This window comes from Ictidomys tridecemlineatus, chromosome 6, assembly GCF_052094955.1.
Source record: "Ictidomys tridecemlineatus isolate mIctTri1 chromosome 6, mIctTri1.hap1, whole genome shotgun sequence".
NCBI lineage: Eukaryota > Metazoa > Chordata > Mammalia > Rodentia > Sciuridae > Ictidomys > Ictidomys tridecemlineatus.
In genome coordinates, this window is record NC_135482.1 from 163,892,825 (window position 1) to 163,964,913 (window position 72,089).

General features: G+C 41.0%; 1 long non-coding RNA gene across 1 annotated transcript; it reads left to right on the forward strand.

Annotated features, from left to right (window-relative positions):
• The first annotated feature begins 17,961 nt into the window (after window positions 1-17,961).
• On the forward strand, window positions 17,962-37,346 carry LOC120888469 (uncharacterized). The gene is made up of 4 exons (XR_013423395.1): window positions 17,962-18,388; window positions 20,093-20,186; window positions 20,550-20,640; window positions 35,566-37,346. It is a non-coding gene; the product is annotated as an uncharacterized LOC120888469 (long non-coding RNA).
• The last annotated feature ends 34,743 nt before the right edge of the window (window positions 37,347-72,089 follow it).

Sequence of the window (72,089 nt, forward strand, 5' to 3'; positions counted from 1 at the left end):
AATACTTTGACCTATCACAGTGTTTCAGTAAATAACTTTGTGCATGTGTCATTTCACATGTGTACAATAATACACAGTCACGTGTCCCATGACATTTTGGTCAGTCCATAAAATTATAATAGAGCTGAAAATCACCTAGTGGAGTCATAGCTGCCATCATGTGGTGTCACGCATTCCTCGTGTTTGTGCTGATGCAGGTGTACAAAAACCTACCTCATTGCCCGTCTTACCAGCATAGCACATAGTTACATAGTACTTGATAATAATCATAAACCACTATGTTACCAGTTTACGTATTTACTATGATAGGATTTTATCATAATTTTAGATTGTACTCCTTCTTACTTATATTTTTAAAATATTTGCTGTGAAAGAGCATGCTGTGCTACATCAGGGGCAGCTGGGCACATCTTGTAGAGGCCATTTTGAGTGACTGACCTCTGAACTTCAGGTTTGTGTTGTGCACCTCATGCTCTTCAAACAACTATGAAATCACCTAATGATGCATTTCTCAGAACGTATCCCATTATTAAGCGACACATGACGGCACACGGGTTAAATCATTAGGATTGCTGGGTCAAAGAATAAATGTCTTTGCAATTTTGACATGTTTGGCTAAATTGTCTTCCCATAGAGTTTGTGTATCTTTTCACCCCTATCAGTCTATTTCCCCATCTCTGCCCCCAAAATTGTTCATTTTTATCTTTTCTATCTGAGTGAGAGCAAACATCATTTTATATATAGTGTCTTTTCTGTGAAAAGGTTTTTCAACTGTCTTTCTTTTGTTTTGCATTGGATGGTTGGAGCTTTTCTTATTGATTTGCCAGATCTTTTTATATAAAAAAGAATGGAATCTTTGTGATATAATCTGCCATTTTTTTTTCTAGTTTTCTTTTTGGTTTTTGACTTTATTTGTAGTGACTTCTTATTGAGTTTGTCTATTTGTCTATTTGTTCTTTTATTTGTATTCTTCCTTCACAAACAACTTTCTTTTAATGATTCTTATTCTGTTTTTTTTAAAAAAAACATAATCTATTCTGATTTTTTAAAAGGAAGGGAAAGGGGAAAAGTAAATTGAATGAACAGCTATTCATATCTCTCAGATCTTAGGAAGATCAGGAAATTGATAGGAAACGCTAAACATTTTTAATTCAGCATTTAAATGAAGCATTTTTGTAACGGGGACTTAGAGGCTGCTTTTGCTCAACAGCACTGACTTTTCACTTGGGCCTGCAGATGTCAGATGGGTAAAAGCAGGACAAAAACTATGCAGCTCTGCCTTCATTTTGCATTTGTCTCCTTTGCTACCTATTTTGTTCCATTGTCCAGATGTAAAACACCTATAAAAACTTACATTGGGCAACAAATACACTTGTGTATGAAATAGTCCTTGTTTTTAGAGGTCTAGTGAATGACTAGAGTGTTTGAAAATATTTTAAAAGTCATTTCAAATTAATTGCTGCAAAATTCTTCTAATAAATGTTCAACTGAACAAAATATTCTGTACCTAATTTCTATGTAACGTAAGAAATGCATTCGGGACGACCTCTTCTAGAACTAGGTAGTCCTTCCATCACAGGGGATGCACTGTATTTCAAGTCATCAGTGGGGGAAAACAGCTGTCCTATGAACAGGACACTGGGACAGTGTGCATGGCATCATATAGGGCAGGTTGCTGAGGTGCCACCTGACCAACTCAGATGTGTTGCTGGTTGTGGTTACTTGTTGACTCGTTGTGGCCTGTGTTTCCATACTTTCCCTGAGTGGTTCTTGCTCTCATTATGGTGAGGTTATTTCTAAGCCCATGAGATTGGATCGGAGACTCTGGGTGCTGTGTGGAATATGGGGATATTGCTACAACTTGGAGTTGTAGTATAGAAAAAGTGCTTGAGAGGGACCCAAGAACGATTCTTTGCTTTGCACTAAGATAATTCTACAGATGCTCAAAGTGGTAGAGGATCCACCATCACACCCTGCTTTTCTCTGGTCTCTTCACTGATGACGACTTGTTGGTTCTCCTTTGAAATATTGGATTCCAAGCCACAGGCCCCTCAATGGAAAATAAACTAACCGAGTGTCCCCTGAAACCAACAACAGGGATGATACAACAAGCAGGAGGATTATTGGAAAATGGAAAGAAGAATGAGTATAGCCAGGGTGCCCCAACCAGAGGTAGTGGGACCTAGAATGGTTTCCATGGTGATGTGGATAAACATGATTGGTTGATTTCCAAATATTTCATTTCCATTAGAGGTGAAAAGAGAAAAAGGCAATTGGCCTTTGTTCATTTGAATAATTGACCTGGGCGTGGTAAATGCATGGATCTGTTCACAGATTTGTTAACAAAGAGGAGAAAGATCTCATAAATTTGTAGTATTTCAAAAGAGGCATCTGCTTAGCAAACCTCCAACAACACAATGAGAAACCATCAGGAGGAATAAGGCACAGAGCCCCAAGGTGACATCCGACTGGACAAGAAGAGCCGTGCTGTTCTCAAGGGGCCAGAAAACAACCATGACCAAACAAGCCTCACTGTGGGAAGCCAACAACTCATTTTCAGAAAGGTGATGTCACCCTTTGTTGGAAGTGTTTTGCCCCTTTCCACCAAAATAATTGTTGAACAAGTCACGAGAGTCACTTCTGGGTATATTGTGTAACGATGGAAGGGTACTATAGCTGCCCAATGCCCTATTTAAAGTACGGCTTAAATAATGTAAGCCGTGTCCTGTTGAGAGGACAATCTGTTTTTTCATTCTTAATGATAATAAGGGATACATAAACTCTAAATTATGATTTCCAACCTATTTTAATGCACCTGTTAGTCTGTTGTAACTCCTGAAGTCAGGCCCCCTTCTGGCCTAGAGTCTGGTAACAATTGGTTTTCAATTTTTTTTTAAACACAATACTCTGTATGTATGTATTTATTTTTGTGCAGTGCTGAGGATCGAACCCAGTGCCTCACACAGGCTAGGCAACCCCACTGAGCCACAACCCCAGCCCTGGTTTTCAATTTTGGTATCAATGGATAACCACAGCACCTTCTGTGAGTACATAATACAATGCTAGACTATAGTAGGTTTTCTGAAACAAAGTCTGATTGTCCCGGTCAGCACAGCTGTGTGACGATTCACCTGAGCCTGTCTGCTGTCTGGCCTTGGCTTTCCTTTCTCAGTGCCCAATTTTGCTCAGTGTCTGTGTGCGTTCAGTGTTTCAAAACGTTCTTCGTGTGTTTCGTGCAAAAGTGTTTTTTCACAATGTTGTCCGTGGGCTTGTTTGTCCATGCATATTATAAATATATTAGGCATGGAAGACCACCTCTTGTATTTCCAAAGAAAAGATAGATATCTCAAATAAATATTTTAAGATTAACTCAGACTTCTGTTGAGATTACTGAATTAACTTTAAACTACTCACATCAGAACATGTAAACAGAGACATGGGGAACCAAGCTGACATTTGGGTGACATTTTATCTATTGTCTTGAGGACACTGAACTGACATGTAGTGGACGTTTCCTGAGAGGGGCTGCATTCCAGGACTGGGCTGCAGAGGTGCTGTTTGCTGCCTACTCACCCTGTCACTCCGCAGCCTTTGCCAGGCCCCTGTGGTCCCCTTTCACTGGAAGACTGTGGTTAGATTTTCCAGGAAGAGGGCTGAGGGGGTGAGGCCCAAGGAGGCTGGGGAGGTCAGGCCGGGGCTCCGGCAAGACACAGCCTCTGTTTACATGGGGTGCAGGTGCAGGGTGGTGACAGTGGCCGGAAGACAAGAGCCCCTTGGGCTTCTCCCAATCAATCACCCCACCTGGGCCACCGGGTGTCCCCTTGGGACTGCTGAACACAAAGTGCAGCTTTCTCTGTGACATCCCAAACAGGCCGAGGCCAGAGTTCACAGAGAGCAGGGCTTTTAGTACTTGGCTGTTTTTAAAATTTAGTCCAGAAGTTAAATTGAGTCCCACGTGGCCCAAATCTAAACAGTCTCTCTTTCCCTTCACTCTCCTCTCCCCCTAGAGCTCTTCTGACCCAACCTTCCATTTCCTGCTTGGAGCCTCCCTTCTCCATCCGAGGAGTCACTGTTGTTTTTCCCTCCCGTGAAACTCCTGCTGAGCCTTGAGCCTCTGCAGGAAGCGCTTCATATTTTTGGCAGCTCTTTGCACACCCCAGAAGCTCAGCTCTCTTTAGGAAGAAAGAGGTGGAGACGGGGCCTTTGCAAAGCTGGCAGCCTCTAACTAGATAGACGTTAGGGGAGAAAGAGGTGAGGAGCTAATTGATCTCTGAAAAATTTATTATACCTTCCTCAAGGCAAACCACTGCATGAAGCATGGGGTCAAGAGGGAAAGAAGTGAAGACACGGTTCCTACCATTAAGCTTACAATCTAGTTGGAAAAGCTAAAAGTCATGCCACATCCAAATAGGGCATAGTGAATTGGTTCTGGGCGTCAGTCCTAGCATTGCTGGTTAATAGCTATTAACCATTGCTGATTAATAGCTTTGTGACCTTGACAAATTGCTTAAGCTCTCTGAACTTCTGTTTCCTCATCAGTGAAGTGGGACTACTAATCGCCTCTACCTGAGAGGATTGCCCTAAGGATTGAATGGGACAACAGATGTAATTATTGGCAATCCAATTCTTCGGCAAGTTTGAGTGAATATGAGCTTAACATCTGCCCCATGGATGGGATGATCAGAGTGAAGTTGCCATAGATAAGAAGGATTTGAACTAGGCTTTGAAAGAAGGAAAGAGCTTATGTATGTGGAGTATTTTAGCGAGGTGTGTGTTTGGGGGCTTCCTCCCATTTTATGTGAAGGAGAAGAATTCCACTGTCATTTTATATCGGGGACCCAGGGTCTTCCAAATAAGACTTTGTCTGAAAGAAATGTTCTGTCCATTAAAAACAAGTTGGCCTAATTAAAAGCAATTGGCCGGTGAGCCCAGAACAGTATTTGAAAAGCTAATTTACGTACCCTAATATTTATTAATATCCATTTGTTCAACTTGCTGGGCACCGGCTCCCGCACTGTGTGTTCTAGGTAAGGAAACGGGGGAGACACAGAGATAACAGATACACTGTGGTTCCTGGCTCCAGACTCAGTTCCTGGCCCCAGTCGGTGGCTGGGGGAGCCTACCATGAGCAAAGGGCCACTGGGGCCATCCTGCGAGCCTGGGGTGCAATGGTAAGGCCCACTTGGGGCTCTGGAAAGCCTTTCTAGACAGGAGGGAGTGGCAGGTGAGCTGTGTGGCCGAGTGATACCTCTGCCTCTTTCAGGATACCCAGGGGTGCCTCGGCCTCTCCAAAGAGGAGCTAGGGTAGGCGGTGTGCAGGGTGAGGAGGGGGAAGGGTCAACTGGGGCCCTGCAAGTGAGCAGAGGAGCCTCTGGTGCGTTTGGACCCCCACTGAGCTGCCGTGGGGAGGCAGACCAGGGCCCTTGGGAAGGCGGGAGTTAGTGAGCGACCTGTTCTAGGCTGGCCCCGGCCAATCTCTTTCTGCCTCTTTTTGCTTTAACAGTTGTTTCTTAAGAAACCTGTGCTATTAGAGTCCACAGAAACGTCTAGTACAGAAGCAGAGGGTCTATTGGTCAGGAGAGGGGACTTGACAGTGGGAACAGAATGGGCCCAACTTAGCTCCCTTTAGCTCCAGGAGGGCAGGTCTCCTCCGTCTTGGGAGCCCAGTGTGCCTTGTGGAGAATGGACGCCTAAGAAACATTTGTACCATGGAATGAAATCAGCCGAACGTGGGGCACAGCTTCATAATTAAATTTACAGATGAAACCCGATAGAGATAGGATCTGGGAACACCAGTGACAATTGAGAAACTGCCCCCACAGGGACTAAAGGGAAAGGGACCAGCTGTATGGGCAGGAAATAACAACTTGAGAGGTTTGACCTTGGACAATGGAGGGGCAATTCACCTGGGTGGACATAATTGAAAACACAGATATGCAGCTCAGAAAAGTCACATTGAAATGTAAAACGTTGATAAGGGCTGGGGAGACTAAGTAGCACATTGGATTGTAGATTTAATCAGGGCAAGTCTGCAAAAACTGAACTCCAGTGACAGGTCTGCCAGACTTGTAGCTCTGCTTGCTCCACTGTGAACTGGCCCTGGCCATGGAGAGGCTGGGATAACAAAGATAGGAGCCAAGGAGGGTACTTTGGGATGAGGTGGAGTAGAGAGGCATTAGAGAGGAGGTGGAGAAGAAATTGGTCTGGGAAGGATCTCCTTTGTATTTAGCACAGAGCATGGGACATGGTGGCACTCAATCTGAGTCACTGAGTGAATTCCTGTTAACTGCAACCAACCTCTCTTCCTGATGAGGGTGAATAATAGTGGGGCTCTCTAGTGGGGGTGTGAGCCACTTGGGGCCTAGGGCATGAGTTAATATTTTAGAATTTTATGATTTTTAATTGTCATAGAAGCTCCTCCTCCTCCTCCTCCTCCTCCTCCTCCTCCTCCTCCTCCTCCTCCTCCTCCTCCTCCTCCTCAACCTTCCCCTTCCCCACTTCCTCTCCCTCTCCTTCCCCTCCCCCATCCTTCTTTGCAAGCAAGAGAATGGAGGTTAAACAGGGTCTTTGGGCCTATTTAAATTGTCCACCTGTCAACAGACTGAGAACCAACACTTTAGAAAATGCCAGCGATCCAATATAGAGGCTATTTTTTTTTTCTTTAAGTGCTGGGATTGAACCCAGGGGGTCCTTAAACCACCAACCACATCCTCGGCCCTTTTTGTTTTTTATTTTAAAATAGGGTCTCACCAAGTTGTTTAGGGCCTCAACTGGCCTTGAACTTGTGATCCTCTTGTCTCAGCCTCCCCAGTTGCTGGGATTACAGGATTGTGTCACCACACCCAGCATTTATAGAGGGTAATTTAGTAGAATTGGTCCTCTGTGCCTGCAGGTTCTGCATCCTCAGATTCAACTAACCAGGACTTTTAAACATTAGGGGGAAAATACATGTATACTAAATATGCAATAAGATTTTTTTTTCCTGTCATTATTCTCTAAATAATATAGTGAAACAACCATTGCCGAGTAGCATTTATATTATGTCAGGTATGACGAGCAATTTAGAGATGACTTATGGAGCGTGTGCATAGGTCGTGTGCAAACACTATGCCGTTTTATATGAGGGACAGAGCATGGGCAGAGTTTGGTATCCACGGATGTGTAAGAGGGCTGGTGTCCTGGAACCAATTGTCCCAGGACATGGGGGGACAATATGGGTCATCCTCCCAGTGGTACAGATCATTTGGTTTCTGTCTCTTGCCTTTGCCTTGGTCCAGTGGACTGTTTCTGAGTGCCTTTGCCACTGTCCCCTTCTCCCTCTTACCACTGCCCCTGGCCCACTTCACCTAGGAAATGCAGTGGCTTCGTTCCTGCCCTCCCCATCTTTGCCTGGCACCTGCCCTCACCGTTCTGAACCTGGCCTTTGCAGGGTCCCTCTCCCCTTCATGCTCCTGGAGCAGCAAGCATCTCCTGCCTTCCGCAGCTTCCAGTAGGTCGCCTCCGGTCCAGTAGGACCTCTGAGGGTGTTTATTGATGGCTCTGGTGATCAAATAAACAGAAAAATAGTGGGTGGCACAATCGGGAATGCTCTCTTGTCACTTGACTCAGCCTAACTTCTACGGTTCAGGCACTTATGGGCAGGTTGGCTGGAGCACCCAGCAGGCTGGTGGTGTCAGGCTGGACCCTCATGGTTTGCCCAACTGGGCTGCACAGAGGACTGATCACTTCTATGCTTTGTTTCCTCCCTTTATTTGACTAACCTGAATCCACCCAACAGCCAACCCATGTAACAGGGCCTTGGAAATGGAGGCAGGCTTGGTTCCCCCGGGAGCTACCACAACTATTATTACCTGGCTGGAAATCATTCAGCGTCTGGCTCCCAAGAGGTGGAAATGAATGTATAGAATAGGGAAAGGGGTGAAAGTACATCCCATCCTGTCGCTGAAACAATAGTCTGGCTCAGAAAGTAAAGAATCTAAACACATTTTTTTTTTTCCCTAGAAAAAGTGAATGTGGTCATTTTTGTTGAAAGAACTCAGTGTTTCTAGTCTGTTGATAAACAGAGACTGAATCTAAAGGTCACTTGGAGAGCAGGGACTGTCTGGCAGAATTTGGAGGGAGGATGTATTTCTGAAGTGCCCCTCTACCTCCATTTTCATACGCATTCATTCATGCCCTTCCAGTACCACCTGTGGGACTGGAGTCTTGTTTTCCACTCTAGCTAACGTGTGCCCCTGGGATGCCCTGTCTGGGCCCACTCTCCTGAGCCTGCCTCTCGCACCCTGATCTTTTCCACTTGTCTCTCTTCACTTTCAACCTTATCTACTCTCAAACTAGTCCCTGGTACTCATCTGTTACCCATTCCATGCCATGTACACACTTTTTAATGAGGCCTTCTTGTGAGACGGTCTTGGAATTCCAAAGGATGCTTCTAAGAGTGGAACAATTTTGACCCCAGCTCTAAAAACGAGATAGTTTTTTCATCCACCATTTTCTTTCAAGTAATCTTTCCCCAACACGCAAAGAAAGAATTAACACAAAAGCCAAACAGAGTAATCATACTTGAAAATTGACACTGGGCCACCTTTATAAAAGCGACACCACATTTAAACACCAAAAGTACTTCCTACGGGTTTGAAGGTAACAAGTAGAAAACTTAACCGTTGGAAGAAAGGGTTGAGGCTCCAATTCACTCTCTCCCTTGCTCTTGCAGCCGTTTTGAGCTTAAATATTTCCCAAGGTTCTGCACAAAATCAGAAGGGGTCTAGGTTGGTTGCTCAGAAGTGGTACAGAAGCTTCCCACAGAGCAAAGGGCCTAGAGAAGAGTCAGCGGTTTAACTTTCAGGATTCTGAAGTCTTTTCAGAAGAAGAAGGAAAGCCCAAACCAGGCTGGGTGGGAGAGATTTCAAATAAGGAAGAGTGTGAAGCTAAGTCAACGGAGCAGAAGGAAACTAAAACAAGGACCGTCAAAAGGGTCCGGAGGAGGACTTACTGAAGTAGGCAAACGACAAAGAAAAACAGCTGATGATATAAAGTGAATCCTCCTAGAGCAAGCTCCTCTTTCAAAGAAAACACACATAAGCGAAACTCCACCGACTGTCCTTAGATGAAAGGAAAAAGAATGTTCCAGAAAGATGCAGCATATGGTATCTGAAATTGCAGGAGTTAAGTTTCACTGGTAACCGTAGTGCATTTATTGGGTGTACTCGTTCTGAATCACCGAGAGCAAGATTATGCCAAGTCACATAGTTGGCTTCATATGTCACCTGGGTCCACACCTATGATAGGCCCATAATTCTTGTTGTTGGATTCTGTGGGCAAGACCTGGGTGCTCGCAGTTAGGGTCCCTGAACAAGGGAGGATGTTCACATTTTATTTTAAAACAACTCTAGTGAGCACCTTGCAGATCATCATTGTTTATAAAAAAATATTTTATTGGCTCTCAAGAAGATATGCTGTTTTCAAGATTTTATTTGTCAACATGTCTGTGTACCTTAATATCAGTGCTGCAATAGGTCTAAATATTGATCTAGAGCCATCAACAACATTGTGTTAGTGATTATCTATAAGTCTATGTGTGACAAGTTAAAAAATAAATTGAATATAATATAAAACCAATCCTAAGTTAAACATATAGGCAGAAAAAAAAAACCAACTGAAAGGAAATAAACCAAAAGGTTAGCAGTTGTACTTTTTGGGAGGTAGGATTATGGGAAATTATTATTTTTTTCTTTATTCTCTGTTTTCCAAATTTTGAATGTATGTTTATGATCTTAACTAGAACAATGAGCATTGGCAACTCAGGAAAATGTATTTGGTAAAGGGAATAAAACTGCACGTAAATGTTATCAACCGAAGATGACAAAAGACAACCGAAGGAGTTGGTTGGAAGTCTCCTGAAAATCAGGGAGATAGATAGACTGTTTTAAGGTTTTAACCAGGAAGTTGGACTCCTCACATATTCTGCCAAGACAGAGAATTTAAGTATTCAAGGCCAGGAGGACACAGTCCCTGAGGATGAGGGTAGGGTTGCTAGATGCCCCCTGTGAAAACCAAGGTGCCAAGAATGGCAGGGCTTCCTTCCTCCTCAGATACCAGCTGGCCCCAGCCATGCATCATTGGGTGCTCATATCTGATCAAATGTCACGTTCAAGTTTCACTGGATAAAATCCAGGTTCTGTGCTACTTGGGAATTGTCTAACAGTCCCCTCATCCATCTGGAGGCAATTTTACCTGAGTTTCCAGCCTAAAGTCACAGAGTTGGGAGATTATGGTGTGAGGACTTGAACAAAGTCTCCCAACTCTTGTCACCCCGCTGCTGCTCTTCTTCCTCGCCTGCTCCCCCTCTTCTAACCCATTCTGTTTACTCTGAGTTTTGTGCCTAAGAGTTAACTCTCGATTCTTGGGAATAAAACCTAGGTGGTCAGAATTAGGTGGTAGAATTTAAGCTCAGAAGGCCCACTGATCCAAATGTATACATTTTCATGTGAACGTCATGCCTGAAAATTTACCTTAGGAGAGAACTCATTTCTTTGGGCTAAAAATCTGGGATGCATGGTGTTCTTCGTATTAAGGTCATTTAGTAGAATTACTGGATGGTAATGGGAGTCATGGGGGTCTCTTCTGGGCCATTATGTGTTATTGAGCAAGTAATTTAAACTCTTTGGGTCTTTTCCTTTGTTGTTAGTAAAAACCTCATAAATATTTCTTAGTTATTAGTCTTTAAGTAGGATTTAATCCATTAGGTTTTTCTTCCTTTATAACTGCTACAGAAGGAAAATGTTTTACTAGGAAACATTGAAAGGAGTGCTCTGAAACATGGGCCACCCTCTGCAGGGGACAGATTCAGGTGGAGTCTGAAGAATGAGGGACATGTCTGTAGGAAATGGAGAGGTAGGTGCTCCATCAACTCATGGTGGAAAGCAGAAAGGCAAGCAGGTAAACGAGAAAGAGGCAAAATCCCTGACTTCAAACACTTCACTCTCATGGTAGCCAATCCATCCTGTGAGGAAATCACCTCTTAAAGATCCCACTTCCCCACACTGCCACAAAGGCATCAAATTCCTATGAGTTTCAGGGGGGATAAACCATATTCAAACTATATCACAGGTCCTGGGTGTAATTGCTGTGAGAATATCTGACTAATAAATTTAAGATTTTCTAATGGAGAGAAAAAAAGAAATGGACACTGGGCAGAAGAAATGGACATTTGTTGAGTGTATACCTTTTTGTTGGGTGGTAAGAGGAGGAAAAGAAAGGCAGTTTCCCTATTCTCATGGTGAAAAGTGCAATTGAATGCAGTTCATGCAGCATGTTCATGTGGGGCCAGGTGGGTGATTGGCGTGGGCAGGTAGAAACTGTTCTGAACTATCCCAGTTCTTCTGATCCCCCAGTTTCTATCTGCCCCCACCAATCACCCACTTGATATTGGACTTCTCAGTCTCCAGAACTGTGAGCTAAATAAACTACTTTCCTTTATAAATGATCCAGTCTCAGGGATTCTGTTATAGCAACAGAAAGCAGACTAATTATTGGAGGAAAACATGAATCAAAAATGCAGGCTACACATACTCCATAAGTTAAGGAAGCCTAAATCCTCTTCATTTTCTAAGGAACACCTCTTGACCCTACTGTTTTTAAAATGCTCTTTGTTCTTTATTCTGAGACTTTTGTTTCACTTTGTTCTTTTCCAACCTATTCCATTAGAGAGTCCACATTCACAATTACACAAAGACTGACAGGCCCTTTATAACTGCTGTATATATAACCACTGGGGGTCTTTGAGTTCTCAGAAGCTTGAAGAGAGGAAGAAGGGACAGCTCGACCTGAGATGATGGAGAAACTTGGCAGTTGGCTTCTGGTTGATTCCCAGTCTCAGCTGAACTCTCATATTCTGGAATTAAGGAATTTTCATCCAGAGAGTCAGAATCTCTCAAGAGACCCTTGATTATCCATCTGTGGGTTGGGTCAAGGTGGGGGAGAGGATGCTTCTCATATAGACTTTCTATTTCGTTTTTGTTGGAGCTGGATTATTTTATTTATAGAAATTGTTCTAAAACTTATGACATATTTTTTTAAAAAGCTTATTTCCCTGTGTCCTAAGAAAGAGGAACTAAAACAAATATCTCTGTCATTTGCAGGGATCTGAGTATTTACTGTTTGATGAAACTAGAAATAAGGCTAATAGTATTATAGATTATTATGCTGAATTGTTAGTATTTCTCCTCTGATGATTTTTTCACAATCTTGCTGAAAAATTTAGCCTGTGTTGTCAGTTTTCTACAACTTTAAAGTTCAGACTTTATGTCTGAATTATTAAAATTCAGCAAACAGGTAAATTTATGCTTTTAACTTTTTACATTTTCTTAGGTGTTCAATGTAGAAATCTTGATAATTTAAAAAGATTATTATGTTGAATGTAGCTATGTATATTAACATTTTAGATTATAATTGTATGAAGTTTTACCTACACATTTTAAATAAAATATTATATAATGAGCACTTCCATTTTTTTCAACAAATATTAGTCTGGTTCAAAAGAATAGCTTGAGATTACTTGAAACCACAGATTTCTCTAGGTGTACTGCCATCCTCCTTAGAGTCTGTATTTTCACATACCCCTAAGATGTTCGTTGCTGCCAGGGTTCTCCACCATTGTTCTCTCTGGACATCTCAGTCAATTAGTCCCAGAGGCCAGCCATGGGGACATTGTGGGAACTGTGACAGATAGATAGGTAAGAAAGAAGAGGATGAGCCACCATTTGTATTTTAAATAGCGGCAGCAGCTACTTCAGCTTCTCCCTTTCTACCCTATCCTCAAATGGTTGAGCCACCCATAAATGGGAAAGCACTTTTAAAAAGCCGAATGCCAGTAAAATGCTGGGAATTTTAATTATGAATATCGGTATATTAAAATGTCTACATTCTTTGTTTCTCTTGCCTTCTTATCAGTCCCTATGATTTCACAATTGGTTCCAAGTGGCATCTCCAACTCTCTGGCATTTGGCACTTTGTGGGTGAAACGGAAATGCAGATGATATCAGCAGTGATGGAATGGAATGAACTTTTCATCCAGCTGAAAAAAATCACCCTGAGCTACTGAAATATAGCAGCATCCATCACAGTCAAGTTGTCAAAGAGGGATATTTCACAGCTATGACCTCACAGCCATAAAACATAAGCCGTGTAACGAGTGAGGAAACCCAAGGCATCTTTTCCAGGTTTTTTTTTTATTAATAAGATTACCATATGGAAAATAACTTTAAATTATTACAAGTATTCTATTAATTAGGAGAAAGCAATCCTACAGACTTTTCCAGTTTCCAGGGCTTACATTTGTTACTGATTACTCATGAAAGCATAGAGTTACATTAGCTGTTCTCTCCATATCACATGCTCAGCCCCAAGTGTCCGAGGAAGGGGCCTGAGTCTTCACAATTTTGATGTTCGTGGTTCTAGCCAGCTTGCCTCATTCCCCGCTGCTAAATGGGCCACGACAGCAGGTGGGTTCTGGTCCCTTCACTCCAGCCAACAGCAGAGTTTTTCCAGCAGGTGTCAAAGTCATTCTGGGATAGACTTTAGTGAAAACTCTCCTGACCTTTCCCCATGCAGAACTCACATCCAACTCGAATAATTCATCAAGGCCTTCTGATGGCTGCTCTGTGAGTTTCTGAGGTTGTGTTTAAAATCCCATTGTTCCCTCTTATTTTAGTGTCTTTGCTTTTCTTCAGAGTGTCATCAAAAAAAAAAAAGGTGTCATAATTTTTTTTTCTTTTATCTTGGTTTTATTTATGATAAAGAAGGCTTATGGTAAAATCAGCTGCCCTGGAATCACTTGATGATGTATTTACTTTCTGATGATCATCAGCATTCTACTACTCTTGGATGGACACTCTCCTTAGATTTGCTTCCTTATTTGGAAAAGCTCAAGCTCATTTAGGAGACCTTAACAAAGAAGGACAAGGACCCAAATTATCTATGACCAGTGGGTAGGTTGTTTTCCACCTAAAATGCTGCAAATTAGACATTTGCCAGTGATATGCTGTCCTTAGATAATCCTCTCTCCAAATCTTGTGAAGACCGTGCTATGGTTTGGATATAATTTAATTATGTATCTCTCCAAGAGACCATTATGATTGAAGGCTTGTTCCTGCAGGGTGGTGCTGTTGGGAGGTTGGGCCTGGTGAGAAGTTTTGAAGTCACTCAGTGTGTGCCCTTGGAAGGAATTGTGAGACCCAGTTTTTGTCTCTCTGCTCCTGTTTGGTTATGTAAGCTCTTCCATACACATACACCTCTGCCATGATAGGACTATAGCCAGGAAGGCCTTCACCAGAACTGAACTAATACAGGTGCGTCGCCCTTGAACCTCCAAAACTGTGAGCTAAATAAACGTTTTGTCTTTATAAGTTAGCAGCTCCATGCATTTCATTGTAGCAATGCAAAAATGACTAGTAACATCTGACACCCACACCGTGATTTCTACAAATATCAGTGATTCCTACTTCCTCACAGTCACATTGGTCTCCAATTTCCTATCTATTGAATCTTTTTTTTTAATTTTTTTTATTGTTGGTCGTTCAAAACATTACATAGTTCTTAATACATCATATTTCACAGTTTGATTCAAGCGGGTTATGAACTCCCAACTTTACCCCGTATACAGATTGCTGTATCACATCAGTTACCCTTCCATTGATTGACATATTGCCTTTCTAGTGTCTGATGTATTCTGCTGTCAGTTCTATTCTCTACTATCCCCCCTCCCCTCCCCTCCCCTCCCCTTTTCTCTCTCTACCCCTTCTACTGTAAATCATTTCTTCCATTGAATCTTAATCTCTGTTCTGTTTCATGGCTGGTGTTTAGTCTCTGTTTTTGCCATTGACTCCATCATGGAACAGAGCTTTTTTCTATGGTTTCCTCTTATCCCATACAAATAGAAAAAGAAAAATGAGGGGGAAAAAAAGTACTACAAAAGCTTATTTATATCAGACTTTACTGAAGGTATGGGGCTTTGGTGGGAGTTTATATTGCAACAGTGAAGACATTTCTGGTGTCAAAAATCCTCTGGCTCTTTTGTCTCTCTAATTCTTAAATTTTCTCTTTGTTCTCTTGCTTTCTCTCAGGAACTGCCCCATGCACTGCTAACCTGTCTCCTGCGTCTTCCTGTGCAGGGAGCAACTGACTTCCCTCTGATGCTTCTCCAAGGGGTACTGGGCCAGGTGGACTTCTCTGTCCATGCCAGGATTTCACTAACACTTTGGCATTTCTTGTACAATCTCTAGGTGTAATTCTAGAACATTTTCTTTCTTGTTTCCTCATGGTTCCCCCCGACCCCCACAACACTGGGGCAAGAGGTAAGTGTTGATCACGAGGACAGAAGCTCTGGTCTTGATCCTTTGGGAATGTGAATCCCAAACTTCACTGGGAGTCAACATTAAAGACCTACTGGTATCCTCAACACAAACTTTGTTTTGCTTTTTAGGATTCTTGTCTCTGTTCCTCCCTACTCAAATTGTTCTTCCATTTAGTTCAGTCCCTCATAGACAATGAACATTGAGCCAAGATCCCTTTCCAGATTAGTAGACACGAGTATTCTCAGTAGATATATTGGAGGCTGAGCTGGATACACTGGTGTGGAGTAAATCATTGCTCAGCCCCTCAGTCAGGGATCTCATCAGTTCAGCGACAAAGTGATTGATGGACCCAGACAGGAAAACATGCATTTTTTGCTGTCCAGCAAAATAATACATACAAATACATCACTTTTTAATGGATGTAGGGGAGGTGAACAATTCAATCTGGTTAACATATGAAATCAGCAAACTCTTCCATGCAATCATGAAGTTATTGCTTTTGAAAATGATCTATTGGTCTGTTATTACCACCAAAATGAAAAGGAACAAAGACAAGCTTTGTAAACTGTGGCTAGAGTTTGGGAGGAGAGGAAAGGAGGAGGAAACTGAAATGTCTGGAGAAGTCTTACCTAGGGTGAAGCCCAGCAGTGCTGTTTAGCATCCCTTGTGATTACTGCTAACATCTATTGTGCACTAGCTGTGCACTCCAGGTGCCTTTTCTCATTTAACTTCCAATAAGCCCTGAAGGAGGCTCTATATTTCTCTACCACCAAGGCATGGAGAGTTTAGGCAATGTGCTCATCAGAGTGTCTGCACAATTTGTGCCCTGATTGCTTCCCAAGAAGACCCAGGAAGAGATTTTTCCTTCCCTGTGCAAGTGTATAACTGCACCTGAGGATCCTGATGGTTGTAACCACGAGCTTTTTTTTTTTTTTTAATTTTGATTTAGTTGTTTATTTTTTACTACAAAGTATCATCTTGTCTATGGAGAATTTATGCAGAACTACTGTGAAAAAGTGAAGCATACATAACTGTTACATTCTTAGTATTTGTTGCCACTATGTATGTCATTTCAGTGCTAAGAAATTCAGTCTGATGCTGCAAATAGGCAAGGAATATATTTTCAATCCATTTTATAGATGGTAAAAGTGAATTGGGTACCAGGGATTTAATCTAGGGGTGCTTTACCACTAAGCTACATCCCTCACTCTTTTTAATTCTTTTATCTTGAATCAGGGCCATGCTAACTTGCTGAGGCTGACCTTGAACCTGCAAGCCTCCTGCCTTGCATCCAGTCACTGAAATTATAGATGTGCACCTCTGGGCCTGGTTCAAGAGGTTGTCGCATCTTCAAACGAAAGGAGTTTGGGAGTAACTCCGATCTTCATTTATACTCTTTCCACCATTTCCTGGCTGGGCAAGGGCCTGGACTCTCTCTGAAATTCATTTTACCATGCATAAAGGAGGGATATTAATACTTCTCTATGAGGCTAATGTGAATATTAGAGATAATTAATGATAACATTAGATTAGATTAGATAACATTCAACTAGGTATAACATTAGAGATAACATGTCCCAGTATTAGGCCCACAGAAGACTTTTTCTTTGTGCCCCAAAGCTACTGTATTAACTTCCTTGGGCTGGAGGGAAAACAGAGTCCTTAATTTCCTATTCCAATCTGTTGAACATAACCCCAGTTCCTAGGCACGTGACTGTGTGAGACCATGTGCTTGAGCAAGAGTGTGCCTCTTCTGAGACAATCACTAAAAATACATTTCTAAGAAAATCTACATCAAATGGAAGTCAAAAAGTTGTCATAGGTCCTATGGTAGTATTGGATCCTCTGATACTAGCATATACATAGCAATGACAGCATCTTGCCACCAAATAGCACATTCTCTTTTGCAAAGTATTTTCAAACACAGAATCTTACTTTGTGGTCCAAACCAGCTTGTCAGAGAGGTGACAGTAGGCTCATATGACAAAGACAAAATAGGGAGAGGAAGAAATGGAATAGCAATCTGCAGATGCTGAATTTTTTTGCTAAGTAGTGTGGTATGCCACCCAATAGGTTGAAAATCAGCACCACCATTACCCAACAGTTCAGAATTGGACACTAGACTTGCCAGCTAAGATGTTCAGTGAGGCAGTTAAGCTGCCAACCCATTCTTTTGTGCTAGATGAATAAATGAAGTACAAATGTGAATATATCAAAAGTAATTATCAGCTATTCCTGTGAATTCACTGTTCAATAAACATTTTTAAATCTCTGAATCATTTTCAGACTACCTACTGGGTATCCATTGTGCAAAATGCTTCCAGAGATGGGGTCAGGCATCCTTAGTGACCTCTCTGTCTCCTGGGGACTCTACAAAGGACGGTCAAGTCTGTGTGATCAGTATTATCAAGGACATGGCAGCCAACGCGGTCTGAGGAAGTCAGGGAGCTGACCTTTGAGGTGTACCTTAAGGAGATGGAGAGGTCAGGAAAGTTGTACCAGGGATGACCTCTGGCCTCCCAGTCCCCTGTGCTGGCATGCAAACAATTCTAATATCCATCAACTTAATGCGAAATGGGACTTTCCATCACCCATCCCTGTGCATCTCAGGTCAGAGAAAGAAACATTAGATTCCTGTCATTAGGCACCAAAGCCTAGGGCACCTCTCATTCCTCTGGGCCTTGGATTATGCATGTTCCTCCTTCTGTCTGGAATGTTCTTCTCTACCCCTATCCATCTTTTGGGTGGCTTTTAACCTTCCATTCCTCCTTACAAGCCAAGCTGAAAGATGAGCCTCGAGTTGATTCTTTATGCTCCAATCCTCCAGTGCAGCTTTTGTTACTCCCTTGTCCCATGCAGCAGTGTGAGGTTGTCTTAGTGTGCTCTCTGCTGCCAAAACAGAATACCATAGACTGGGAAATGTATCAACAGTAGAAGTTAATTTGGCTCCCAGTCTGGATGCTGGAAGTTCAGGAGCATGGTGCCTGCATCCGCCGAGGGTCTTCTTGCTGCATCATAACGTGGTGGAAGGGCAGGTGAGCACAGGTAGGGCAGAGGGAGGGTGGACTTACCCTTTCATTAGGAACATCAGTTATCCACTGATAACTAACCCACTCCTGGGATATTGGTGTTAATCCACTCATGAGGGCAGAGTTCCCCTGGTCTGATCACCTCTTAAAGGTCACAATTAAATTCGAACATGAGTTTTGAAGAGGACATTCAAACCATAGAAGAAGGTCTGGATTTTGGTTACAGCAACTCCCACCCTGCCATCCCTGTAAGACCATAGACTGTATAAAATAGGTCAGGATTTTGTTTTCATTTCTATTGCCCAAGAATGGAGGACAGTCCCTGGCCCAGAGAAATAGCTGCCAATGGAAAGAATAAACTTATAGAGATAATTGAGATTTCCTGCCTCCCTAAACAGATACAGGAAGCCTCAGTATATTGATTCATTAGCTAACTGGCATATTGCCATATGCAGGTCCTTGAACAAATTTGAAAATTAGGTAAATTTGCTTTAAGTATCTGTCCATGGGCCTTTTTATTCCTTCTTATATATAGCTTTCTGGAAGAATCTGAGGTTTACAGACTTGGCCAAAGTCATTTTGCACAAGGCTGTTGCAATATAAACTCCCTCCAAAGCCCTATAACTTCAGTAGAGTCTGATGTAAATAAGCTTTTATAGAACCTTTCTTTTCTTTTTCTATTTGGATGAGAAAAGAGGAAAACCTAGAAAAAGGCTCTGTTTCCTTATGGAGACAATGGCAAAAACAGGTGCTTGAGATACTAACAGTTAGAAGGTTATGGCAGAATCTGCTGCAACTGACCTGAGTCCACAGTTGATCAGGGGTTTCCTCCCCAACTCTGCCCTCCTCAGCATTCTTCCTTCTAAAAGTTTGCTGCACCTTAATGAAGCCTGGATGCACGTTCCTTAGTGTACTGTTCATTAAGTGACTGCCATCTGTGGGTGGCTATGGCACTCTGGAGGGTAAATCACACACAAAAATTTGAAGACTTAGCATATAAAATAAGTATAAAATAGCTTTTTAATTTTGCATATTGGATGCAATAAAAATAATATTAAAACTCCCTGCATCTATTCTTCTTGCTTTTTTGACACATATACTAGAATATTTAAAGTTTAAATGGTTACTGGAACTATGCCTCTGAACAACAAAAGCATTCTCCAAAATGTGATCTCATCTGAATTTTAGAGTAAAACAAAGATTGTGAAGTTAAAAAAATCATATTGGTTACATTATTAATAAAGAACAACAGCTGTTTGCCAAGAACTTCTTGGTGCTGCATGATGGGGAGGCAAACTCTGTGTGATGGAACATGTTTAAAATTCATGACAACTGCCGGGTACGGTGGCACATGCCGGTAATCCCAGTGGCTCAGGAGGCTGAGGCAGGAGGATCACAAGTTCAAAGTCAGCCTCAGCAAAAGCAAGACACTAAGCAACACAGTAAGACCCTGTCTCTAAATAAAATATAAAATAGGGCTGGGGATGTGGCTTAGTGGGTGATTGCCCCTGGGTTCAATCCCTGGTACCCCCCAATAAAAAAAAAAATCTCATGACAACTGTAGAGTGAGTACTATTTTTTTATACAAAGAAACAGGTACAGGCAGAAATGATGTTACCACTTTTATGGTGCAGCAGAGCTGAGATTCAGACCTGTATCATGTGGCTTCAGAGCCCAAATCTTTAACTTCTATGGTTTTGCTCTGACCAGGACTTACCCTGAAAATATGGCCATGACAGAGATTCTGACTTCAAAGGAGCATTTGTCTTGTGTGACATCGTTCTGGCTGCCTTTTGGTTCAGAGGTGAGAAAAATCAATGTTCACTATTAATATACAATTGGAGCTGAGGCCAGCCATGATGGCTTCCAACAGCTCAGGGTAGGAGCCTTCATTTTTTGGCATGTTCCTGGGATAATTTGAACTTGCCATGTAGTGACTTGAATGGGGGAGTGGTGGGCAACCCAGGAAGATAGAACTATAAGCCTTGCAGTCTGGTGACCCACACAGTTACCCTCCCCCACATCTTTTCAGAAAGAGGAGAGCAGATAAGATGGACAGAGGTGGGGGGTGGTATTCTCCAACCAGGTTGTAGATGTGAGCACAGTGCCCGGGATCGATAAATACTTAATAAATATCTGTTCTTTCCTTTCTGTTTTCTTCACTCAGGCACGTGCTCAGAGTTTAGTGAAATGCTCACCAAATCTGCTAGCAAGCCAGGCATTCCAACCTTCTGAGAAATCACCATTGTTTTTCCCAGGTACATTATTTCTGTGAGAAGAATCCTCATCTTCACAGTTTCCTACTTTAAAAAATGGTTTTTATGTTTTTTTTCTCCTATTTTCCATCTTTTATTTTTTCCATAGTCATTTAAAGCAAATCTCAGAAATGAGTAACTTTCACCTATAGCTTGTAGTCTATTGCCACAGGTAAGAACTTCTAAAAAAAACACCACACATTGGTATTATCTCACCCAGAAAGTGAATAATAATTCCTTGCTATAATTGAATACTCATCTTCCATTTCCCTAGTTGTCTCCAAAATGTCTTCTTCGAGTTGATTGGCTTGGATGTTGTCCTTTCTTTCAAATTCCATTTCTCTTTCTCCCTCTCTCCTGTGACCTCTTATTCTTCTCTTTTATCCTTCTCTATTCTGGAAAAGATTTAAAGGGTCTTTCAGAGATGCCTACGTGATGGTGAAACAAATGAACTCTGATATAAGGGGAGGAAAGATGGCAAAGGGAGAATACAAGAAGCAAGACGGATGGAGCCAAGTTCGTGGTGAGGACAAAATGCCTGCTCTGGGGCTCCCAGTCCTTTTCCCTCTGAGCTTCTAGGGGGGCCTACAAAGGGGGCATGTTTGCAACTGTGGGAACCAGAGTTGACAATGCACCACCAAATGCTCAGGAACAGCATGCCCTGAAAGACCTTTTCCTATAGTTTCTGACAGAGGGAACAGTAAGTAGTCTGAAAAATTGTGTTCTCTCTAGCAGCCTCAGTGTACAAGAACAAGGAGTTTCATAAGGATTTAAACAATCATACCCTGAGTATGCATTCCAACCCTGCTTGGGTTAATGAAGTCCCTCACAGCATAATTGTTTCTTGGAGTCACTCATGAATTCATGCCTAGGTCCCTGTGGCAGCTGCTGGCTGATCTACCTAGAACACTCCGGGCCTCACTCACAGTTCCTAAATAGCTCTGTCATGCTGATCTTCCTAAGGGACCATGTTCTAGTTTGGGTATGAAGTGTCCCCCCAAAGCTCCTGTGTTCATATAGGCATGTTCAGAAGGGAAATGATCAGATTAGGAGAGCTATGACCCGATCAGTGGACTCATCCACTTGATGGATTAATAATCTGAAAGGTGGTCATTGTAGGCAGGTGGGGCATGGCTGGAGGAAGTAGGTCACTGGGGGCATGCCCTTGAGGATAATGTCTTGCCTCCCTGGATCCTCAGCTCTCTCTGCTTCCTGGCTGTCAAGAGCTGAGCAGCTTTCTTCCTCCACATCCTGCTGGCATGATGTTCTGCCTCACCCTGAACCCAGAGTGATGGAGTCAGCTGACCATGGACTGAACCTCAGAAACCATGAGCCATATAAACTTTTCCTCCTCTAGGTTATTGCTGTCAGGTATTTTGGTTAACAGTGATAAAAAGCTGAATCCCACAAACCACTTCAGCCTATTGCTGTCCTGCTCGAGGGTCTTCAGTAACTCCCTATTGACCACTGAAAGTTGTTCTGCTGCGGTGATACCTCTTACCTCATTCTACCAGGGTCACGCTGAAAAATGAAGGAGTTGCAAAGCTTCAGAAAAGCCAAGGAAAATGAGATCTTAGAAAGGCTGATGGACTTAGTGACTAGGCGGTCATAGAGTGACGTTTAAGAGAGCAGTTTCTGAAAAATACCTGGGAGTGAAACTAGACTCAAGTGTAGGGCCATGTTGTTTAGCACTGAAATGTTCTTTGCTTGTTTTATGTGAGCTTTAGTTCTGTGACCCCCACTGCTTGGGTTCCAGTCTTAGTCATATCCCTTACTTCTTTAGATAGGTTACCTGAGCTTGCTGCACCTCAGTTTCATCACCTGTAAAATAGAAATAACATAATGTGCCTCTTAGCAGGTACTGTTGGGGCAAACGGATCAGCCACACAGAGAAGCGCCCCATCGGGGTTAGCCGTCCACCCCTGTGGGGGTGCAGACAGTGCCTCTTTGCATCAAGCACAGCAATTCTTCATGTTTCCTAAAGCCTGCACATCTTTTATTTTCAAATACTTTCTCCCACCATTTATTAATAAATCTCTCAAAAGAAAATTCTAAAAGAGTAAAGCACGAGGAAAAACTGCTGCTTAGTTTTTACAACTTAAAAACTATAGGAAATATAAACTAAGAGAGTAATTTACTAGAAACCCTTCAGTTGCATAAATAATTATAAATGTGTAAATGTTCAGGGCCTGGTTATCTCTTCCTAGGAACCCTTTGTTCAGTGATGTATGTGGAACTTTTCCTGAGAAGTTGCAGGCTTTACATTGGGGATTAATAAAACGGTGTGACAGAGACCCCAGCTTACACCAGCAGATGGTTGCTCTCACCTTAGGGCCCTTCAGGGACAGCCATCAGCTGTGGAAATGTGGCTTCAGAGCCCAAATCAGGCACCTAAGATCCTCATACTCTATTGCCTGAAACTCCATTTGCACACTCAGCCACGGTCCATGTTTCCATGAGATCCTCCTTCATCAGACCACATCTTTTATGAAAAATTCAGTGTTAGAAGAAACCGATCCAGAATCATTCCTTGGTCACATGAAGGTCATCAGTGGTAAAGCAGAATCAAGGCACCTGGACTCGTTCTTCTTTCTGAAATCCACTGAAAACAATTAAAATATCATTAGAAAAGAAAATAGACATGAAAATTGAAATCAGCCTAATTCCTGGTAAGTGCAGTTGGGCTGGAAGGAGATTAGAAGCAGTGGCATGGGTATAGAGCCCAGGTAATTCAGAGCCTGCCTGCAGCTATGGGTTTGCTCCATGGAGGAAAAACACTGGCCTTGTGCAACAGCAGGGTCTGAGTAGGAATGCAAACTTTGGGGCATTCCTGAGCCTTGTGAGAGGACACAGGGCTAAATGAGGGAAGAAAGAGATATCTTTGCTCAGGAATGGCATGGAAAAGCAGGCAATTGACCTTGCCAGGAAATAAATGCAGTCTCTCCTTGTGGATCATTGCAGCTGACCGAGCCTACCTCCTGCTAAGACTGGAGAGGAGACCATGGGGCCCGAGAGAAATCCATGCTGGTTCATCCAGCTCACTTTTCTGGCCTCCCTGCCATATCATCCTTTAGAAAAATAATTTACACATAGGAAAAATGCCCATAAACCAATGCGTAACCACATAAAAAATGAGCCATCTTGCAACAGGAGTTCACAAAGGATATAATGCAAATATATTGCAAGAACAATAAATGAGAACATGACAAAAAGCAGATTAACATTCCAGAAAATTATTGCATCATATAGATAAAAATTATAGAGGAACATTCTTTTGCATAAAATATAAAAATGACTTTTCTAAAGCAATAATTCATAGAAGAGCTATGTTGGCTCAAGTAAGGGATTATTAAACAGCTGAAGGTGATTTTTTGAAAAAAAGAACATGCGGGGCTATGGAAGAAATATGAAGAATAAAATATAATTGAAATAGTGAAAATTAACATTAGAAGTACAAAAAGAGACACTGCTTAAAATAGGGCAAGGATAAAGAGAATATATTTGAGGAAACAATGGAAAATAAAGAGAAAAGAACCAAATATTTAAAGTGCTTAGTGAAGGAAAAATAAACATGGAAGATAGGCGAAGGAATTCTAATTGAAGGAATTTCGCCTAACTTCCTCATGAATGGGTGTCATCCCTAGAACAAATATTCAGATACAATAGAATAAATATTTCCTTAATAAATAAGACAGAACTCCATACTTCAAAATAGGCCCAGTTATTACAAAGGAAAAAAATTTTTTTAATCAGAAAAATAATTATTAACACTGATATGGACTTGGTAAAGTTACTAGCCATCAAACATAGAATAAGTGTAATGAAGCTTGATCCAACTGTGACCAAACATTTTCTTATATCAAAACTGTAAATTTATGGAAAGAAAAAGACCCTTATGTTTGTGTAGCAAAACATAATCCAAATATATGCTACACAGAGACACAGATGGTTAAAACAGCCAGACAAATGCAGCCAAAAGTGGGTGCCCAGATATTAATGTTTGTTGCTATGGTCTGAATACTTGTTTTATCCCCTCTTCCAAATTTGCCTGTTTAAATATAACCTCCAAAGCTATGGTATTAAGAGGTGGAGACTTTAGGAGATGACTAGGTCATCAAGTTTCTGCCCTCAATATGGGATTGGTGTCCCTAGGAAAGTGGCTTGAAGTAGCCTCTTTGTCTTTCTGCCATGGGAGGACACAGAGAATGGACCTCACCAGACACTGAATCTGTTGATGGCTTAACCTTGGACTTTTTAGCCTTTGGAACTGTGAGCAATGTATTTCTATTGTTGTAAATTATTCCATCTAAGAAATTTTGTTATAGCCTGAATGGACTAAGACATTAATTCTGAGTAAATTAGAGAAAAAAAATTAAAGATAAAGAACATTTTATAGAGAAAAGAGATATAATCCATAATATAGTTCTTCTTTTTATGAATCTTTTTGTGTCAAAAATCAAACTCTCAGAATTCATAAAGCAAAAAGTTTCTTGAACCCAGGAAGAACTTGCTGGTGCAAATCCTTAATTCATTTATCCAAAGATATTTTTCAGGTCTAAGTAGTATGATCTTTAGGATAAATCTACACAAAAGATGCTCACACACAAACACACACACACACACACACACACACACACCTCTTGTCTAATTTTCTAATTACCTATATACCACAAAAATGAACAATAGATCTTATTTTTTGCAATATTTTAAATTGTACATAGAGATTCTCAATAGATCTCACCAATTGAAAGGGAGTTTGATTTAAAAAACTATAAATAATGACAAAAATGGACAACAAAAAATTTGAACATCCAGTAATTAAAAAGACAAAGATCAGAAACTCCCACAGGAAGAACATGGAAGGAAGGTACAGCTCACCCCCTGCCAGTGGGTCCTCCCAGGATCAGTTCATTTTCCAAGCTCCCCATCCCACACCAGCCATGAGAGACACTAACGGTGTTGATTTTCACAACACACTTTATCTAAACAGAATTTCCTGATACACTGTCCTACCGTGTTCATCTCAATATACACATGTGTTAAGCTTATTTAGGACTTAATTGCATTTGCCCTTATCATAAAATAATAACTTTAAAATTCTTCTTTGATTGTCTACCTTGGTTTCAAATAAACAGGCTCATTTCCTCACAAATTCATATACCATAAAGATCTGTTTGGAGCCATCTGACTAGTGAGACAGAGGATGTGGGCTCTGCCCTCTCAGTGCCTTTGGAACCTGGGGTCAGGGTTCCTGGAGGAACCCACCTACACTCTTGTCTGAACTTTGATGCCTCATCTGCCTGCCCTCTCCTCCTTCCACACCAGACATTGCAAAGACATTCTTTTCACCTCTGTGGTATGTTCTGTTCTGCCTGCTCCTGAGATCTGGAGGCCTTAGTAGCTTAGAAAATACAGTAGACTGCCCTTATCTGTGGCTATGCTGTGATTTCAGTTACCTGCAGTCAGCCCCTGCAAATATTAAATAATTTTTAAAAATTATTTAATAAACAGCATTAAATAATTTAAATATTTAAATATTAAGTTTAATATTAGATTCCAGAAAAAAATATTCATAATTTTTAAAACTGTTTACTATTTTGAGTAAGAGGATGAACTCTCATGCTTTCTCTCTCCATCCTTACCTGGAACAGGAGTCCTTCCTTTGTCCCATGTCCACACTATATATACTACTGACCCATTTGTCACTTCATAGCCATCTTGGTAATTAGACCAACAGTCTCCATTATAGGGCTCAGACCCCAGTGACCCTTATTTCACTTTATAAGGGCCCCAAAGCACCAGGGTAGAGATACAAAAGAGGCAGCAGAGCATAAAACATGGAAGGACAGATTGACTCTAGTGCAACGTGGCCACGCTGCAGGGTATTGAGAAGAGAACACAGTATGTAGGGGTTTCCATGCTCTGGTTTCAGACATCCCCTGGGGGTCTTGCAACATCCAGTATATCCCGGGGTAGGGGGTTGGGGACTACTGAGCAGGTAGTTTTGTGCTGGATTGTCTAGCCCCTGGCCACACTGCACCACAATTGTTCAGCTATGATGAGTTTGTCTGATTTCCTGATTCACTCAAAGTCTTGCCCATTCACTTCCAGGTAGGGGTTCTTGTAAATTGCCAGCAGATATAAAGCTTAACTATGACCCAGAGACATTATTCAGGTTCTCTTTACCAGAGGCCTTTCTCTGGAGGTTATTAATTCTCCCTTCCTTGTGCAGTCTGATTGTGCAAGGGCCACTCAGTTTTTATATTATTTTTCATCTTCATGCAGCTGCAAATAGTTGCAAAGAAAATAACACTTGGTTGAGAAAAAAAACCAACAACAAGATAGTCCGTGGCCATTTAAGTTTTTATTTTTGTATCATAGCCTCGCTCTCAATCCATTTATTAAAAAATAGAGTCAGAGAGTTGATCAAAACACATACTCTAATAAAATTTGCTGTGTATACCACAATATTTAAGCCTGCTTCAGTATTTGGGAGAAACACTTAGCAGCAAAAGCATCTTGGTGCAACATTATATATGATTATCATGGTGCAATATTATGTGTGTTCATTTCGTAAAAAGGTGATGGATCTTGAATTTTTCTTAGCACATCAGGAGCAGCAATAGAGCAAATTGGTTCACATATGCCAAGCATTTACTTATGCTTTCCAAAAGCACTCACGACAGGACTGAACTCATCCATTCCTTTGTAGTTGTTTGCAATGGTTCATAGAACAAGAATTCTTTGATCTGTCTCTCCTATAGGGAGCCTCTGAACACGTAGCCACCAGCCTCAGAGAACTCAGAAGAATATGCAATTTGAAGGGGCTAATGTGGCTACTTTCTATAGCATGCTTCTTAAAGAATTCTAGAACACATTGTTTTCTCAGGGAACTACTAATGGTTCTTTTCAGCATCTGCTTCCAATAACTATTTTCTGAGTATCCTTTTTAATGCATGGCTTTTCACTGATTTTTCCACTATCATCTGAAATGTCTTTCCCTTGCCTTACACATATGCAGTAAGACAAGAAACTTACCATAAACATGGGCTTCTCAGGTGTCAAACCCAAACATTTTAAGACATTTTTAGAAATACTCTCACGTCCAGCTGCACAGCCTTGTATTGTTGAAAGCTTGGACAGCTCTGATGGTCTGAATTTGAAGTTTGAAAATAATGAATTACACAGAACATATTCCAGTCTATAGACACTGTATAGCAAACCTCTAAAGAGTCCCTGTTCCCATCTGTATTTATTTAACATGGATCACCCCTTAATATATGAATATTTCCTTGAGATGGTGGAGAGTTTTGCTGGGTGAATGAGCCCTGGCACTGCCCATCTTACCTATAGGAGTTTTTTGATAGCAGCTAATCTTCAGCAAGCAGTTTTTATGTTCCAGGCCCTGCGCTTTGCAAGCATTGATCGCGACAACCCAATGTAGGGAAGGATTATTATTACCATCGTTGTACAAAAGCAGAAATGGATTCTTAAAAGAGGTCAGAAGATAGGGTTTTTCAAATCCCATTTCATGTTAGAGAAATGGTTGGAAAAGGAAATGTACACAATGAGCTTAGAATGCCTCATTTTACCAGATGGCAATGGAACCAGCAAAGATTGGTAAGAAAGGAGACTAACTCATCTGGGTTTGCCCACCGCTTACTGTGTCTTAAAACTGAAAGTCCCATATCACAGGAACCTCCTCATTCCTAGGTAAACTGGGACAGGCGTCATGTTGAAAAATAATGAGGTCATGTTAAAAGGATGCAGAAACCAACTTCTGTGGGCTTCCAGGCTGGTGGCTACAGGAAGCCTTCATGGGACAAAAGCTTCCATGGGACAGAAATAGGACACACACTTTGAGCACAAAGCACTACAAAGAATTGAAATACATCAAATACCTATAAACCTAGGAGTTCATAATGATACTAAAAAACAAAACAGAACCACAACTACAGGGTCATCATTGAAGGGAATGAACTCATTATTTTGAAAAACAACCATTTATCTAGCTTTTCTTAAATAAACAGTACTATTTGGTATCTGTAGATACGGGAAAATTTCTTTTTATAAAAGTGTGTTGGCTAATTCATGAAAAAGAGAGATGGAAATTAGAATATCATTGTTTTGCAGCCTCCTAATGAATCCAGGAATTGAGCATAAACAGCTGTTAATAATACTGAAAGAGGAACAACCAAATAATAAGTAGTACCTGTTGGAAAAACTAACACCATTAAATTTATGAATGATTTTTTTGCCCCTCCCCACCCCCCAAAAAAGAACCCTGAATCTGTGTGGGATGAAGCCTCTAGATCTAACTCTAGGAAACCTAGAGGACAGAGAAGCATGCTAAACACCAAGGGTTGTAATCAGAAAAATACAGAAAAATAGAAAGTTCTACAGGACAAATAATCAGTTTTCTTCAAACAACAGTTAGATGGGGAAAAAAAGATGGAAGCAAAATGTATAGGCCAAAATATATTTAATAGATATATAAACCAATTACGATGAGTGGACATTGATTTGAACAAACTATAAGAAAATTTTAAAACTTGGGATAATTGCAAATTCAAGCGCAGATTACGTGTTTGATGTCGTTCAATAATTTGTTTAATTTTTAAGTGTGAAAATGGTGTTGTACTATTTGTTTTAAAAGAATTCCTTTATTTTAAAGACACATACTAAAATGCTATGAATAAAATTAGGTGATGTGTTATCTGGGATGTGCTTCAAAATAATATAAGATGGGGAAGTGGATTATAGCGGAAATGAGACAATACCGAGTGAGCTAATAATTGTTTGAAGTTGGGTGATAGGTGGGAGAGCCTATACTTTTGAATCTATTCTTGTAGATTTAAAAATTTCTTCAGAGGGAGGGAGAGAGAGAGAGGGAGAAAGACTAAATTTTTAATGTCTCATTGTACATCATAGATGACCTCCATTGACAATGACCCCTAGTAGAAAAGAGAATTTTAGGGGAAGGAATGGGGAAGGGTGGGGAATGTGTCTAGTCATTCCATCTCTGCCTGGAGCATCTGATGTGGTATCCCCAGTTGGTGCCCAGACATTGGATGATATACTCATGTAAGGGCTCTGCTTCCCCATCTGTTCTCTGATGGAAAATCAGTTGGGATCATTCTGGATCCCTCTTGGTCCCATGGTGAGGATCCTCCAGGTCCACTACCTTCTGAGAAAGCACAGTTCTCTTCAATATTCTTTTTCATACCTGCAGCTGTCTCAGGCTCAACTGCTCAGGACTACTGGGATGCCCAGTCTAGTCCAATACTATTTCATTTTACTGGGGCTGGGAAGAGATCTGCCCCTTATGGCTTTTCCAGGTTCCACCCAGTTCTCCTGCATTCTCACCAGATTTCTTGTTCTTCCTTGTGAACTGGGACACCAGGAAAGGAAGACAATACCCCTTTGTATCTTTTACCTTTTGCTCTCTTCTTCTCAAGCCTAAGGAATTTGTATCTAGTATCTACTGGGCAAAAATTCACTTTGTTTGATCACATCATCTTCCCCATCTTTTGTCTCACATCTGGACCTCAGATTTTTAGAGCTCAAATGCCAAGAATTAGTGCTTTATTTTTGTTCACTACCATCAGCCTCCACCTCCTTGCAGGCAATAGATTTTCCATATCTTAGCTGACTAAATAGGAGAGGGTCATGGGTTAATAGCAAATACATGAAAAAGACTAGCTGTTGATACATTAAAATGTTCTCATGCCACTTGGGGATAGTAATTGTACTGGATGGGCTGCAGCAGAAGTCCATAAAACCTGGAATGTTTTTGCTCACGTTGCTACTATTGAAGGAAAGTGGTTTCAACTTTTTTTTTTCCCCCAATATAAGCTGCTATGACTTATGCCATTTTACTTTTTAGTGAAACTAAGTCTCCTGGTCTAGTTATAGCTGATTAGATCAAGGAGCAATTTATAGGACGCAGGCTACCACTGAGGAATTGAGCATGAGGTAAGCTGACTGCCTCTGAGGCAGTTAGGCAAGACATTTGGCCAGTTGAAGTGCTCTCTACTGGGTGGATACAAACTCAAATCCAATCCTCCCCTTTATTATTGCTAGTTTCCAGAAAAACAAAGAGAAGGCAGTACCTTTGAGCTCAGGTAAACATCCCAAAGACTGCTGAGCAACTTTTTGGCAACTGTAATCTTGCAACATGAAGAATTTGGGAATATAGAAATAATCCTGTGGCTGATGGGGTTAACCCTCATTCTGCCTTGTGTTCTCATATATTTTTTTTGCATCAAGTCTCCATTACTGAGGTAATATAGTATGCATCTTGCACAGTCTATAAGAATCTACCTCTTAAAATTTGGAGGACTTAATTAAATAAAGTATATCAACTTTTTACCGCTGTGCTTGGAGCACAATAAGTAGCCCTAATATGTTCAAAATTTCTTGTTGATATGGCTATTGTTGGTTTACTCATTAGTCTACTGCTACCATGTGGTTTAATCAGTGGCATCAAGATGTTTTCACTAAATTCAGGAATCCTTAAAAGGTATAAAAAGCATAATTTAGTGATCATCATGAAGCAATTATTAAGAAGTTTCATGGGGTCAGGGGTTGTGGTTTGTGGTTCAGGGGTAGAGTGCTTGCCTAGCATGCAAGAGGCACTGGGTTCGATCCTCAGCACCACATAAAAATAAATAAAGGTATTGTGTCCATTTACAACTTTAAAAAATATTTGAAAAAAGAAGTTGCTATTTATTTGCTCTAGTACTAGGAAACTTAGTGGCAAAAAAGTTTGTTTTTGAAGCTATGAACTCTCTTAGGATAGAGAAGAAAAGAAAGAGCTTTTTATTCTCCTCTCAAAATTTTGTAATCTCTTGAAGCAGGTAATTTGTTGCTTTCTAAATTGAGAAAAGAAAAAAAAATGGAATTACATGATTTGTTAAAAATTATCACAGAGTTGATGACCATCTGAATCTCCTGACCATCTCTGTAGTGTTCTCTCTAGAGAGCAGGACTGTTTCTTGTGGTAAGGTATGTTAATAATGTATGGCTGCATAGCAAATCATATTCAGAATTTTGCAGTTCAGAATAATAAACTCACAATTTGCAAGGGTCAGGAATTCAAGAGGCATTTAGCTGGATGCCTCTCACTAAGGGTCTCTGAAAAAGTCATAGTCAAGATGTTGGTCAAGGCTTCAGACATGGAAACTGGCTTTCCCCAGATGGACTGATGCAAGAGAGAGTGAGAGATGAATGATCCATAACAGAACTGCTGTCATTTATAACCTACCCTTGGAAGTGTCATCTCATCACTTCTGCCATGCTCTTCTTGTTCAAATGTAGTAAAAAAATCCAGTTCTACTCAAGAGGAATTGCACAAGGGCATGAATCCCAGTGGGTGGAAGTGTTTGGGGGATCATCTTGGAGACAGCCTACCACACAAGGATATGCCCAACATCCCCTGGGCAGAGAAATGGCTGGGCCTGGAATCCTTGCTTCATGACTAGGTTGCTTGGAGAGTTTTCAGGCTACATGAAGTGTACCAGTATGACAAGAGCAGATTTCGAAGCGGGAACTTAATAACGGAAGAAGTAGAACTAACACCACATTGCTACAATCAGTTTAACAAAGATAGTAAATGTGAGTTTTCTACTATATCTATGGTAGCAGAGACTCTGGCTTGCCTGGCCTTTCAGCAAATAGTGCTAAATTTTCAGAAATTTATATCTAGAAAATAGCTTCTTCCTAAAAGACAAGAAGGGAAGAGTGTACCTTTCTTCTGCAACTTATGGATCTCTCTCAGAGAAGTAGATATCAAAGTAAATATTCAAAGGACCTCTACATCATGGTCAGCCACTTCTGCATTCATTGGAAACTACTTAGTAAGTGATTAGGATTTTGTCTTTTAAACTTTTTTGATTTTCTTGAAATATCTTTATGGTACCTATATTTGTTTTAAGAGCATTTGTAGAAAATACTTCAAAAAGGACACTTCTTCTGCCCTCAGAGTTCTTTTAATCTGTGATTAAGATCATCAATGAACAAAAGAGGAATCATACATGATTGATGCTATGTAGGGCTAATGGGCATTTGGTCTGCACTTTCAGCAAGCGCCCTGGGAAGGGATGGATGAAGAAGGGTTCCCTTTAGGAAAGACCAGAAGCTAGGGGGGAACAGGCACTACCACACACTGCTGGTGGGAGGGTACATTTTTACAACCTCTCTGGAGGTCAATTTGAAAATATATATCAAAATTATAACATGCACCTACCCTTTGACCCAGAAATTCTCCACTCAGGAATTTATCTTAAGAATGCACTTGCACACATATGAAATACTCTGTGTACAAGGTTATGCATCACAGCACTATGGGTAGTGGCAAAGCCTGGGAATAATCTCAATGTGCATTACTCAGAAGAATTTATGGCATATCTTCATAACATGAAATTATACATAAATTACGTAAAAAAAGTATGACGCTATCTACACAAAACCTGCGCATGGATGTTTATAGATGCTTTATTGATAATTGCCTAAATTTACATGAACCAAGATGCTCTTCAGTAAGTGAACACATAATTAAACTATGGCACATCCAGATGATGGAATATTATTCAAAGCTAAAAAGAAATGAGTGATGGAATCAAGAAAAGACATGGAGAAACCTTAAATGCATATTCTTAAGTGAAAGATGCCAATTGGAAAAGGTTATTTTCTGTGTGATTCCAACTGTATGACAATCCAAAAGGCAAACTATGAAGAAAATATAAAAATCAGTGGTTGGCCATCTCTCTCTGGAAATGGCTTCCCTTGAATGCAAGCTCTTGCTTTAGCCCAAAGGTGTCTCTCTCTCTCTTGAGACTGCCCTCATTCTCCCATCAAAATGTGTCTACTTTCCTAAAAACAATCTCTGTTTTTTTAAAAAAAAAAAAAGAATCAATGGTTGCCAGGAGTTAAGGAAGAGGAAGAAATGGATAGGTATAGCACAGAGGATTTTTTAAAATTGAATTTGCATGATGCTTCTATATGCATTTTATTTCAAAAGGACAAGAAGAATGAATCCACTCATATGTACTAGTTACAGACATTTCAAAAAATTTCCACCAGCAAATTAAAATAAAAGTAAAAGAACATCATATTCTGGATCAATTATTCTAGGAGGAGCATTTTGGGGTGGTAAGGCACCTCCTCAGGATAAGTTTTCTCTGAACCCCCAAGTCCCCTTCAGCATATCTTTTATTTATCCTTTGGGGTCCTTGCTTCCCTTCGTCCATTGCTTTTCTGGTTCTATTTTATTTCCTTCATTTTCTGGAAATGGGTATTCCACAGAAGATTTTGAAGACTGTGTTAGCCTTCCATCACTTTAACAAAATATCTGAGGAAATCTAATCAACTTAAAAGGAGGAAAGGCTTAGTTTGGCTCATGGGTTTGGAGGTTTCAGTGCCTGGTCACTTGGCCCTGCAGCTTTGGGGCTGTGGCAGCACAGTCCATCAGGGTGGGAGTACATGGCAGAGGAGGCCTGTTCACCTCATGGTGGCGGAGAAGCAAAGAGAGAGAGAAAGGGTTTGGGATTCCTATATTCCCTTCAAGAGCAAACCCCCCAGGACCTGACTTCCTCCAGGTGGGCTCCACTCTAAAGGTTTTCATCACCTACCTCCCAATAATGCCAAGGGCTAGGGCTGAGCCTTTAACCCATAGACTTTTGGGGGACATTTCAGATACAAGCTGTGAAACTATAATTCTGCTTGGTACTACAATGGGGAAGGAATACATATCACGAAATAGCTGCCCAAATTTATAGAGTGCACAATACCAAGAGTGAATCCCAATGTTCACTTGAGCAACAGTGATGCACCAGTGTTCATTGGTTGTAACAAATGCATTACTCGGGGTGGGATACCCAAGAACCCGCTCCACATATGGCTTAATTGTTCTGTGATCTTAAAATGACTCTAAAAATAAAATATATATTGAAAAAAGAAAATGATATGGAAGTTCTTTGTGTGATAACTTGGGACATCTTCAAAATACGTTGGTTGTTAAATGACAAAGGCTGGGTCTTTCCTGTGGGATCATTCAGTAGGAAGAGAACTTTGCAAAGTGGTGTGCCTATCTTCTTGAAGTGGCTCAGCAGTATGAGGAGGTATTTGTAGAATTTGACAATGGGACTAATCCATTTCTTAATATACTAAAGCACTGAGGGAAAGACTGCACTTACATTATATCCTGTCTTATTGTTGAAATATTTTTTGGCTCCCAGGAATCTCAGCAGCCCCGTCTGGTGAGAAGCGCAGGATGTCACAGCTCCAAAGGGCTTCCATGGCTTGCTCAGCATCAGGTTGCAGATTGACAGTACACCCAAATTGGCCAGTTTATCTTGACTCAAAAGCAAACAGTTCATTAATCATAGCATAACCCCCCTCTCACCCTGTCTCCCTATTGCCTGCCTGTAAGGAAAGCTACATATTTATTTTATTGAATAAAAGAAAACTCCTGCTTCCAACTAGTGGGAGAAAAGGTCAAATTGCCAAGCTATGATGTAATCAAAGGGCTAACGGTAAATAACTTTGAGGTCACGTCAATGGTATAGAACTATTTGGAAGAACAGAGGAGTGTTAAGCAGCTAGAATGCTTTTAATGACATTGAAATGGAAAGAATGTGTGCGCATTGGCGAAGTCCTCTGCATAGGGACGGCTTCTGGCCATCACCTCAGTGAGAACAAAGAGGCCTTAAACTGGTGGGAACTCAGATCGGGTGCCCTTTAAAAGAAGAAAAAGAAAGAGGGTGGGAGGTAGAAGAATGGATCTGTTGTTTCTGGAAAACGTGGGTAGAGATGATCCGGTTCTCATTCTCTGTTTAGGAGAGAAATTATAAGAAGCTGATGTGACCTCTATCAGCAGGCAAAGAACGTATTTCCATTGGCTCTGATGCCCTTAAATTTTTTTTTCAGATGCCTGACTTCATACATGGGGAGAAGAGATGCCAAAGAGGAGACAGGAGGAAAGATAAGTTGTGAACGGTGAATGAAAACCGTGGGGGAGCAACACTTTATGTTTCCTCTGAAGAAATTTATATGGAGCCCTGTTTATACACTGTCTTCTAAAGAAATCATGTTATTTCAGTTCTCATTTTATGAGAAAACAAGAAGTTTTGTGAAACAACATATACAAATTTTGGATTTTTTTTTTTTAATGGGGCTAGGGATTGAACCCAGGACTTTGCACATGTAGGCAAACATTTCCCACTGAGCTCTCCTCCGCCCTATACAACTTCTAATAATAGGTAATTCCACATCAACTCCCACTCTCACCACAATAGTGAGGGCAGTTCATTCAAATATTTGCTGAGTGCTTCTGTGTGAGGTGCTGAGGCACAAACATGAAAGTGATACCCCAGAGGACCTGGCAGTTAGTCCCCTAAAAAACAGAGCTTCCCTGAGATGTCCAAACTGGCCAGAGGTGGGTCTGTCAGGGCTTCATCTGTTCAAGGCCAGGACCATCCACTAAGAATATGGTGACTGCATGCACTGGGGCCAACCTGGGCCAGGGCAGTCAGGGCTCTGCCCTTGAACAAGACAGTCTGACATTTGAATCCCTCCCACCCCGCAGAAGAAAAATGAGAAAATACTGGTCAAGATAATTTTGAATATTTTTAAATAAGTCAGCTTTGTTGTATGTTAGGAAACACTTGTCCTCAAGAGTTTAGGTATGTAGTATGTACTGCTGTACCAGTTTGATGTCCTCAGGCCAAGAGGCCTGTATTTTGATTTTCATGAATCTTTAACCTTTGTAGACTCTTTTTTGAAAAATTGAAAGTCAAATTTTCAAAATATTCTAAAATATTATTAAAAATGATATTTAATGACATATTAGTATAAAGATGAATATATTAATCATATATGTGTGTATATGTGTATGTATACATACACACATATATATTTATAAAACCTTTTCTGTGACCTAAAAGCTGTTTTTTTTTCCTTTCTGACTTTAAACGAAATTAGAAAATTTTGTTAAAATACTGTGGCCCTAGTACTGTGCTTACAGCACCTCATAGATGAGTCGGTTCCAGATGCCAGCCTGAGCCTTATAGTCAAATGAACACCTCCAATAGGAAGGGCAGTAGATGGACACTGTTCTGAATTCACCGCGGCATCATATGCCAGTCAGCTGGCATCAGAGATGCCAAACTATTTCCGTTTTTCATACACATATTTGTGTCTTATTGCTTCCTATTGCATGTAGCAGCTCAGGGCACGCCAACTGTCTTTTGACTCTCTCAATGTACTCTGTGTTCTATGAGAGATTCAAAGACGTAAAAGCAAGAAGGATAGAAGGAGCCATGCAATAAGTCAAGCAACAGAGCAATCCTGAAACATGGAAAGAGAGGAACTACTCATACTTTTCTCATGGATTCTCTGTGAAGTCAAAGGCAAACCGTCAGTCATAACAAACACTGCTAAAGGAAACCCTCAACAGAGAATCAAATGGACAAATATTAAAACTGTGCAAAGCGAGACTTGTTAATGTCAAGGATGAATAGGAAAAATAAAACCTTGACGAGTTTTGACAGAAAATCTGGATTTTGTAGAGGTAAAAAAAAAAAAAAGATGCAGGACAGAGCTCACGCTGTAAAAGTTCACACTGGCAAAAGCCTATGACATATGATAAACCAAAAGTGATCCGTAAGCAAAATAAAAGTAATGCTTCAACAGCATGTCTGTGTTTTCATCATTTCCCTTCAATGCTTTACACTCTTGTTTGTTTTTCTGAAGTTGCAGCAAGTTTCTCTTCTGTGCCTTCTACCTCTCGCTCACAGGGGAGTATCCACCTTGATTTATGGCCTTGAAAATACAGACGTCTCTGTGCATTCAGTAGGATAGGTTCCATCCAGAGAAGAAGAATATGTGGAAGAAGAACTTCAAATATTTCTTCAAGGTTACCCGACTGGGCGTATGGCCCACATTCCCAGCTCAGAGATTTCTCTATTATCAGATTTCATTTCTGATTCATTAGCCTCCAAAATATAACATAAAAAAAAAACCTGTGGCTTAAAAGGAGATAGATCCCCAGTCTGCTTTCTAGGTCAGACACCTACAATGGGTCTCCACTGTCTGACTGAAACAGCCCAGTGACAGATATGCTGGAAAATTGGGATTTAGAATCAGAGGAATTTATAGAAAATTACTCCTGTAGCAAAAAATAATAGACAATTGACTACCTATAATTGATTTAGAAGTTTTTGACTTTATGATGGTGAGAAAGCAGACTCATAAAATCATTCATTCTTGGGCAGGGGATGTGGCTCAAGTGGTAGCGCGCTCACCTGGCAGGCGTGCTGCCCGGGTTCAATCCTCAGCACCACATACAAAAAAAGATGTTGTGTGTGCTGAAAACTAAAAAAATAAATATTAAAATTCTCTCTCTCTCTCTCTCTCTCTCTTTTAAAAAAATCATTCATTCTGCTTTTCACTTTCAGTGCAGTATTAAAGAAATTATGCGAGATATTCAATTTTTTTATATAACTAGCTTTTTTAGATGATTTTGCCCCACTGTAGGCTAATGTAAGCATTCTGAGTATGTTCAAAGCAGGCTAGGCTAGGCTATGGTGTTTGGTTCCATTGGTTAGGCGTATTAAATTCATTTCTACTTAGAATCTTATCTATTACAATGGGTTTATTGAAACAGAAACCTATCACAACTTGAGGAATATCTGTATTTTCCAAAGAATTCCTTCCTAACTTCAACCCCTTATCTGGTCTATGTGATTACTTTGCAGTCCACTAATTATAAAGTCAACTCACAGATGAGCAGGAGAGAGTGTGGAGAACAAATCAATGCCCCTTTCCAGTTTCTGAAGAAGATTCTTAGGCTATAAGGAAACAGCCTTGTACTAAAGCGTGACTCTGGTCCCCCACAACAGCAGTGGCAGGAAGTCTCACGGCTCTGCAGCCTGGGTCAGTCCCCTCTGCCTCCTTGGTGCCTTTTCTCCATTCCCAAGCCACTTCTACTCAACCACCTTCAGCAGGGCCCCAGAGGATGTGACTGGATGTTGCCAGAGTTTGTCCAATTTCATGTTTTATTTAAGAGAAGCTGTCTGCTGCTCCTCTAGGGAAAGTCAAAAAGTCACTTCACACTCATTATCTTTGGTACTTCGTGGAGAGCTTGGGCCAGACCTACTTAATGAACATGTATTTCTTGCTCTTTCCCAGCACCTATCTTGGCCTACCAAGCTCTGGGAAGGAGTAGAGTGATGTACAGTGTTTTGAAGTCTTAGGAGGGGAAAGATTCTAGATCCCCAGCCATTCTCTAAGATTGAAGTTTGGGAAACCTGTCTGGGCAGAGTAGACTTGTCACAGAGATTGTTGTTCATTCTAGAATGAAAGAGTATGGGGAAGGTATAGAATAAACTCTAATGGGATGTCAAGAGCTGACCATTTTGGGATACTGTGGTGTGGCAGCACTGTTTTTATTCCAAAGTATATAAATGCGTGTCACAGTTAATTGGAGTAGAAATAATTCATTGATTCTCTTTAGCTCAGCTTCAATATGCTGAGAGCACTTTCAGAACATATTTCTCAATGAAAGCCAAATAGGGAAAAATAGAGATATGAGGAAGGGTCTAATTTCCTATTTTACCAGGTGCTCTCACTTAAAATCATCTTTCAGAAGTCACATTGTCTTGAAACACTTGTATCCTAGCCTGTATCCTGTATTTTGCAGTATCTCACCTGTTCTACTGCCTAGTTTTTGGTGTATCTGTGATTAGGGAGCATCAGGTTAACACCATCCCTTCAGAAGCTACTTTAGAAACAACTAGAAGCTTCCGGGGTCAGGGTAATGAAATTCCCTTTTTTCCTCTACCTAGGGCTCTCCTTCTGGGTCCAGTTTACCACAGGAAAAGCTTTTCCGGGTGTCTTCTCATGCAATGCAACAATCATAGCATCCACGTATAAAAATTTCTGCTCTCAAAAGATCCCAAGAATCTGTCAATTCCAGCTGTTCACTTTGGAGAAGAAGAAATGTTATGTAGAGAGAAAGAGAAAATGGGATGATCTTTAAGACACTCTATTAGGGGAAACTTAGGGAAGAGAGTAGAAACTTATAGAAGCTTTGGTGATGCCATAGTCCGAGGACAATTGCATGTACTGTATGGCCTTGTCCATCGTTGTATCTCTGGCTCCTCTCTCGTGCTAGAGACTGAAAACATGTTGTGTTCTGAACACATGGACAACTTTAAGTAAATTACCTACGTAGATATCTAATGTGGAGACAAGAGGAATGAACATGTAAATGATGCTGGCCTAGGAGCTCTCTCATGGTTGCCTGGCAACAAGATAGACTGACAGCCTACCTCTCCTAGAATGAGGGGACAAGCTCCCATAGGTTCAAAGACATTTCCCCAGGGGAGAGGGTGGCCTAAATTTAACTTCCCACAGGCTTAGGACCCTAAAGCCTTTAGGTGCTAGGTCACTGCCATTTCCTAGAAAGCCCCTAAACAGCTAGAATCCAAGGCCAGGCAATTTGCAGCTGAACCTAAAATATTGATTGAACCAGAACAACTCTGTTTTCATTCTGGAGAGCTGTGATCCAAAGAGACAACCAACTCTGTAAACATGGAGAAAAACAGGAAGTAGGCTGTCTCCCTTGGATCACCAACGCTTCAGCTTCAGTGCATCTATCTTCTCTGCCTACAGCTCCGTTGGAGGCTTGCTTCACATGCTTCTCTGGGAATGTCAAGGCAAGAGAGGACACGATGCTTACAGCCTCATCTATGAGTTTCAGCCTGCTCACTGCTGGCCACCCAACTCCCTTCACTACATGATGAGTTAGAATCAAATCATTGTCGGGGGCTGGGGATGTGGTTCCAGTGGTAACACACTCGCCTGGCATGCACGGGGCGCTGGGTTTGATCCTCAGCACCACATAAAAATAAAATAAAGATGTGTCCACTGAAAACTGAAAAATAAATATTTTTTAAAAATGAGTGCTAGTCACATAATGAGTAATGACAGGGTCAGGGGTACAGTCTGACCCTCTTGGGTTCAGAGCCTCTATTTCATAAAATCATTTATGTGGTCACTTAGGGTAATGACAGATGATTGATGCATGTGTTAGAGTTTGTGGGGTGGAAGGTCCTCGATGTACGATTTTGAAACTACGGTTTCAAAATCCCACGTATCATGGAAATTCCCACGCCATCCCAAGAACTTCTGCAAATTCTTAATGGGCTTATAGGCACAGAGGAATCTCTGGCATCCATTCTTGCTGATTAGACGGGTTTCTGATAGTTAGAGAATTCAGTCTTTAAATTTTTAATGATCTTATAAATGTAATTTTTACAATTTGGTTTGTTTACCCTGGAATTCCATAAGGTCCACACTTGTGATTAGCAGGTATGTTTCTTAGGTCTTTCTTAATGTATAAGCTCTACTGTCATCTCTTCTTTACTACTCCTGTCAATTTATCTACTGAATGAGCCAAGTTTGTCCTGTGGTTTCCAATAGTTTAGATTTTGCTGGTTGTGTCCTTGTAGCATCAATTACTGTGTTTACTAATTAATTTGTCATTTTAAAATGATAATTGTCTAACTACATTGTTACTTTTCCATTTATTAGCCAGAATGATGTTTATAAAGAGAAGTTTTCCTTCATCAATTATTTTCATATCCAGAGTTACATTTCTTACTGGAAAGATAGGATGAATGTCTTGTTGTCTCCCTTGATTTATTGTTAAAAATGACAAAACTAGTGCTGGGGATATAGCTCAGTTGGTAGAGTGCTTGCTTCACATGCACAAATCTTGGGTTCAATCCCCAGTACCAAAAAAAAAAAAAAAAAAGACAAATCTCTAAAGATGACTAATGATATTTGTTTTTAAATCATGAAATAATATATTTAAATAATATAGGTAACTTTTAAATAATTGCAGTCTTTTTCCTTTCAAATGCACACATTTTCATGTCTTTGGCCAGAGGAAGCTTCTCTGAGGGGGCCCGTGAATCATTTGGTTCATCTTGTGTATTTCAGACCTAAAATCATCACTTCTCTAGAAAATCCTGGTTTCTTTATACTGAAAAACTGGTATTTGGAGAACACATCCTAGGAAACAGGAGAATTTATTGTTACTAGGTTTTTCACTGTTTTTGTTGCTTTTATTTTTTTTCCACATGAAATATATCAAGCATTCATACTGATTCCACTCAATTTCTTTTCTGTTTGATCTTTTTGATCTTCCAGCTGGCTCTTCTTTCTCAAGGCTAAGAGTCCAGGTTCTCCATCACAGTGGGATTGATAGAAGTAGAATATCACATAATTCCTCATTAGCCCTATCCTACCATTTACCCACATGATTTTAAAATAATAATACCCAAACTACACCAACACATGACTAATGAAAGCAATGTAAGATTTTAATTTATTTTTTAGGTTTTTGTTTTTCAGTTGTTTTGGCTTCAGGGCATATCTCAGTTATTAAATTTTAAAATCACTTGAAAATGTTCTTTGTGTGATCAAGCCATCTGCTGGATGCACAATTAGGTTTAAGTTCATTGGCTCTATTTTATTTTTTATGTTTAGGGATTGCTTTCCGTGAAGTCTTCAAAATTTGCTTTAAAAGTTAGAAGGTAAAATCTTTACATCCTATGATATTCAAAAGTCTGAGAATATCCCAAAGGAAGATTATGTGCTAGAAAGTTCTTCCAATTCTGAGAAGGCATGTTAAACATCTGATGGATGCAAAGATCCAGTTGATCATTTATCTTTGTGGACACAGTTTTGCCCCAATTGATCTCAAATTGTTCTACCTGAAAGAAGTTTGTTTTCTATCACAGGACATGCCAGACTCTTTGAACGAGTGGAGTGTCGATGTTGTACAGTCAAAAGATATATCTCTAACAGGGAAGACTGTGCATATGTCCACACAGCAGTTCAAACCTATCATATGTGTTATATAGCACTGAAGTCTCCGGTTTGAATCTATTAAAAAAATAAGATATTGTATTCTGCATCATAATAAGTATATTGACTACAGATAAAATTACTTCCAGAATCAACACTATCACAAATATTGGCACTACAGGAAGAACTGTGTGGTTTTCAGTTCTTTATGACCCATAGCTTAAGATTCTTTGATTAGGAGACAGATGCCTTGGGCCCCCAGAATTGCTTCATCTCACAGGGTCTCAAAGGCTTCTGGGATAAATTGAGACTATATTGTATAAATTAAATTTTCTTTTGCTTTCAAATGGAAAGATAACTGTTAAGAGGTCTGTCTCTTGTTATTTAGGAATACCTTGAGTATGAAATCTTGCATTATCATTCCTTGGGGCTGAGAGCAAGAAGAGCAGACAAAAGGAAGAGATTGTGTTCTTCTTCCCTCAACCCTCCTAGAAGTTTCTCTTGGTCTGTTGTCACTGTCTTGGAACTTGGGCAACCCTGAAGTCACAACTGTAATGAGGACCTGTAGCCTTGGTTAACCATGATGTTATGTTTTGGCAAAAGAAATATAGCATGACTTGGCCCTACAATTTATTAGTAATTGCTGCTAGCTTCTGTTTACTTAAAAAATTTTTTTCTACCTCCTTGTGTCCTCAAATCACATCTTCTTTTCTGATTCTTTATTCTTTTCCCCAAGGCTAATTTTTTTTCTGTTGAAATTAAAACTTCTTTCCCTCAACCCTTTCCTTTTTAATCATGGTGAATTCCTTTCTTTCCAAACATCCAAGCAGCGAGGTAGAGAAGCTTTGGGGTCTGATTTCATTTCGTAGGTAAATTCTCATCCAAGTCCTCATCTCGCAGTTTGGTTGGAATCACAACTTTTGAAGCTAAACAGAACATGGGTATCTTCTAGGCCAGTGGTTCTGGCTGCATTTCAAACCACAAGTCTCTTTGGAGGAAACTGAGGCTGCAGAGAGAGAAAAAAGTTGTTGAGTCAGTTCCCCTTAACTCTGCCGTGGCTTTGTCTCCTTTAAATATGGGGATCCCTTCCTCTGATACTTATTGCTTCTTTTTTAAAACTAAAATTTCACTATTAAAATAAAGGAGAGATTATTGATTTTAGACCAATTATATAATTTTCAAACAAGAAATACGAAGCTCAAAGCAGCTTACTAAATGGTCCAAGGTCATGTAGTTGGTCAATGAGGGAACCCAAACTTCACCAAGATCTTTTGACTCCCCCACTAACTTGCCTTCTCTGACCCCCTATTTCCATGAGGTAACAGAAATCAAGATCAAAATTGAAAGGCTATTTGATCAATGATTATTAGCAACACTTTGTGAAAAAATCTGGAGAGGGAGAGGTTTACAAAGTCTAAAGACCCAGTGTGTGTGTGTGTGTGTGTGTGTGTGTGTGTTTACAGGAGGAACTTTGGATGAGAAGAGGGATAGGAATATTATCTTGCATTTTGTAAAATATTCTCCCCGGGTTTCAGAACACTCCCTTTTCTAAGGAGCCCCACTTACTTTATAAGTTGAACTTCTCCAAGTAGGAAAGGGAGCTTCGGAGCTGATGAATTGCAAATCGAGTTTCCACATCTTTGATCATTACATCCAGAAAGTAGGGCTGGGACAAGTTCCCACAACAAAACAGTATCCAGATTAGGGGGTGTCCACCACAATCACAAAATATGAAGTTGGTTCTGGGCAACTGGTTCTACTTGGGAAACCAAAACGAGGGGAAGGGGACAGAAGCCAACCTGGGCCGACAGAGCAGGTAGAATGAACCTCCAGGCGGATTGGAAAGGACCAGCTGGAGATGCCCATGGACGTGAGCGCCTCTAAACCCAAGAATAACTACCTGCAGTTCCTCACTGTGGAACCTACCAGGGTCTAATGTATTTTGTCCTTGAATTATCTGCCTCTCGCCCTACTGATTTATCTTGTGTAAGGGCAAAGAGAACATGCCTGTCTTATTCCTGGCTGTATTCTCCAAGCTCAGTACACATTTGTTAAGTTAGGAGTTGAACACACACACACACACACACACACACACACACAAATATATACTTTGTTGAAAATTTGAAATTCTTTGTACTTCTCCTGAAGGATCTCAGAGAGAGGGTTGTGGGGACCCACTGGGTGAGACTGGACCAGGCCCATGTCTCAGCAGCTCCATCTTCCAGAACGAAGCCCTGCTGCCTGCTTGAGCTGCTCGGATCGGCTGCCTTCCAGGCTGGGTTTGGACCTCAGTTCAGTCCCTGCACTCTCGGGCTGGAGTGACAGATGGGCCTTTGATGTAGTCAGAGGGAATGGAAAGAAGGGAGACGGCAGAGAAGCTGGTTCTTCTCCTATGTTTGAGTTTCCCTCTTGACCCTCCCTACATTCCTTTCCTGGGTTCCCAGTATCCCTGTCTCCTTGACAACAGACCTGTTTCTTCTTTGGTCTCTCCCCTACTTCCATCCTCAATCCCTTTTCACTCCTGGACCTTTTTCCTTCCCAAAGAGAATTCGAGCAGCAGTCACACTTGTCAAGTCCCTTTGGGTTGTTTCTCCCACATTCTGAAAAAACTTTGTTATCCCTCTCCTGTCTGCTCACATTTCCAAAACCCTTATTTTCACATTTTACTGAAAATAAAACACAATGAAACAGAACGAGAAAAAAATACACACACACACACACACACACACACACACACACAGGTATATACGCATAGGATCTTGTTTCCTTTGAGTTTATCTCTCAACTCCCCTGCTCCTGTCCTCTGCCTTTCTTCCTGCTCCAATGTGTGAACTGCTCCTCTCCTGGCTCTAGACAATTCCACTTGTGCACTAGATTCCACGAGCCCCTGTCTTAGGCAAAGACTTTGCTCCTGAAAATTTCCCTTTTTCTTTGCATCATGATGTCTCCCTTTATCTCAAATTATTCCCACGAGTATCAAATCCTGGTGTAACATCTTTCATCTGAAAAATAGAAAATAAAACACTCTCTTTGACGCTGTGCTTCTCTCTGCCAACAACTGCCCCATTGCCCTGGTCCTCAAGCAGATGGCATCTTCAAGAGTAGCCTCCCTTCGCTGCCTTCATCTCACATTCTGCCCTTTGGCTGCAACGGTGCATTATGGGTTTAATGGTGAACCCTGAAAAGATATGTTGGATTGTGGTTGTTGGGGATGGAGCAGTTAAGGTGAAGTCATACTGGAACAAGGTGGGCTGGCCATTAACCTAAGACGTCTGGTCTCCTTATGAAACGAGGAGAGAGAAACCTGTTGAGGGAGAAGTAGAAGGGCTTGGGCAGTCAGGGCAAGATGGCGAATGAGGAGATCAGGGACAGAGCCAGAACCAAGGAGCATGGGAAGGTTCTTATGATGAGGTCAACTTCTTGCCTGATGAAAGTGCTCATGGACACCAGCAGGGGTCCCAATCAGACAGACACTTCTGTACTCCTGCTCCTTTGTGGGGGGTCCAATAGAAACACTAAAACAGATGTGTGAATAGAGGGGGCACCAAACAATAGTAGTGAGGATCACATGGACAGAGGAGGAGATAAGGAGAAGTGGAATTCCAGAGGCCATAAAAAGAAGAGGCCCAAACTCCCCCATTGGATTCCCAGCTCTGGGGCCCCTTCTCTTTGGAGAAGTCTGTCTCTGTATCTCTATTGCTTTTCAACTTCCTACTTGCTCTCTCTGTGTTCTATTCTTCAACTCTTTGCTAAACAGAGACAAACCACCCCTAGATGGTACAGTGTGGAGGGAGAAAGTCATGTGACAAGGGAGGTGGAAATTGGAGTCACATGTCTGCAAACCAAAGAACACCAGGAGTTGCTGGCCAACACTGGAAACCAGGAAGGTGCAGGGAAAGATTCTTCTCTAAATCCTTCTGAGAGAGCGTGGCCTGGTAGGCCCCTTGACTATGGACTTCTGGCCTCCCAGTCTGATGGACCAGACTTCTGCTGTTGGAAGTCATTCACACGTGGAACTTTGTTATGGCAGCCCTGGAGAACTAATGCACTGGGCATACCTATCTAGGTTACCAAGGATCTTCCTGTGAGCCAACGGGATGATTGTCTCTGACTCCTTGCCTTACAGGAGCTCTAAGCAGCAGTCCATAGGGCTTGATCACTTCCTCCCCCACATGCCTTCTTCACTCTGGTCCTGAAACTCCACGTTGGCCTTCCCTCCTGCCTCACAGTTCTCTCCTTCTCAATCTCCATTGCTGGCTCTTTCCCCATTTCTAGCCTCTAAAAGTTTTAGCACCTCAAGAATCAAGGCTCATCCTTCCTTTCCAACTAGCATCTGACTCCGGTTTCATGGCTTTATAAGCTATCCAATTCTGAGAACTCCATAATTTGTTTTTCTAATCTATGCCTCTCCACTGATGTCTCTCCAGGCTCACATATTTGTACCTATCACTATCTGCTCTTGAATTTCTGGGAGACATATGCAAATTTATCCTGCCCCAACCTGAACTCATGATTCCTGCCCTCACATCCTACACCCACCTCAGTTAGTAAGTTGCACCCTATTGCTCTGGCCCTAAACCTAGAAGTCATCCTTGTTCCTATTTTCATTTTCTTACCGCACAAGTAAATCCAGTCTGCTAGGATGTTGTGTCAATTCTACTTTCAAAATATATCCTATGAGCCAGAATGATATTTCACATAGTGTGACAACTGATTTATTCATCACTTTATTTATTGAACACCTACTATATGCCAGATGTTCTGGGCACTGAATAAGAGAGCCAAATAACACTATCCTCTTGGAGAATACATTCCAGTGGACAATGTCAGACTATGAACCAAATAAATAAGTAAAACTATGTCAGAAAGTGATGATGTTGAGGGAGAAAATAAACCCAGGCAGTAGACGTGAGTGTGTAGAGACACAGAAAAAAAATTACATGCCCTGCATCTGACAATTTCTCACCATTTCCATTACCATCACCTAATCTGTCACTATTGCCTCTTGCCTTCAGGAAAGCAAGAGCTTTCTGGCCAGTCTGCCTTCTTTCATTTTTATTCCCCTATAATATACCCATTCACACTACAACCAGAGTAAATCTTTTAAAAATGCAAGTCGCATTAAGTCACAACTCTGCAGAAACATTTCAGAATAATTTGGGGTCCAATTAATTATGTGATCTTGGTTCATCTTGGACATTTATTTGCCTTTTTAAACCCTAAATTCTTTCCGAGTTAATTAGGAGTAGGGTAAGATAAAGTCTCTTAACCTCGGGAGCCTCTGCCCTGTGGTGAGCTGTAGCTGCATTCTCTGGGCTACAAAAACAAGGAGCATATTTCTATGATGTGTGCTTTAAATCTTTAAAAATATTTAAACATTCATGGGCAGGCATATTGCGGTTTGCAGTGAAAAATCTGTATGGCTAACAGTAAAACATGGGACCTCAAAGAAAGTCCCCTGCTCTGTTGGATCACTGTGGTGCTTGCTTTCCCCCCCACCCATCACACTTACTAAGATGCCCTGAGTGGAATATTTTACCAGGTCTCCTCCAGGATGGGATTCATTCCAGGTGCACCTGCCTCTGCTGCTCAATTTAGGCAGTGCCTACATTTCTGAAAAGGAGTGAAAAACTGAAAATGTAAAAGCCAATATTTTGTATTATTTAGAATAATCCATTCATTCAACAGGTATTTATTGAGCATGAGCTCAAGGAGGAGAGAAGCACGAGGCAAGGTGTGAGAGACAGAGGGAGGTCTGGCAAAGACATGTGCCCGGGGAGAGGAGCAGCACCTGCAGTACTGCAGCAGAGGGCACCAGGTCTTTCCTGGATTCCTGGAATAGCCTCAAGTTAGATTCCTCTGCACCCACCTTGGCTTCTCTGCAGTCAATTCTCAACATAGGTCCAAAGTGATCTGTAGCCATAGAGGAGCTCTGTTCAAAAATTATTGATGGGGCTGGTGTGAGGCTGCAGGACTGTAATCCCAGCGGCTCGGGAGTCTGAGGTAGGAAGATCATAAGAGATCAAAGCCAGCCTCAACAACTGGGTGAGGAGACCCTGTAGAAACAACCACAACAACAAAAGGGCTAGAGGTGTAGCTCAGGGGTTAAGCATCCCTGGGTTCAATCCCCAGTACCAAGGGCAGGGACCAGGGGAACTACTGATGGTTTTTCCATGTCTCCCAGAGTAAAAGCCAACAAGGACTCACATCAGTGACTCTCAGCTCCAACTGGGCTTCAAAGTTGTCTAGGGACCTTTAGATGATATGTCTGCCTGTGCCCTACCTCCACTAGTTGGGCTGGTGTTGGTCTGGGGTGGGGCCCAGGCAGGTTCTGGGTCCTGTGCAACAGCATTAGCTGTACATGCGGGTGGCCGGACCTCCCTCTGCTCCTCTTCTCGCTAAGCACAATTCCTTCCCTGGATCCCTCTGTCTCTTACACACCTTACCTCCTGCTTTTATAAATACATTTTTGAAGGCAGAGATGCTAGGATTTTTGCTGCTGAGAGGCAAATAAACATTTATAAAAAAAAAACTTTTAAAAAGTGAATATAGAAGTGTCTTTAAAAAGTGAATAAAAAGTGTCTATTTTGAAATGAAAACAAAATCTGTAAAGTGTCCCAAGAAGCCACAAAGTGCATTAATGTTTGACTACTGCCTCTGATGTTCCCAGACTTCTTTATGAGGATGCTTCTAACCACCGTATTTGGCCATGGTCACTGGTATTGCAGACTCAGCCCTTTTTCTCTGCTGAGCCGCATTGGCAGAACTTGGCCTCACTGTGTTTTTTCATGGGAGAAGACCAAAGGTACCTATTTTCCTTTTTCTTTTTTTTTTCTTTTTGGTATCAGGGATTGGATCCAGGGGTCCTTAACCCCTGAGCTACATCCCCTACCCTTTTTATTTTATGTTTTGAGACAGGGTGTCACTAAGTTGCTTAGGGCCTTGCTACATTTCTAAGGTTTGCCTCAAACTTACAATCCTCCTGCCTCAGCCTCCCAAGCTGCTGGGATTACAGGCATACACCACCATACCCTTTTGAGACTACCTATTTCCAATGGACCTCAAAACTTCCATTTTTGGCTTTGAAGATGAAAGCCATTTGCTGCTTCTCAACAAGGTCCTCCCTTAGATGTTAGCATGTTTTTTTTTTTAAATGGGACAACAATATCACTTAAAAGAATAATTAATCCTGACATAGTGGCACATGCCTGTAATCCCAGCGGTTTGGGAGGTGGAGGCAGGAGGATCGAAGGTTGAAAGCCAGCCTCAGCAATTTAGCATGGTGCTAAGCAACTCAGTGAGACTGTGTCTAAGAAAATACAAAAGAGGGCTAGGAATGTGGCTCAGAGGTTGAGTGCCCCTAAATTCAACCCCGGGCACAAAAAAAAAAAAAAAAAGAAAAAGAAAAAGAAAAAAATAATTAGTTAATTAGTTCATTGGTTGCTTTCTGGAACTACTCTGCCAGTATCAGACTCTCCTGCATTTTAGCAAGCATTGTAACATTTTTAAATTGTGTTATTTTGAAATAAATTTAGCTTCCTAAAAACAGTTTGGCCTACACCCTTAAACACTGACAGTGAAAAGCAGCCCTTATCTGCTTCTCCCAGCTCTGGTTCTTGCTACCAGGGCTCCACCTGGGGATCATCCTCAAGAATCAGGAAACACCCTTGAGGTCCTGTGAATCAAGGGAGAGGGATCCCTGGCCTGGGACAGATGCTCTAGGGGATGCAGTGAGAATCAGCCTTGCCTTCAGACTCCTGAAAATGAAGCTTCCTCCACCAGGCGGATCTGGGAATCCTCTGCTGGTCAGCCTCCTTTCAAGGGTGTTAAATGTCTGGCTTGGCACTTCGTTTTGTTTAACTAACTTTGCAGCCTGTTTTAACACATGGAACCTTCGGAAACCTGAGCCGGGGGCCTCCACATCTCGCCCCGTTTCGTTCTGGTCTGTCACTTGGGTGTTAGCATTTTCCTCACTCTCGTTTCCAGTTTGAGTTATGAAACCATTTCAGTTCAGTTTTAATAACCTCCCTGGCATGGCATGCTCGACAAGAGCTGCCAAACTTCATCCGTTGACTCCCTGTGACGAGGGCAGCCGCTCTGGCCTGGGGGACCGGGAGGTGGATTTCTGTAAGGGCATCCATTTTCCATTCCAGCCCTTGGGATTTGGTAGCCCACTCCCAGGTGGGGCTGCTTTCCCTTTGGGCACGCAATCACTTCTGACTTCTCTTTCTGCGTTTCCTGGTCTCCAATCCTCTGAATAAACAAACTGCCTCTCGATCCATCTTTCTTTCCCTAGGAATGCAGCCGGGACTCAGCAGCCCTGGGTGCATTGAGCTACATGCTGAAGGACACAGCTTTAGAGGGTGACTTCCCCGTGGTGTTTGTGGTGGCTTCCCTGATCAGCACCGAGAATCCTCTGCTCTGGTGCACAGAGAGGGCAGTCCTGGTGGAGTTGGAGCAGAATCCTATCCTTGGAAAAATGGATCTGCTGCAGGCCTCAAAACCCTCTGAATCTACCCCAGGAAAGACTCCTGCCACCCAGCCACTCCCATGGGGCAGAGATTCTGGTCCCTATTATTTATTTAGCTTCATCCTTTCTCTGGTATCTGTTAATTTAAGACATGGACACACTCATACATTGAATAAAATATGCAAAACATTTGATTTCTCACGAAAGGTTCAATAGACTACAGATTTCATGGGCTGGCTTACAAAATAGGCATTCTGCTTCCAACCAATAAAACACATGAAATTCCAAATTTATAACCACACAAGGTGAAGTCAGTATACTACCCCTCGCTTTACAAAAAACAAACAAAACAATAGTGGCCATAAGAAACTTTCCATATCTATATTCTTGTAGAATAATAATGTACTACAATTTCTTTATTCAAACAAGGTGAGTTGTTCCTATAATAAAAATAGTAGGAAAAAAAATAGGTCAGCAAGAGGGCCAGAAGGCTGCCCAAAACAGGTGTATAAATTTTCCTATGGGAATGGGGCCACCTATACTTTCTTTTGGAATCTCGGCTTCATCTTATTAAATTTCTTCCCTCTCCTCCTCTTTTTTTCTTCCTTTCTTCTTATTTTGTTATCACATTTTCTTTAAAGCACAGAGCTTTCTAAACCATCACATATCTAATTAGCAATCTTTGTCCATGAGAAGTTGCAATTTGTTCTGTGTTCCAAAACAGCTTGACTTTTGCAAATTTTTAAAACCTGGGGTTTAGTTTGGAGACATGCTTAATTCATTTGGGTCAAGTAACAATGAGCACAAAATCTTTGATAATATTGAAAAAAAAATTAAATTATTTGAAGATATTCACTGAACTGTTTTCTTTCCTACCTTCCCTCTTTCCTAGGAAAAGAAAATATTGTAGCCCAAAAGAGCTCCTGGGAGCTGCTGTGGATCCTGTGGTGGGGTTCCCTGTAATAGAGGGGAGTTGTAGCTGTTGGAACAAAACAAAAAGAGAATGGCCTCATTATCAAATAAGTGCCTTCAAGAAAGAAGTGTCGAAGAGAGGTCTAGAGCAGGGCGTTCCAAACATGGCTTTAAAAGCCCCTTTGAGGCCAAGAAGAGGAGCAGAGGAAGAAAGGATAAAGGGGGAGTGGAGAAAGGCTGAACGGATCAAGTTCATGGTTGTTCCTCCAACCAGAGAGGCTCCACTTCCAGAAAAAGAGGAATTATCTCCTTTTGTTCAAGCAACTCTGTATATGTGTATTGACATTCTCCAGGCTCATTAGTCAATATCAAGGCTCTATGCATTGATATCTAATGACAAATGCAATTTTAAATTTGGGAGGGGGGAATGATTATATTTCTAAGAAATTGGCAAAGGGACTATTGTCTCCTGCTATTATTTTTAGTACAGAGAGGGAATCCACAATGAGAAAAAAATTCTTTTTTTTTTCACTTGCTATTGGGAGATCAAATAATATGCACCTCCAGGAACTCTCCCATCAAGAGCTACTCAGAAAGGGGAAATTCATCATTAGCACATTCATAGCTCTGGAATGTTTTTTTGGATGGCCAGATGCAAAGGATCATCTATAGTCATTAAAACTCAAGAACAGAGAAGTCAATGAGTGCATTTAGAATTGTGTACTCTTCTCCTGCCCAAGAATAATGCCCCTGTAAATGAATGGCAGCTGTGTCCTTGATTTGAGTAACTCCTTCTCCCAATCAAGCACAAGTCAGACTAACAGATCTCTGTGTCCTATGCTGTTTGTATACTATCCTGTAATAGAATGAAAAGAGATGTTTTTGAAAGCTTGATTGTTAGTGATGCCTGTTAATGTCTTTCCTGTATAAACACTGGGGCACATGATTATAACTACAGATTGCAATGGCATTCAAATCTGCACTTTAGAAAACAGGAAATTAAACCAAGAAACTCTCCTTCTTTTTGCTAGACATGGTACAAAGGAAAGTCTACTGTGGTCTGAACCTTTCAAAGTATATACAGTATACTAAGCAAGATCTGGATCTTTGAATAATTGTTTTAGAGAAGTGTCCTATGATGCAAAACCTATGCTCAACAGCCCATTATTTTGGGTGAGTATAAGGGATATCCACCACAAGAGGCAAGGACAACATAAGATCTAGAAAGAACATGGATTTTAGAATTTATCAAATCCAGATTTAAATCTCAACACTTCACAGAGTTGGTTGGGCAAGTTATGAAGCCACCTTGAGCTTTGTTTTCCTCATTTGTAAAATGAGAACGAAACTCTCATTTCTCAATTTCAAAGGAAATATGGAAACCATCTAGGATAAAAATGCCTTGCTTACAATAGACACTCATGTGTTAGGTTTCTTCTTTTCTTTTCTTCTTACAGGTAGTTGCAGAAAGGATGTGCTATCAGAGGTGAAGGGAAAGAATCCTGAGGGATTTGGCTAGGTCTCCCCTTTGGTCCTTTTCTGCAAGGCCAGTACCTGGAGACTCTTTCCACATCTCCAGGCAGAATACTTATAGTGGGTACTGCATGAGTTGCTCCAGATTTCTCCTGTCCCCTAACAACCATCTGGGCCCTTCATCTTTCACTTCTGAAATATGTGAGGCCCCTCAGTGTTCATCATTTTGGGTGATGACTCTGCCCACCAGCAGTGATGGAGCTTTTAGTAGAAGGCCTTTGAGTTGAGTTTCTTTGAGGGTTGAGATAAGGAGAATCAATTTTCTTGGAAACTTTTGCCACCTGGCAAGTATTTTTAAAATTCATGGAGGTATTGAAATTGGCTTAGAATTGTCAAGCAGCTCCATTCTGTTTTAAATATTAGGTTTCCACATGAGATTTCACTGAAAAAAATATTTATGTGGCCCCAAAGAATTTATGAATCACAGGCAAGAAAGCTGCATGTGGTCTGAGGGTGGGTGAGGAGCCCTGCTCTAGCCTGGGTTCTGCCACAATTTGCCTTGGGATGCTCTGTTGCTGTCAGTTTCTCAGTAATTGAACAAGGAAAAAGTAGACGGTAGGGCATGAAAGGACATTTTTATTAAGACCTAAAGCAACACATATATGATAAGAGTTCATCCAAAGACCCCAAGTTCAATTTGCTCTCTAGTGAAGAGATGTCATTGTACTTATCTCAGCATTACAATGTCTTCAATGGCCCATCTCGAAATGCAACTGAAGGTAATTAGTTCATAGTGAAATGGAATCTTTCTGTCTGCATTTTATTTTTATTTTAACACCCGGCATTTAAAAACTTTCCTAGTTCTTTTGGTTAAAGAAAGTGCATCTATTCGTATATTGATTTGTTTTCTTGTCAGTTCAAAAAAAATATTTTCATGGAACAAATCCCAAAAATAATTAGGAAGAAATCTCCCACTGCTCCAACTAGTCAGTGTTTCCTGTGAATTCATCAATCCAGTTGAAGGTAAAACGTGATTTTTGTCTTACTTGAAGGACATAGGACTCTGTATTTATGTGCACCTGTTTTTCTGGCTAACCACAATGTGCAAATATTAGACAAGACGGGCATTGCAAACCTGCACTATGGAAATATGTATCTAAATATTCCCACCAGAAATATTGGCCATATCAGTGCTTTATTATTAATTAGGATGCTTGTGTACATTCGTGAGAGCATTTTTTTGCGATATATGTAGTAAACATTTGATTACTTAATAAATGTAAGTGTAATATGACATGTAGGTAACAAACACTAATTTGAAAGATGATATTAATTGCCAACATAAACTTAATCATGAGTTATTAATTTACCATTTGAGAGTCCTGATTAAATTCCAATAATCTGAAGCATCATAACCAATTGCACTCAATTTGACCATTTTAATTTGAAGATTTTTGTCTTACTCATAAAGGTCAACTCCAAATGCAATCATACCATGATATACCTTTCTTATTTTTGAAAACTAATAGGTAGAACTGTTTACAGTAGGTTTCTGTAGAAGTCTGATTGGGAGCTGCAGGGGCTATGATAAATTACAAATATATGCTTGTTATAAAGATATGATCTGTGATATTCCTGTTTTTATTGAAATAAAGATTTGATTCAGGGAAAAACCTTAACCACTTGGACTGAAGAATTCAGCCATAAAGAGTCTAAAATGGGTTCAAGTTTTGTTGGGAAGATGAGAAAGAAAACGGCTCTCCCCGTACCTCACTCCTTCCCATCCCATAAAGGGACTCTCTTGCCACTTGGGGACTCCCTTAATCTTCTCCAAGACAGGTCACCAATCTGATTAGTTAGAGTCTGGCATTTATCAGAGCACAGTTGCAGGGGACAGGGTGTCTGCTGTTCTACCTGTGCCCAGGTGTGTCCTTGGCCTCCATGTCTGCCCTGCAGGTGCGAACATAACTCCTCTTTCTCCTTTTCTCATACAGGGTCCCAGATTTAGAGTTCAGGTGAGAAGCCTCATATTTGCCTTGATTCTGAAGCAGGTTCTTCTGCTCAGTTTGCCTAAAGTCTTGCCTAAATATACACCTATATACCTAGATTAATAACCTGACATTTCATTTCTCATTTATCCACTGATCATTGTGTGCTCTGTCAGAACCTGGGCCTGGAAGGTAGGCAAGTGGTTAGGGAACATTTGCAAGGAGAGGGGAAATAGAAGTCCTTAAAAAGAAGTTCACTTTAATTCTCATAGTAAAGAAAGCACGGGGAACAAGACAAGTGCGTGCTGAGGAGAGCACTCTGGGAAGGGTAGTTCCTCTCCCTTCATTTCATCTCCCCTGCTCTAACCATCCAAGGCTGGCTATGGGAACACTCTTGGTGGAGGTGACAATTCACAGGATCAGAGCTGTGTTTAGTGCCTGAACCATTCCTTTATGCTCAGAGACAAAAAATAAGTGACCAAGGAATGAATATCTGGGAAAAACAAATCAAATGCAAGATATCTTAGTCCATTTAACGTTGCTTTAACAGAATGAACAAGACTGAGTCATGTGTAAGGGAAAGAAGTGTATTTGGCTCACAGTTTGAGAAGCTGGAAGTGCTGAACCAACACAGACTCAACTTCTAGTGAGAGCCTGAGCTGCTGTATCCCAACATGCTCAAAAGTAGCACAAGAGAGAGACAAAACACAAGTGGCAGCCTTGCTCAATACAATTCGCTCTTGTGGGAACTAATCTAGTCCCATGAGAAAAGGCCCACATCCCCCTTAACGACCTAACCATCTATTAAGGCCCCATCTATCAATACCACCATGTGGTAATCAAATTTTAACATGAGTTTCAGAGGGGACAAGCCATATTCAAACCATAACACAAACTGGTGTTTCAAACTAACATTTTTTTTTTTTGGTACTGATCAGAAAATATGCCCTGCTATATGGGAAATGTGCAAAATAGAGAACAGCATAAATAGAGAAAAACAAATATTACCTGCATCCTCTCAACTTTAGTGAGGAACTTTTCTTGCTGTTTCTGAGCTCCCTCTGGCCACCTCCAAAAGGTTGGCTTGCTCCACCTGCTTCTGCTCAGACCCAGCTGCTGGTTGGAGCACAGGTGTGAAAGACCTCGTTAGCATGGTTGTGCTGCTCACCTGGACAACTCAACCCCCTCCAGTGACTCTTGAGTTCTCCCAGCACAGTCTCTTTCTCCAGCCGGCGAGTTCAGAGTTTGAGAAGTTCATGGGTGGCTACTGCCTTCCTCTTGGCTTTTGGAATTTGCCTTTCAAAAGGGTCTTGCCTTATGACCCTGTTCTGAATTCTGTTCCTTAGTTCCCTGCTCCACCTGACTTCTGCAGAGCTTAGTACCGATTTCATTTTCTTTGTGGGGCAGGGAGGCGCTACCATTCTTCTTTCTTACCCACAACCAAATGCATAAACAATGTAAAGAAGAAGCAGTGCCTTCAACTTGTTTCTTCACAACTCCATTTGAAAAGGTCCTAGGGAATTAGGTCCTTACAGGACAGAGACTTTCCAATTGCTGAATAGTAGAATTCGGGAAAGCTACAATCCTAGGTGTGGTGTTGGACCCCGAGTGCTCCAACCATAGGTGGCAACCGTGTATTTTGATCTTTTTTTTTTTTTAATCAGGATGAAGTCTGAATAACAATTCAAATAACAGAGAATAAAGTTATTTTTACCATGAATATATTTTCCCCCAAACATTTTAAGCAACAGATCACGTTAGGTCATTAGTTTATCTCCGACCATCATTCTTTTCCAGTTTTCTTACCAGGCTGCTCTTCCTTCTCCTACTCCAAGTATCCATATTTCTAGAGTTCTATCCTCAATTCTGTCTTCCTCTTTTAAAAATTCCCTCTCAGGGATGTTCTCTCTGACCTTGTGTTATAATTGAGATCTAAAATGTCACCCAAAGTCACATGTATTCAGAGGTGGGGCTGAACCTCTGAATTTGGAAATGATTGGTTCATGAGGGCTCTAACCTCATCAGTGGATTAATCCACTTGCTGGATTAATAATTTGAGTGGACTACTGGGAGGCAGTAGGAATTGTAGGCAGGTAGGGCAGGTTGGAGACAGTAGGTCACTGGGGGGCATGCCCTTGGGGACTATATCTTGCCCCTGCTCCTTCTTCTCTCCTTCAGCTTCCTGGCTATCATGAGCTGGGCAGCCTTCCTTCACCCTACCCTTCCTTTCTGATGTTGTCCTCACCTCAGTCCTTAAGCAATGGAGCTGGCCAACTATGTACTGAACCCTGTGAAATCATGAGCCAAAATAAATTTTTCCTTCTTTAAATTGTTATTGTCAGGCCTTTTGGTCGCAGCAATGAAAAGCTAACACATTTTGGCTTCAGTGATCACTGCCTGGAGAAGGTTTCTTAGACCTCACTGAACTTTCCCGAAAGACAGTCTAGCAAAGCTATTTAGAGTGTGCATTTTCAATTCCCAGAGCTGCACATCATTGCTGAATGCCTTTGGGTCTGGAATATTTCAGACTCTGGGCCTCATTCTCTCCTTCATAGAATGGTGAGCAATTTGTGAGACAGTACCCCAAGGCATTTAAATATTATTGAAGGCATGCTGGTCATAAATTATCTCAGGAGCTGTTGTTTCCTGTTTGAAATTGTTTTCATTTTATTAAAATCAATTTAGGTTTCCCTTATCTTTTGAACAAGGAATACAGGTATGTGTAAAATTTCACAGGGTACATGTGAAAAGTCATCCTCTCTTAATCTTTATCTCTCAGCTGCTCTTCTAGAAGCAACCATTTTCTGTACCCCCATCTTTGTAATTACAAAGTAATATTCCATTACTTGGACATATAACAATTTATTTATTATTCATTCTCTTATTTGTGGCCCTCAGCTTATTGCTTATTTTATTATTAAAATTAATGATGGACATATTTGAATATAGGATAGATTTCTAGAATCAACATTGGTGGGTCCAAGGATAGATCCATATTTTGTGTTTAGGATTTAACCACTGAGCCACATCTCCAGCCCTTTCACTTTTTATTTTGAGGCAAGATTTTATGGTTTAGATATGAAGTATCATCCAAAAGCTTATGAGTGAGACAGTACAAGTTCAAGAAGGTTTAGAGGTGAAATAATTGGATTATGAGAGCCTTAATCCTCCATAGGGAGTATCTGAGTGGTTTCTGTAAGCAGATAAGGTGTGGCTGGGGGAAGTGGGTCCTTGAGAACATGTCTTTGGGTTTTATTTTTTTTTTGTCCTTGTTGAACAGAGCTCTCTTTCTCTCTCTCTCTCTCTCTCTCTCTCTCTCTCTCTCTCTCTCTCTCTCTCTCTGCTTCTTGGTACCATGTTCTCATCTGCCTTCCTCTAACCATACACTTCCATCATGACATTTTGCCCCACGCCAGGCCCAAGAGATGGAGCCAGCTGTCTATGGACTGAGACCTCTGAAATAATTGTTCTTGTCACATTATTTAATCATGGCAGAGAAAAAGCTGACTAAAACACAGAGTCTCACTAAGTTGCTGAGACTGGCTTTGAACTTGTGATCCTCTAGCCTCAGCCTCCCGAGTCACTGGGATTACAGGCGTGTGCCTTTGCACTTAGCATATGGTTAGGTTTTTAAAGCTGTAATTTACATACAGTGAAATTTTTCCTCTTTCAGTGTGCACATTTATAGGTTTGGACAAATGTATATAGTTATATATTACCACTGCAATCAAAATATGGAACATTTCCATCACCTCAAAAATTTTCATCATGTCTAGTGATGTATTATAGCCAGGCTTTATTGATTCTTGAGAGAGTGCTATTAAAATTTTAGGAATTTTCTAAGTCTGTAGTTAAAAACAGCTATTATTTAAATAACAAACATATATACAAATATATTTTATTAAAAACAAAAGTATTAAGTACTAAAAACTCATCACTTTTCTAGTTGTTTTACACTTTACAATTATTTGTGAAAAGCTATTGTAGCTCTCATGTCTTTAGAGGAGAACAACTATACAATGCTGTGCTACTGTGCATTTTTTTTTCCCATCTCTAAGTTCAGTGTCATCCCATCAGTAGCTTGAAATTGGCCATGGTGGGAATATTTACACTGATAATTACCAGTGTTTCAAACCACATAATTATTTGCAGATCATTTTGCTAAATAGTTACCAGTATACCATTATTCATACCCTTTTACAGTTAACTCTTCCTCAACCCCAGGCCCTGGCTATGTTTTCTGACCCTATAGTTTTGACTATTTCTAAATACATGAAATCATACAGAACGCAGCCTTCTGTAGGTTAACATAATGCATTTGAGATTCATTCATGTTCTTGTAAGTATCAGTAATTATTTCTTTTTATTGGTAATTAATAGTCTATTGTAAAAATATACCACAGTTTGTTTATCCACTCACTTGTTAATTTGGCAGCTGTGTTATTTCTTGTTTTTTTTTTAGTAGCTATGCATAAAGTCATTATAAATATTAACATGAAATAGGTTTTATGTGAATATTAGGTTCTATTTGTCTTGGACAAGTACCTAGGAAGTACCTAGGAGTGAGATTGTTAGATTGTATTATGAGTGTATATTTAACCTTATAAGAAACTGTCAAATGGCTTTCCGAAGTGGCTATCCCACTTTGCATTCTGACAAGTCAGGTATAAGAGCTCTAGCTGCTCTTCATGCTCCCTTACACTTAATTTGGTCAGTTTTTAAGTTTTAGAAATTCTGAAAGGTATGCAGCACTATCCTATAGCAGGACCATTGGTCTGACATAATCTATTACAAGCTTCTAAAAAGTAGAATTCTTTACAATTATTCCTAAATAATATTTTCACAAAATACATAATTTATAGATTAATTGCTATTTTTGAATATTTTGAAGATATTATTCTATTGGTTTTTGGCTTTTAACTTCTCTGTTAAGAAGGCAACTGTCAGTCTTATATTATTGCTCCTTTGAGGGTAACACATCATTTTTTCTGCCCATCTAACCTTGTTGTTGTTGTTTTTGTTTAGAGTTCTTTACATTTCTTTTTGTCAATATTTTTGTGTCTTTTATTTTTTTAAAACAATTCACAGTCATTATCTCTTCGAATATTACTTTTTACCAGACTTTCTTCTCTATACAGGAACTCCAATTATGTGAAATTTAGACCTGTGGATCTTTTCTTTTAAATTCTTTTTTTTAGCCTTATCTACTTTTGTCACTCTATACTTCCATTTAGATATTTTCCAGTTCATTTCTTTTGACTTCATAAATGTCTCACAGTTATTGTATTTTTCATTTATTCAGGAATTCCCATTTTCTCACTTGTCATATTTCCACTCCTTCTGGAATCCTCCCTCTTGTCATTTAATTCAGCAAACATTAACATAGTTATTCAAAGTCTATGTTCGATAATTCCAGACATGGATTTTATATTAACTATTCTATGTGTTTCTTGATATTGCTTGAATTTTTCCCCCCTGACTTTCAATCAAGATTTGTATTTATTCATATGCCTTGTTAGTATTGATTGAGTGTTGGACAATGTGTGTAGAACATTATTGAAATTAAAATCTCTGGCTGATATTATAATTCTCATTCACCAGAGGGAATCTAATTTTGCTTCTGAGAGGCAAATAGGTTAGAATAATACCTTAGTCCAAGTGGGGAATGAGATGATCAAATCTCACCTATGGTTTGTATGAGGTCTAGTTTGTTCCCTCCTTATCCCTTATGCGAATCTGAAGTCCCTGAATGAAAGACAGTGGGCAGTTACCAGATTTCATTCCACCTTGGTGGGCTTTACACTCTGATTTTCACCACCTCCTTATTCTCAGTCACATGAAACTCCTGAGAACTCTTTCACTTCTCAGTCCTTCAGCACTGATTTTGAAACTGGCAGCTGAACCTCTTGAGTGAAAAGATTTCTCCAAGCTTTAATAAGAAGAGCTCACTGCTCTTGACTCCCCCATTTTGGAATTTTGGCCTTCCAAACTCTCATGTCTGTGACAGCTCTCAGATTCCTTCAGATATTTAAAATACCTTTTGACCAATTTCCTATTTTGATAGTCAGATGAACCAAAGATGGCCCAGAGTGTTATTTCCAGATGCACTATTCGATCAGTATTTCTGAAAACAACTTCCCAGGTGATTCTAATGGGAAGTTGAAATAACAAACGATGGACATACAGTCTAGAGAGTGTACAAGAGTCTTCACAACTCTTTCAGACCCATATTCTAGCACAGCTCTTTCTCCATCTGCTAAACCCAAAGTCCACATACCCTCCAGCCTTGAGGAATTACTTCCATTTCTGCTGTGGCAGGCCACAGGCTCTCCCTCCTCCTCTTCAGCTTTATGTCTATCACACTGGCTCTGCCTGGCCCGCTCTTACTCATCCCTTGTGTCTCCTTAAATGTCACCTTTCCATTTACTATACTCAATGTCATGAATCTCTCTGACTAGAGCTGTTTGCTGCTTTAAAGCAAAGGTGAGGCCCTCTGGACTGTTCTCTCAGCCTAAAGAACTATTTACTTTCCTTCAGGAGATCTCCCATGTTTTCCTCTCCTGTCCCTCCACCTCCACTCTCTATCCGGTCGTTAAGACAGTGAGCTCCTTAATGCAAAGAACTCACACAGGTGCTTAAATGATGGTGTTGAGTTGAATTCAATATAACGTATTTTGCAAAAATAATAAAAATTTCATGAAAATAAGACTGTCCCAGAATCTCTGCAGTTTGTATTTAACCAAAGTATCAGTTAAATTCAGTCCATATGTACCTAAACTGATACAGAGGAAAATGTCTTCTTTCTTACTAGATGTGAAAAAAAATGCTCAATTTTTACTCTGTTTGATTATTTATGTGCACTGCTGTCCCAGAGATATCATATTAGCTAACTTAATCCTTAATGTGTGCCAGGCAATATGCTGGGCACTTCCCATGCATTTAATTCTTAAAAGAATCCTATATCATAGATGCTGTTATTATTAAAGCTAAGAGATATTCATTTGCTTTACCAAGATGATATATCTGGTGAGTGTCTAATGCAGAACACAGAATAAGGTACATCTGACCCTAAAACCTGTGCTTGCGTGACGCTGTACTAAACACTGGTAAGAAAAGCTACCCAGCTTAACCTCTCAGTTCCAAAATGTGCATTGGACCAGCTGCTTGGCCTTTCAGTTCCTGCTTTCTCATGCATAACAACTAAATTCAATACCTCGAAAGTCTGAAGAAAGGGCCTGAAACCATGTCGGGGTATCATGCAGGTGCTTGATGAACGTGATTACACACACAAACTCACTTTGTCCAGGTGTCTTTATTTGTCTTATTGCTGCCTTTTCCACACCATCTGCTATTAGGCTGTATTCACTTTATTTACTTATATATTCTTTTCCTACACCCCAGGCAGTGCTAGTATGGTTTTAATTAACTTCATAGGAATTAATTACTTACCAGTAGTGACATATTTATTATCAATTGCACAATTGCTTTATGTAGTTCTAGTAAAACATTACTTCAAGTATAAAATATGTCTCGTTAAGAACAAATTACCCATGCTAATAAACAAATTTGACACAAGCCATTATTTACTAAGCTTAGAGCTGGTATTTGCTGAAAAGCCTCAAGTCATTTCATTTTTGCTAAAGACTCATATTTAAGTCATTGTGTAACATAGTCATTCATTTCTGTCAAGCCACATTTCTCTGTGCCTTAACTGAAAAGGAAACAGTCCAGGAAAGTATATGTTCCATAGAATCATTTCTCACTGCAGAGGTGGGGTGTGGAGGGGAAGCCAGAGATTGCTGAGAGTCTGGACTAAAAAGAAAAGTAATGGATTAGCACTGATGTGTGTGTGTGTATGTGTATGTGTGTGTGTGTGTGTGAGAGAGAGAGAGAGAGAGAGAGAGAGTGAGTGAGTGAATGTCCTAACCTGGACTAATCTTGCCACACACTTGCTTTTAGTCTGCTCACCTAGCTTTATCACTCACTCTGTTTAAAAAGATTCTGCTAACGTCGTTTCCTTGTTTAGTTTGAATATTGAGTCTGTGTAACTCTGCATGGAGTCTATCTGGGCTATTGATGTACCATTATGAAATTTCTTGTAGGGCATTTGTAAGACTTGTTTGCCCTCTTACAATGAGAATGAGAGAGAGAGAGAGAGAGAGAGAGAGAGAGAGAGAGAGAGAGAGAGAGAGAGAGAGAGAGCATGCACTATAGCAAAGGGCTTGGTTTCCTAACCTCTCTGATGAGAATCATCTCGAGCACTTGTTAAGCATACAGCTGCCCCAGCCTGTTCCCTTAGACATTCTGATTGAATGGAACCTGGGAGAGCTTTAACAAGTATTTCAGGAAACTTTTCAACCTTATCCTCAGGGAAGTTGGGAGAATACCATTATAAAAGTTATGTGGGTTTGATAAAATGCTACCATTTTGTTTGAAAAAATGGATGGAATTTATCCTCGGCTCTTCATTTGAAACACAGTTCCTACTATGCTCCTGACCACGGGGCATCAAGTGACCATCTGTTCAGAGCTGTCCATCTGTCAGATCCATCAAGTCACGTGGTTGGATGGCCCAGCAGCAATCTATTGTCAGCTGGAAGGGGTGCATCTGGGATGGGGTACAAAGGAGTTCCACAAACAGGCGGCCCCAATTCCATCTCATAGCATTCTTGTACTGGTATTTCTCCTGTGCACATGTGGCCACATGGTGAGTCCCTTACTTTCAACTGGTGGAAGAGGAAAAAGTCTTAGGTTTGATTCACTGATGGGATGTTTTTCCCTAGGACACAATATACCGGAAACCAACTAACATTATATTGTGCTCTAATGCCAGAAATAAGGAAATAAGGGTTAGAAATAAGAGTAGCCCAACTTCCATCATTCCCAATGACCCACTTGGGGGGAATTTGTGCTTCCTGTCCCAGCAATTTTAGTTTTTATGGCTCATCATGCCAAAAGACCAGCATTCAAGGAAAGGAGTTACCATACAGGTAGGAACAATTGGCTTGAACACCAGGAGGAGGTAGGGACCTGTTACATAAAAGATGCAACAAGATTCGGGGTGATCCCTGGGGTTGGCATCCTTTAATATGAATCTACACATTTTTGATAATAAATGATCATGTACAGTAGCACAACCTGAAAAGATCCTGCTGACCACATTAGCCCTTCAGAGATGAGGCATAGGTCATCACACTGGTGAGTCACCTAGAGCAGCAGAACTGTTGCTAGTAGTAAAGGGAACCCAGAATGGGCAGTAGCAAAGGAAAACCAGGTGTGTCGACTGTAGCCTTAAGATCAGCTGCATCTGTGGAGGCTGAGGTTTATTTACAAACTTTTCTTTTGCAGTTTTTCTCAGGAAGAGAGATCTTCCAGAATTATAGAGAAGTTTTCTGCAGATGGGTAAATATAGTCTAAGCAGGAGGGTCCAGGCAACACAGTGGACACAACTAGTGGACTTTGGGGATCCACATTCATCTTTCAGGGGCCAGGCACTCATTCTCTCAGCTGCTGGGTGGCTGACTGCTAGTAACTGTGCTCCTATCTAGAATTTGCCCTTGACTGATAGGAACTACCTTATCCAAAGTCTGACCTTTATCTAGGGGTCACCCACATCTGATGATCACTAGGTACAGGATATGATACAATGGTACCACTTGCCTTGACTAGGGACAATTCTGAATGCCATTCCCAGTTCCACAGGTTTCTTTTACACACATTGAAGTTCAACATTTCCTTTTGTCCAATCTTGTTTCTCTCATTCCTTTCTGGGGTGTTTTTCCTGAGGTCAGGCCCTCATAAAACTTTTATGTGTAAATCTTTGCCTCAGAATTTGTTTCTAGGGAACTAACCTAAGGCACCATGTAATTTAATTTTAGATCTAAGTTTCAAGGAGTGTGTATGATTACTGCAATCTACATTGCATATGAATGCCAAGCATAAGGGGTCTGAGAACTATAGTATTTAGCCTTGTGGACTATGAATTACAGGATGAGCATAGATGGCATGCAAGGGGGTCAAGCCAGAGTATCCACCAAGGCAGCCCATAAAAATGCATCTAAGAAGCCCATCTGGGGGTGCTGATCTGCATTTTATATAGGTAAATACTAATTGTTAATTACTGTCTCTTGCAGTGGGGGGATGCTTGCCTCTACTTCAATGAACTTGTTCCTCCAACTGTCAACGCAGAGTGATTTGTGTGTTGGCATTTGTTAATCATGGCCAACAGGCCAAGTAGCGCATTGTTCAGATACATGCCTCAGATGATTCTCTGTCCTGAGCACTTAGGGCTTTGTGAAAGGCATTGATATTGATTGATTATTTCCTCTTTGCCAGACATGGTGTGAAATGACTTCCAAATTCCCTCAATGACTATGCTTTGGTATCACCATCGAGAAAAAGAGAAACAGAAATTCAGGAGTTAGTCACTGTCTCCTTCTTCTTTTCCTCCTCCTCTTTTTCCTCCCCTCCTCTCCCCCCTCCTAACATCACAGTGACAGCTGTGGAATTTGAACTTGCTTCTGACTTCTAAACTCATTCTCTTTTAACAATAGTGTGGCGCCCTTGGAAAAGCAGAGAGCAAATCTTCCTCCTCTACCAGATTCTAGTTGAGCTGATTGTTCTATTGGGGCTGATGCAACAAATGGTCCTGGTTTTATATTTCCCACAAAGATGCTTCCGTCATGGGTGGTCTCACTGCCCTGGAGCATACCCAGGGCAGCAGTCTATCCCCCGTGTCACAGCGCTCAATGGGGATCAGTCCAGATAGACTTGGGAAACTGCACAGCTCCAACACTATTCCTGAGTTCATGGCTTGGAGTTCGGGGCCTGCCGAAAGCAGGGCAGGAACAGTGCCTCTGTGTCTTAGAAGCAGTGCACAGCCTTTCCAGTGTGCAGCTGCAACGTCTTAAGCAACTTCATCATGCCAGAGGACAAAAGGTCAAAAACCTCTGTTGGCAAATTAGAAGGCAATTTGAACCTTGTCAATTATTTACCTGAACATATGGAAAGAATTTTTCCCTTTTCCGTTTAATCTGGTCCGAGAATTGCTTTTATGGGACAGGAATTAGCATTCACTGAGTGCCTACCAGGCACCAGGCATCAGGAATGGAACAAGGCAACTCTACAATGAATTCTTTCCATCTCCCTGTGAGTTGGGCATCTTTAGCCAGCACTTGTGGATAAAGAAATTGCGACTTGGGGGAAATTGAGTAAATTACACACTGTCCCCACAGTGAGGAAGACTGTGCTGAATTTCCAACCCAGTCTGGCTGGTCTGAAGCTCAGCCTTTGTCTAACAGACTATTTAGGGAGAAGAGCAAGGCAAGGTGAATATTGCTAAGGCAGCAGCATCTGTAGGTCTCAAATTTCCTCCTAGTGCCTTTTCTGAAATACACTTGCTTTGTCTATCTTAGGAATCAAAGTGGTCACACTGCGTCTCTATTGGAAGGAATGTGTTCCCAGATGGTGCATAGATTTCTCGGCCAAGGGCTCTTAAATACGACGTGAATATTTTCTCCAGAGGAATCCACCGAGCACACGGGGTCTTCAGGCCTTCCACCATGCAGACACCTGTACACACAAAACTCACACTCTGCCCTAACGCGTTCTTACACACAGATGTGCCCTTTCTCCTGCTCTCTCATAACACACCTGTGGCTGCCTCTCCACAAAGGCAGTCTTGTGCTGTAAAAGCACTGATTCAGAAGGAGAACGTAAACCAGATGGAGGGAATGGGAGACGGGAAGTTCTTAGGTAAGTAAACAGCATAACTTGTGAATTTTCCCATTTTCCTTTGGGGTGAAGATGAAGTAAAGGGAGGTGGAGCCCACCAGCCCTGGTGCTCTTGCCAATTCAAGTTCTTTGCCAGTTGCACTAGGAAAATGGCTCTTTCCTAGAATTCTTCATTCAGTGATAGGGGAAGACTGAGCCTGTAAATTACTTGATATAATGCAGTTCCCAAAATATCTAGGAAAACTGTGATGTTCCTTTGCTGAGACTATCTGCAAATCCAGTTAATCAAGAGAAGATTATAACATATATATATATATATATATATATATATATATATATATATATAAAATATATACATACATATATATACAAATTTATGTAATTTTTAAATTGTAATCCTAACTTAATAAACATATAAACTACATGTGTGTGTATACATTCATATATGTGTGTGTGTGTGTGTGTGTGTGTGTGTACAAGCTGGCAATTCAATAAAAAAATTTTTTGCAGTGGGATGGACCAGGGATTAAACTCAGGGGCACCTGGGCTGGGGATGTGGCTCAAGCGGTAGCGCGCTCGCCTGGCATGCGTGTGACCCGGGTTCCATCCTCAGCACCACATACCAACAAAGATGTTGTGTCTGCTGAGAACTAAAAAATAAACATTAAAAATTCTCTCTCTCTCTCTCTACCCCCTCTCTCACTCTCTCTTTTTAAAAAAAAAAAACAAAAAAAAAACTCAGGGGCACCTGATCACTGAGCCACATCTGCAGCCCTATTTTGTACTTTATTTAGAGACAAGGTCTCACTGAGTTGCTTAGCACCCCACTTTTGCTGAGGCTGGCTTTGAACTCTCGATGCTCCTGCCTCAGCCCTCCCCCCAAGCTGCTGGGATGACAGTTGTGTGCCACAAATAAAATATTTTTAATGATTATTTCACTGAATGGGAAACACCATAATGACATGCTACAGGGAGTTTTCTAGTTGTTCTTAATTAAAATGTCCTGAAAAATCCAAATGTCTGATATGAGAAATTAAAAAATGAACAATTAAAGGATTTTACTTCCATTTTTCTCTTGACTATTTTCTTTATAAAAAGGAGAGAAAACCTGAGCTAGAAAAATAAAAGCAGATACAGTGGCCAGTGAAGAAGGGAGAGCCATGGAGTTGGTGGAGATATGTTTTTAATGCTCACTGCCCAGTTCCCTCATTTCACAAAGAAAGACAAGAGGCCCAGAATGACCCAGAGGGTTGCCCAAGATGGCCCCAGGATCAGCATCTGGGAAGGGACAGGCAGAGCAGGGTCTCCAGCCTAAGCCTTCTGACACCATGTCAGTATATGTTGCACTGCATTACAGGTGTGAAAAGGACACTTGGCACTTTCCCTGAAGGAGGAATGTGTCCATAAGACAATAACCCCAAACAACGGTTATGCAGACACCATCTTCATGATCCCTGTTGCCTGGGATTCATGTAGTTGTGACTATTTTGGAATGAAATTTGAGAAATATTAATTTGCTCCTTCCAGTGCCATGGAAAGGATTGAATGGTTCAGTGTTTTTTATTGCCTGGCTCCTAACCCAATCCCAGGGTATGTCTTGGGCATCGAGAGAGCTAGAAGCCAATGTTGAGTATTTCTGCCTCAAGTTACATTGCAGGGGCCATGAGCATCTCATTTTTAAATTCTATTTCATACAAAACAAGCCAACATCTGCCTTTTGTTATTTCTTTTTTTAAAAAAAAATTTCTTAGTGGTTGATAGACCTTTATTTTATTTATTAATATGTGGTGCTGAGAATCAAACCCAGCACCTAACACATGCAAGGCAAGCATTCTATGGCTGAGCCACAACCCCAGCTCCAGCCTTTTGTTATTTCTAACTCTCATTGTTTTTGAAACATTCATTGTACATTTTGAGTAAAACTCCCTATACAAAACACTGCCTACCTAGCAGGTCCTGGGCACAGTCATACCCTTGGTGTAAAACTCACAGCCTCCCCCTCCTCCTCGTTACAACACATCCATGGATTTATAAACGTTTACAGAGCAGGATACTCCCTAAGACTCCGTGTTGAGTTTGCCCAAAAGGTGAGATTTTTCAAGATTTCTAGAAGGATGAAAAAGAAAGAGTGAACCAGGCAATTTGTGATGGGAGGATGACCTTACACGATTCAGTGGGGACAAAAGCAAGAGTCCAGCTTCTTTCCTTTCCACACGTTGCCAACTATTAACCCACTATGTCCCCGTGTCCTACATACAATAGTTTAGGGTGTTTTGAGCCAGGACCAAACTGGACAAGAAAAACTGAAGTCCTTCAAAGATGATCTGGACTAATCTCTCTCACATCCCACTGCAGCAAGGAGAGCAGGAGCCAAGAAGGAGGAAAAGGAGGAAAGGGAGGATTTGTTTTGCTTTGGTCAAATGGAAAGATACTCAGGAGGTAAGAAGAAGGGCTCCAAGTCTTCCTCACCAAGACCCTGGAGAAACTTTCTAATATGTAACCCAGTGACTCCTCCCAAATCCAACCTAATTCCAGTCACATGGGGGTAAAGAGTGGAATATATAATAGAAAATGAGAAATCAAACTTGGTGTTCAACTATGGGAATTAAATATAAAGGAGATCTTTGGGGCCACATTTTACTCTGTCTTTTATTCGCTCAAAGCAATCCACATTCCTTTGAAACAAGCAAGTTCTAGTTGCTAGCTGAGTCACAGGGAAACAGGACTTGAAGTACAGCTGATAGAAGCAACTATTATAGTTTGAATCTGAATTGTTCCCCAAAGTCCTATGTATTCGGAGGTGGGGCTTTGGGGAAGGGGTTGGGTCTTGAGGGCTCTGATATCATCAATGGATTAATCCATTTATAGCTGAATAGGCTCCTGGGAGGTGTGGAAACCATAGTGGAGCATGGTTGGAGGAAGAGGTCACTGATGGTGTGCTCTTGGGGACTAGATCTTGTTCCTGACCTCTGCTCTACTTCCTGGCTTCCAGGAGCTGAGCTGCTTTCTTTTACCCCATTCTTCCACCAAAATGTTCTACCTTACCTCAGGCCCAAAAAGTAATGGAGCCAGCCATGAAACCATGAGCCAAAATAAAACCTTTCCTCCTCTTAGTTGTTCTTGTCAGGCATTTCGGTCATGGCCACAAAAACCTGACTAACACAGCAACCCTTCCACAGCATCCCCCCAACAAGGAGTCTTTGAAGTTCCTTCTTGAAAAGTCTTATTGCTACTTCACAAATCCAACCTAACTACAGTCACGTGGGGGTGAAGAGTGGAATATATAATAGAAAAGGAGAAATCAAATTAGATGTTCAAATATGAGAATTAAAACTTTGCTTCTATTGATTTCAAATAGATGAACTTTCTTGAGGGGCCAGAACATTCCAAGCCTCAGATTCCTTCTCCATAAACGAGAGTTTGTTGATTGAGAATAAAAAATGCTAGAGGACGGCACAGTGAGGCTGTCCCATTTGTAAGAACAGTGCCCACGAGAAAGGTCATCTTCCATGCCCAGCTTGTAGCTGTCCACTCCTCAGAGACTAGTTTCTGTGGAAAATCAGGGAGTCCTTATGTTGGTTTTAAAATGTTTTATGAAAATGACTTCACTGTGAAATCTTGAACGAAAAGAAGCCTCTTCACCCTTTTAATTAAAAACATTGCTGACTTATTTGGCAGGTTTTCTTGACTTATTCAGTACAACATGAAAGGCTAGAAGGGTCTTCATTTCAGCGCTCCCAGGGGTGCAGCATTACCCTGATCAGCACTAGAAATATATTGTGGAAGAGGAGACTTCACTGGAAAAGAGGGAGAGAATAAACTCGGGTCCACAGAGGGCAGGGCATATCCTCCAGGCTGACCCTAGGACAGAGCTGAGTGCCTGACCTTGAACCCTCCAGACCTGCCTCTTGCAGTCCTCTCTGAATGTGTAAATGGGAACTCCCTGTCCCATCAGCTACAGTGAAAGCCTCTGAAGTCCTCATTAGCTCCTCTCCACACCTCCCACATTCACTCCATCCCCAAGTCCTCAGGCCTGGCCTTCATTCACATCCCACTGAATCCCATGCTTCACACTGTGAGTCCAAACTGCCATCATTTCTCCATCGGTTACTGCCACACCCTTAGAACGCACCTCCTTGCTTTCGCCCTCGTCTGTCTCCAGCTTATTTCCAACATGGCAGTCAGAGTGATCTTTTCAAAGGGTAAGTTAGGTCAAGTCACTTCTCCATTCAAAACTCTTCAATGTCTCTCCTGCTTTACCCAGATCAGGAGCCCAAGTGCTTAAGATGATCCACAAGATCCTCCGTACTGTGGCCCCTCTTTTTCTCTCAGCACTCTTTGTTCCCTCCTTCCTGGACTCTTGACTGCTCTTTAAACATACTTCTGCCTCAGAGACTTTGCACTTTGGACCTCTTTCCTAGAATCCTCTCCCCATCTCCCCACCCCCCAGATAGCTGCAAATCCGCCTTCTTCATCTCCTTTGGGTCTGTATTTGAATGTTACTTTTTGTTAATTACTTTCCTGGCCGCCCTTTCTCAAATAGTATTCCTCCTCTTCACTCCAAACCCCGACTTTTGTACTTTTTATAACACTTTTGGCTTCATTTTTCTTATTAGCATTAATGATTATAGATATATGACATGAATAACTTGTTGTTTTATTTTCCTTCCTAACTAGAATGGAAGTTCTGTAAGAGTAAGAGACACTTTGTTTAGAATAGTGCCTAGCATAAAGTAAATAATAAAATTTTGTTGAATGGATATAAATGTGGAAGAGGAGATTTCACTGGAAAAGAGGGAGAGAATAAACTCGGGTCCAGAGAGGGCAGGGCACATCCTGCAGGCTGATTGAGGTGAAAAAAAAAAAGCCCCAAACAATGCGAAAACATAAACAAAATCCTGACCACAGTCATTTAAACAGAGAACAAAAAATATAGCCCAATTAGAAGTTCCACATTAGGCCGTTTAGTGCTCTACAGCAATACCATCAGAGACTCAGTAT